At 41.7% G+C, this 72,089-nt stretch overlaps 3 protein-coding genes and 1 pseudogene across 4 annotated transcripts in view; 3 read left to right on the top strand and 1 right to left on the bottom strand.

Moving 5' to 3' along the window:
• Positions 1–15,418: 15,418 nt before the first annotated feature.
• Positions 15,419–16,089, bottom strand: LOC108102188. Of its 2 annotated transcripts, none has more exons than XM_017206891.1 (3): positions 15,976–16,089; positions 15,530–15,917; positions 15,419–15,468 (listed from the first exon to the last, which is right to left on the bottom strand). In XM_017206891.1, exons 1-3 carry the CDS (start codon positions 16,016–16,018, stop codon positions 15,429–15,431), a joined length of 471 nt encoding a protein of 156 aa, XP_017062380.1. In that variant the 5' UTR covers positions 16,019–16,089; the 3' UTR covers positions 15,419–15,428. The 2 variants fall into 2 exon arrangements, with proteins under 2 accessions (XP_017062380.1, XP_017062381.1); XM_017206892.1 differs by having other exon boundaries at positions 15,530–15,911; positions 15,976–16,039.
• Positions 16,090–21,637: 5,548 nt separating this feature from the next.
• On the top strand, positions 21,638–23,341 carry LOC108102189 (annotated as a pseudogene).
• A 5,522-nt stretch (positions 23,342–28,863) lies between these two features.
• Positions 28,864–35,265, top strand: LOC108094809 (something about silencing protein 10-like). The gene is made up of 3 exons (XM_043207877.1): positions 28,864–28,984; positions 34,072–35,198; positions 35,254–35,265. Exons 2-3 carry the CDS (start codon positions 34,074–34,076, stop codon positions 35,263–35,265), a joined length of 1,137 nt encoding a protein of 378 aa, XP_043063812.1. The 5' UTR covers positions 28,864–28,984; positions 34,072–34,073.
• Positions 35,266–64,737: 29,472 nt separating this feature from the next.
• Positions 64,738–72,089, top strand: part of LOC122319976 — a 9,693-nt gene continuing 2,341 nt past the window's right edge. Inside the window, exons 1-3 of the mRNA XM_043207876.1 lie at positions 64,738–64,882; positions 69,081–69,924; positions 69,984–72,089. The exon at positions 69,984–72,089 is cut by the window's right edge and continues 2,341 nt beyond it. Coding sequence (XP_043063811.1) covers positions 64,738–64,882; positions 69,081–69,924; positions 69,984–72,089 — 3,095 coding nt within the window. The remainder of the gene's footprint in view (positions 64,883–69,080; positions 69,925–69,983) is intronic.

Below are 72,089 nucleotides of genomic sequence, written 5' to 3'. Positions count from 1 at the left end.
TCTTGTCTCGCGGAACTGGAAAATTTTCAACCGCCCACGTCTTTTCTGCTGACGGTTGGATTGTGGCATTTTCGACTATATACCCTAAGAACTGAACTCTTTTCTGTAAAATCTGACACTTCTCCCACTTAATGCGTAGACCTGACTCTTGTGCTACACTCAAAACCTTCTTAAATTTCTCCAGTCCTTCACGCTCATCTTCTGATGGAATTATCAGATCGTCCATGTACAAAATCAGAGTACCGTCTTCAATTAATGGTCTGAGCACCGCAAATATGTACCTCATGAACACAGCTGGAGAATTGGAAATTCCAAATGGTACGAAGCAGAATTCGTACTGTCCGCTTTGAGTGACAAACGAGGTATACTTTCTGGAACTCTCGTGTACGGGGACATGGAAAAATCCATTTGATAAATCCAATGTTGCAAATACTTTTCCTTTTTGAAGCTTCTGCAGAACGTCGTCAATCAGTGCCATTGGGAAATTATCGCGAATAATCTTTTGGTTCAATTTCCGATAGTCGCAACAGAGCCTTTTAGTACCGTCCTTTTTGGCCACCAGGACAATGGGATAGGCGTATTCCGAAACACTTTGGCCAATGATTCCTTCCTTGAGCCAATCCTTGATCTGCTTAACAACTGTCTCATTATCCTCGAACGGTAAACGTCTGGGTCTCTGGTACACTGGAATTTCATCTGTCAGGAGAATCTTCATTTCTACTGGGCTTGATTCAGGCTTCCGTGGCTGATATGTTTTAATTAACTCCACCACTTCCGACTTTAAATCATGGCACAGGTGAATGAGATCTAACTCTGGCACAATCTCTTCGTAAAAATCTGCTGTCATTAACTGATGAAACGTTTCTGTCAAGTCTGGTATAGTTGAAGCTTCCTCAGCAACATTTTGATAATCACTTTGATGAGTGATGTTTATCTCATTGTTTCGGCTAGAGTTATTAATTACTCGATCCTCGACTACAGTGCGATCATGAACATTTGCAGATGATACTTTATGGAAAAACACTCCCTTTGCTCCAATAGTTGCGTTTACGTTGTCCAAAACATCACTGCCAATCACACCTTCATAAAGAGTATCTTTGTCGCGGACCACATGGAAACACATGTCAATGGCAACGTCGTCCAACTTTGTAGCAATCGTAAACGAGCCTAAAGTGTAGATCTTTTTGCCTCCAATTCCAACCAGCTCCTTAATATTTGGTTTCAAAATGTCTGGATGGATTCGCATGTAAGCTGTCTCGCAAATGGTACAAATATCGCTGCCAGAATCAAATAATGCCGTAATCTGACCGTTTCCAATACTTATGTTCTTGAATGCTCTATTGTAGGTCGACTGTGACAGTTGTTGATGGTTGGAATTTTCGCTTTTTATTTCCCTACGAGTCTCTCTGATACCGCACTGATTTGCCTTGTGCCCTATCTGGTTACATTTGAAACATTTAATGCTTGCCTCCTTACAGTCCTTTGCGATGTGGTTGCTGCCGCCACATTTAAAACAGCGTCTTGTCTCTTGGATTGCTCTGTTTAACGGAATTTCAAACCTTGGCTTCTGCTTATAGCTCTGACTCGCACTTATCTTCTCATAAATCTTAAGTTTTTCACGGAACTCCTTAAGATTAGAAGCTTGGTATAAGCAGCTTTTATTTTGTTTTGAGTCTGGTATACCCTCTATGATATAATCGATGATGCTTTCCTCATCCAACTTGGACTGATTAGCCAAAGCAGTCATGCTGTAGAAATATTCGATTAAACTCTCTTTTTGAGTCTTCTTTCTGTTTTCCAGCAACTTGTGGACCTGTTTTGCTGTGAGCTTTTCTCCAAACTCATTTCTTAGGGCTTCTTTCAATGAATTCCAATCATTTATTCCTGGTTGGCTGCCTAAGAATAACTTCGCAGCTCCCTTCACTAACTGCCTGCCGTAAATAAATTTTTGAAGATCAGTCCACCCAACTGTAATGGAATTTAGTTCAAAATCTGTCAGCCATTCATCGATATTGGGAGAACCGCTTCCAGTAAATGCAGAAAGGGAATCTTCAATGTCTCTTAGTGTAAACGCCATGGTTGAAGGAGTATTAAGTGTGTGTGATTCTTCATACACTGATGAGCCCTCTGAATGATCTAAAGTTTCCTCTGGGTCTATTTTATTTCCCGCAAAATAGGATACTAGTCTCTGCTGTAACTCTGGTTTGTTCCCTGAACTTTTCAAATTCAATTCTTTTAGTTTATCTCTAAGCTCTGCAACAGAACATCGTGTGATCTCTTCAACATTCATATTCTTCTTACTGAAATCTAACTCTTAAAACACTATTTCGACTATTAATATTTTTTGAATACTTTTCTCTTAAAACTACAGAACAATTTAAATGGGAATAATATATGGTTAAAGTTGCAATAAAGTAAGTTATATAGAAATTCAAATAAATGGCACAAGTCGTCAAAGAGTTTATACTTGCGCACTGCTTCTTTCCGGTCGTCTTTGTTGATGCACCCCTGGATGCCTTGACTGCTTGGGTTGTCGTTGCGATTTGTCTCGCAGCCGTTGCGCGCCTCCTGTTGAACTGCTTGCCACCTCTTGCCTCGATGTTGATGACGACACTGCTCTCGTAGGACACCTCTTCTTGTACTTCGTCGCTTCGTCTCTCTGGTCGACTTCCTCTTCTGGTCTTCTTCAGCTTCTCCACGATCGTGTTCACCTCCTCAAGCTGTCACTGTAGCCAATTTTTGTCGCCTTTAGCGAAGACGGATTAATGACGTCACCGCTTTCGTAGCTCGCCTCCGTTTGAACTTCTTTGCGTGTGTAGCTCCAGAATTTCGCAATATTTCGCACTACTTGATGGTTGCAAAATATGAAAATTCTTTTTTCTTCTTAGCTTTTTATCCTTTTCTCTGCTTCTGATCCTCGTTCCTCTTCTCTCTTCTTCGTTGCTAGTGCGCAGAATTTTCGCAATATTTCGCAATGCTTGATGGAATTGCGAAACACGAAAATTCTCCTTTCCTCTTTCTGCTCAGATTTTTCTCCTTCTCTCTGCTTCTGATCCTCGTTCCTCTCTTCGTTTCCAGCGCGCAGAACTTCCCAGTATTTCGCAATGCTTGATGGAATTGCGAAACACGAGAATTCTCGTTTCCTCTTAATTTTTGTCCTTCTGCTTAGTTTCTGATCCTCGTTCCTCTTCTCACGACTTTTCTCGGCTTTTTCTCTGCTTCTCTCTGCTTTGTGGTTGATAAGTGACGCGACGCCTCCAGAATTTCACAATATTTCGCAAAGCTTGATGGCGGTTGCGAAATATGAAAATTCACTTTTTCTTCTTTTACTCTGCTGCTGCATTAAAACATTTCTCTTCATAACTTCTTGCTTTTTCCTGTGGTTTTTCTCATTTTACTGCGTCAACGATGGATTTTTAGCACAAAACTTAATGGTTTTTGTTGGCCGCATATCACGTTAACTTTCCACGTAGATTCATCCTGGACGAGCCCCCCAAATTTGTAGAGAATCGCTTCTTCACTCCAATTCATTTGATAAATGTTTAATAATATAAGCACTTTATTTAATATATATATGATATACAGCTTTTACAGTTTTTCCACTTCGTGTTACAAATTTCTTTTCTTGAGAACACACGACCTTCTTCGTTTCAAGCTAATTCTCTACTCCCCTCAACTTCTTATATTTCCCTCTCTTGACGTTCCCTTCTGTTAAACCTAATGCTAAGAATCAGATGTTCTGTTAAATCAAGATTTCTGGAATCGCTCATGCAAGATGGCAGTCCTACATACATATTCTTGATCAGCATCACGATCAGAATCGAAATACGAATGTACGTCTGTCCGTCTGTCTGTTCCTATGTAAACTAGTCTCTCAGTTTTAAAGCTATCTTGCGAAAACTTTCCCAAAAGGTGTGTAGTTATTGCACGCAGTATATAAGTCGGAACGGGCAGGACCGGTCGACTATATCTGATAGCTCCCATACGAGAGAATGAAATAAAAAATTCTCATGCTGTTGTTTTTGATCAGATCGGCTTGATTTCTTCAAGATGGAGTTTTCTAACTACTGTTGAATTTCGGATTAAATTTTATCAAAATCGGATAACTCTTTCATATAGCTGCCATAGAAGAGATCGAAAAATATATATAGAATTAATGGAAATAAATTGATAACATCGTTGTTTTTTATCCCACGAGCATAATTTTTTGAATATCAGGTTTTTTAATAACCCTTAAGTTGAGAAAAGAGTTTCATGAAAATCGCACAACTATATATTATAGCTGTCATAGGAAAGATCAAAAAATTATATAAAAATAACGGATAAGCTCCAAAAATCAGAATTTAAAGTTTTCCCACGACTCTCGAATTACGAATAAAATTTGATCATATAGCTGCCATATGATCTATAGACAAAAATATGGAAAATTAATAGAAAAATCGTCCTAGCTTCGTTGTTGTTCAGCCTTTATGCGTTTTGTTCGACATATTTGATGACTGCAAGAGTATTCGGCAAGCCGAAGCTAGCTTATTTTCTTGTTTTTAAAAACAATACTCATAGGAAACGTGTCGAATAGTGTAAATATTGAAGAAATAAATTTAAAAAACTAAAAAAACCCTTTCTTTAAGTCTCGGAAATCTAAAGTTTTAGATTTGTATAAATATAGACAAGACTGATAAATTAGTTCGCCAAAGAAGTTTCACTTCTGACATGTGTACTTTGTACGCACACACTTTTTTTAATTTCCCTGGTGCCATATAAGACAGTACTAATAAATTTTTTGTCAGAAAAAACCAGAGCTCACAAATAACAGTCGACCGTTTCTCGTTGTCTGCTAATAACAGTATTCTCCTGACCTTTACGAAAAGTCTCAGAGAACGACCGATTTATGGGTTCGTGAATGGGTTCGGTTGCGCTCAGACCGAAACCGATTTTTTCTATTCGGTTTTGTTCTGGTTGCTCCAGGACCGTTTTGTCGTTTTCAGTGAAGCAAAAGGTCTTTTGCATATGTATTGGTATACATTGCACATATGGGCAAGCAAATCGTTAAACATCGGTTTTGCGGACGAAATATATTAATCGTCTTCGTGAATTGAACGTGTGTGTGTAAATGCGAAGACTGTTTGCATTGAGTTTTTCGGTCAATCGGTCTTTTGGTGACTCTCATTGTGCGAGCGTTTCTCGATCTGCTCCTTACGCACTGCTCATTGAAAGACCGAAATGCAAAGAGCTCAACGAAAAGTGCTCAACAGAAAACACAAATGATGACAGCAAGGGGCTCTTGCTCAGAGCGAGAGCGAGACAGTATGAACTTTTTCGGTTGTGCTCGCACCCAGAGCACTAGATGAAAAACGGTCAACTGTTATTTGCGAGCTCTGGAAAAAACGCGTTACCATGCAATAAGAAAGGGAGTTAGTTTTGGCGAGCCGATGTTTTTATACCCTTTCCGTCATCACAAATGTTGGGCAAAATGCATACAGGCTAGACAACATCGAAGTTTTGACGATTTTCTTATTGATTCATAATGTTTTCACCGATTGTTTTTCTCACAGCTCTATGATATAGTCATCTGAATTTTATGAAACTTAATTTAAAATTAAAGTTTCGCTACAAAACTCTAAGTCCAAGAAATCATAAAGATTTTTTAATTAAACAAGAAAGGAAGCTAGCTTCGGCAAGCCAAAGTTTATATACCCTTGTAGTCATCAAATATGTCGAAAAAAAATTAAATAGACGTCCAATTTTGATGAAATTTTATTCGTAATTCAATAGTCGTTAGAAAACTCTATATTCAAACATCATGCTTGTCTGATGAAAAACAAATATGTTATCATTTTATTTGCGTTAGATCATTATAGATTTTTTGATCTTTCCTATGGCAGCTATATAATAACGTTGTCAAATTTTGATATAAATTTTTTTCGCGATTCAGGGGTTATTAAAAACTCCATATTTTGAAAATCATATTTCGATCTTTCCTATTTTGATAAAAATTTAATCTGAAACTTAATAGTAGTTAGAAAACGCCATCTGAAACAAATGAAGTCGATATGATCAGAAACAACGGCGTGAGAATTTTTTATCTCATTCTTTTGTATGGGAGCTATCCGTTATAGTCGGCCGGTCCAGCCCGTTCCGACTTATTATAATGCGTGAGTTATCGCCTCAACAATTAGCCTCGGCGGTCCCCCACCAAAACCACCACGACTTTGATAGACGCCGCCTCAGAAAACACTTAAGCGGCCACCCGATCGTCACGCAGCCTCAGCAAACATTTAAGAGGCCACCCGATCGCCCTACTAATAACCAATGCATCGAATCCCAAACTAATCAAAACAATAGCATCCGCTCCACTTATCCACTCTACTTAACTACTCCAATTATACGACCCACTTCAGATCCATAGAGTAAGCACTTTCCGTTAGATCAGCATTTTATGTTAGAATAAGAACCAACGAGTTGACAAAAGAGAAAATACAAAATGAGTCAGAATATTGAACTCAAACAATCCGGTCGTTTTATTCAAACATTACAAGTCAAAGTGATTCCCAACCAAAAATACCAATTCCATCTACGAACCTATTATAACTGGCGCAGTCGGTAGTCTTCGCCCACGAACGGATTCAACCAAGGACCTTTGGAAAATCAAGGACAAGGAGGATCCGAGACGACGAAGACCAAGAAGGATGTACAGGATCCTAACCATTATTATGTAAGAAAGTGAGTAGAGTGAAGTGTGTGACATGGAGTGAAAAGTAAAGTAATAGTAACGAAAGTAAAGATAAAGCAATAATAATGGAAAAATGACAACCTTAGAATGAGAAAACGTGTTGGGATCAGTAGAAGGAGTGAGGTACAGCGGGATCGAACCGCACCCGCGGAAAAGAAAATAAATAAGAGTAAAACTAGTGGATATGATATCGAATTCGAGGTAGAGTAAGCTAGAAAGAAATAATAGAAAGAAAAAGGAGAGGATTATAATAGTGAACAGTGTGAGTCGTTACAAGTAGGTGATTATGATTGAACTTAATAATGTTGATGCAGCCGAAAAGGAAAAGAGGTCAAGTTGAATAACAGAAATTATTAAGCGTCGACTTAGTCATGGGTACCAACAGCTCGGCGCACAGGGCGGTCGTTTAGCATGAAGGTGGAAAGAGTAGAACAACGGAAGGAATGAATAAATTACACAATCTGGTCATTTACATGTATTAGGCGGCACACTGTAGTGCACAGAGTGATCGTTTAGCGTAGGGATGACAGAAGTCAATTATAAGGCCAGGAGTGATATAGAGAAAATAAGGAAAAGAACTTGCAATGACTGTCCGCTATTAGTTGTGAAGCTGTATCTCACAGCTGAGCAACTAGCTTCAGCATGCTAGGTTCAACAACTGTTAGAAGCAATAATGTTGATGATGAAAACGACAAGCTTAGATTTAATGGCAAGAAATAGTGATAAATATTAAATCCATTGTTGCTATGATCTTTCAAGAAAAGAAATCAAATGAGAGAAGATTTACTTACTCTAATTAATTTCAGAACTCCAAGTCTCCACACGGAAACTCACGAAGCCACTACACTATAACAACAAGAGAAGATAAGAATAACATTGAGATAACCAGCAGAACACGTAGTAAATAAGAACACACATAATACTTAGGAGTAAATTACAACACTAAAATATTAAGCTAAGTATTATAAATAAGAATTGCGAATAAGTAAGATAGACCGAGATTTCAAGAGTAATAGGTCCAGAAGTAATGCAGGTAGAAAAAGAACCCGTAGCAATGGCAACAACAAGCGTACTAGAGGCAATTAAGGTAGAGGACCTAGTGGAGATTATTCCCAAATATGAGGGGGAGTCTGGGAAATTAAATGGATTTATAGCAGCGGTAAAGCAGGTGCTAGGTCTTATAAAAGGGGAAGAAAGGTCAAATGTAGGACTTATAGCATTGAGGGCCATTAGGAGCAGGATCGTAGGAGCAGCAGACAGGGTCCTAGATCTAGATGAGTCTGAATTGAATTGGGACCGTATCAAGGAAACGTTAACCACACATTTTAAGGACAAGAGGTCGGAACAAGACCTAATTATGGAGTTAACTCACCTAAACGAAAAGAAATTGGACTTAGACACCTTATACACGAAAGTTATGGCCCTGAAGAAAGCCCTTGTCAACCAAAATAAGGCCTCCGAACGGGGGATGATAGCTTTGAATGCCTTCATATCAGCGTTAGACGGACCGGTAGGTGTGACCATTAGAAACATGAATGTGCCGACTATAGCAAAGGCATATAAAATAGCTTGCAGGGAAAGGAACTTAGAAGATATTATTAAGAAGAACTAAGAGCTGAAAAATCAAGGTCTGACCGAGCAAAAGACAGAGATTATGGAGGTCCCGAAACAAGAGCAGGAGGAGATGGCGATTCCGATAGCAGAAACGCAAACGGGCACCTGGGCTCAGTATCGGTGGGGAGACAATGCCCAACCACCATTCCCAATGCCGTTTGCAATGCCAGGAATAAATGGATGGCCAGGACTCGGTTTTCCGTACCCGATGATGGGTAATTCATTTGGGCCAAACATATTGGATATCTAGGGACGAAGAAAGGTCACTCCACTCTACCGTATTTGAGGATCAGAAATACCTTGGGAAAAATAGTTAAGATATTAATTGATACAGGATCCACTTTTTCTTTTATCCGGCCTGAACAGGTACAAAGACAATATATAAGAGAATTACGAGAGCCAATAAACATTAAAACAATTACACAATCCCACAAAATTTTGAGAGAAGCATTTTTCCAATGTTCAAAGAACTGGGAGGAGTAGGGGAGATAAGAATGCTACTATTCAAATTTCACCAGTTTTTTGAAGGACTAATTGGAATAGATGTTTTACAGCAACTAGGGGCCATTATTGATATAGAAAAGGGGTGGTTCCACACTACAAGCGAGAAGTTAAAAATTCAATTCGAGATATACAGACCGACAGAGGAATACACAATAGAAGCAGGTGCAAGAAGAGTTATTTCCGTTCCGGTACAAATACAGGATGGGGATTTCTTGTTGTATAAGACAGCAATAAAAGAGGACATGATTATCTCAGAAGGTATTTACACAGCGGTAGCCGGACAGAGCCTAGTGGAAGTGACAAATTATGCAGAAGTAGACCAGGAATTATATTTAGAAGAACCACTGAATGTTATCGAATTCAAGTCCGAACAACACTTCGAACTGAACAACATAGAGGAGGTAGGAAACGGAAATAAGGATATACCGTTTCACAAGATCAGGACGGAACATTTTAATTTCGAGGAATTGGCAGAATTGAAAAGGATTTGTAAAAAATACATCAAGGTGTTTCATAGGGAAGGGATAGGATAACTTGTCTTTCACGAATGCGGTCAAACTTCAAATAAGAACGAAGGACGACATCCCGATATACGTTAGGCCGTACAGATATGCATTTAAGGAAAGGCAAGAGATAAGGAAACAGTTGGAGAAACTACTGGATCAGAAAATTATTAGATATAGCCATTCACCATGGAGTGCTCCGGTTTGGCTAGTGCCAAAGAAGAAGGATGCATCGGGAGAGAGGAAATGGAGGATGGTAGTGGACTACAGAAAGCTTAACGAGAAAGTAATCAAGGACAGGTATCCACTACCATTAATTAACGATGTGCTAGACAGTTTGGAAAGAGCAAAATACTTCTCAACTCTGGACTTGGCAAGTGGATACCACCAAATTGAAGTAAAGGAGGCAGATATTTCGAAGACAGCCTTCTCGGCAGAAGGCGGTCATTTCGAATACGTAAGGATGCCTCTCGGACTGAACAATGCTCCGGCGACCTTCCAGAGATTAATGAACAACATTCTCGGAGAATTGCTGGGGAAGTGTTGCCTAATATACATGGACGATATTATGGTATATTCAACATCCCTACAAGAACATATCACAGACCTGGAAAGAGTCTTTAAGAAACTCACGGAAGCCAACTTCAAGCTGCAACTGGACAAAACGGAATTTTTAAGGAAAGAGGTGGAATATTTAGGACATGTAGTAACCCAGCCGGGCATCAAACAAAACCCGGGAAAAATCTAGGCAAAAAGAAATTTGAGATTCCCAAGACCAGAAAACAGATCAAGTCCTTCCTAGGATTATTGGGGTACTACAGGAAATTTATAAGAGATTTCGCAGCCATAACAACAAGGCAGTTGAAAGGGAAAAAGGCCGTACAAATAGACGTAGAATACATAGAAACATTTGAGGTGTGCAAAACTTTATTGTGTAACGACCCAATATTACAATTCCCCGACTTCGAGAAACCATTCATCCTTACTACAGATGCCAGCAATTATGCAATTGGAGCTGTTTTATCCCAAGGGAATTTGGGGATGGATAGACCAATAGCGTATGGTAGTAGAACATTGTCAGGAGCAGAAGTAAATTACGCGACAGTAGAAAAGGAAATGTTGGCCATTATTTGGGCGATTAAACATTTTAGGCACTACCTGTTTGGCACCAAGTTCAAGATAGTGACAGATCATAGGCCGTTAACCTGGCTTATGAGCATCAAGGAGCCTGATTCTAAGCTAGTAAGATGGAGACTCCAAATGTTAGAATACGACTATGAGATAGTGTATAAAAAAGGTTCCCTGAATGTAGTGGCAGACGCGTTGAGCAGAATCCAGCCGGAGATTAACGTACTTGAAAATGCCTCAGAAGTAGCTACGAACGGTGAAACGATTCACTCCGCAGGGGAAGACCTACAGCTTGGGTTTCCTATATCGGAGAAGCCATTGAATGAATTTAATATTCAGATAGTTATTGAGGAAGGTGGAAAATCAAAGATAAAGAAACAGATTCCATTTAGAAATAAGCTAAGAATAACCTGGACAGAAAATATATTTAATGAGGAAACTATTGGCCGTAGATTAAAGGAATTTTTAAAACCAAAAAGGACAGTAGCACTATTAATACCAGATAACTTAGTGATAGCAATCTAGGATGTATATTGCAAGTATTTTGCGTATAGTAAGCTATATAAAGCGATAAGATGTACAATATTATTACCAGACATTACAGAGAAAATCCAACAAGAACAAGTCATTAGGGATTATCATGAAAGGAGTAATCATAGGGGAATAGATGAAACTTTAGCACACCTAAAAAGAAGGGTGTTCTTCCCGCATATGAGACAGACTATAGCACAAACAATTAATAACTGCGACAAGATTAAATACAGCCTGACAGAAACTCCACAGAGACCCATGGAAGTAGTACATATAGATTTGTATTTTGTTAACAAGAAAAATGTATTAACCATAATAGATAAGTTTTCAAGATACGCGTGGGGAAAAACGATCCCAGCAAAAGAAAGCATAAACATAGTAAAGGCGATAAAAAACTTGATGGCTTTGTTCGGGATACCCAAAAAGATAGTATGTGATCAGGGAGTTCTCTTCAAACCTGTTTAAGGACTTTTGTAAGCAGTACGAATTAGAACTGCATACAACCTCATTCCAGCAGTCGACGAGTAATTCCACAATCGAAAGATAACACTCTACCTTGACAGAAATATACAGATTAATTAACGAGGCAAAGAAAACAAATAGAATGGAAATCAAACATGAGGAGATACTAGACGAAGCATTCATAACATACAACAACGCTATTCATTAGGCTACAAAGTTGACACCACAGGAACTATTTACGGGTAGAACGCATAATTTTCTGAATAACATATCGTTTAACAACGAACATAATTATTTACAGAAAATCAATGCATTCCAGGCGGAATTATACCCGAAAATCAAGGAAATGGTGGAACAGCAAAAAAAATTAAAGAATAGAATCAGCAAATGCAAACAGGGAAAATCCGAACCCAGTAGAACCAGGAGATATGTTACAATATTTAGGAAGGAAAACAGGAGGGACAAACTTACTCCTAGATTTTCAAAACACAAGGTGCTGGAAGACAACGGGTTAACACTAACATCTACCAAACCCCAGAAAATTCATAAAGAAAAAATTAGAAGACTAACCAAACCAAACGAACAATAATAATTACAGGTGGTCAATGACCATGGCCGCAGGAAGGAGTCTCGAGATTTGGGAGTAACAAGGAAATGAGCCGCTAGCACAAATAAATCTAGGACCTGCAAAGATAGTACAGACGCATAAGAACTTAATACATATTGTAAGGTTGCAAGAATATCAGGAAGCAATAGAGAACATAGAAAGGACACTCAGAAATGTAGCTGACGATGCAGAAACAAAAGACCTTGTGAGAGTATTACAAAGCAAATTACAGATGATTAAAACAAGATTAGAGACAATATGCCCTAAGAAAAGGAAGCCGAGGGGACTAATTAATGGGTTAGGATCAGTTGTTAAGTCCATAACAGGAAATCTCGATGCAGAAGATGCAGAAAAGTTGGAGCTAGAAATAAGGAAAATACAGAACGAAGAAGAAAGATTGCGAGAGGCCGTAACCTCGCCAGAAAAGACAGGTAACAAGTTCGGCATAATGTTTAAAAATTTGACAAAATATATTAATGAAGAACAAAGCAGGGTAGCCACGTTTATTAACAATTATAAGAATGGAATAAGCAAGACGTTTTTAGAAGAGGATAAAAGGATTTATAGGTTAGAATACATAGACAGGATTTCAGTAACAATAGATATGCTGGGACTAAACTTAAATGACGTTGCTGAAAGTTTATTGTTGGCAAAAATGGGATTGATGTCAAAATTTATATTCGACAAACACGAAGCAACCAAATGCATACAAGAGTTAGAGGAACAGGGCGTTCAAATAGCATCAGAAGAAAACATGTATGAGTTCCTAGAATTTAAAGCAATAATGAATGAAACAGATTTTATATTTGCAATAAAATTACTTGATGGCAAACGCGCCTTGGTACGTTCGAAACGACGCCCTAGCTAATGATCTCCACATTCCCTCCATTAGAGAGCAGATCAACCGACACTCGAGTCGTTACAGCGATCGCCTCATAGCGCACCCAAACCACCTAGCAGCGTCTCTACGTAATCAAGCTATCCGAAGAAGACTGAAACGGAGACGCCCCGGCGACCTCTGGACAAGAGGACGCATGGTTTCCCGAGTCCTGAAACAGTAATTGTTACTGTACATCTCCTGTTATTGTTTTCATGTTATCTGTTCTTTGTTATGCTCTACGTATTATAGCCATTAGGTTGGCTGATCGACGTAAATAAAACTTATTTTTTATTTAAAAAAAAAAAAAAAAAAAAAAAAAAAAGCAATAAAATTACCAATGTTTAAAAAATGGAACATATTCTCTACATATAATAATTGCATTACCTATGAATAGGACAGAATTTGTAATAACGCCAGAATATGTGGCAATGAATAATGAAGAAACCTACTACTATAAGAATAAATGTCATCAAGTAAGAAATGTCATATATGTAAGAACGATAAAATTGTAAACCAAGTTAATGAAAATTGTATAAGAAAACTGATCAGCGGATTGCGAGACGAGGGATGCTGGGCTCAAAACCAAGATTTTTGAACCGGAATAAGGGTATATCGCCATTTTTAACGGAGAAAATGTGAAATTGCCTACGAACTGTGGACAGGAGAGAACAATTAATGGATCAGCGCTAATCAAGTTCAACGAATGCAAGACTATGATAAACAGGCCTAACAGAGTTATGTTCTTAAAAACGTAAAAATATGTATGGATATATGGACGAAAAAATAGAGAAATATGGACGAAAAAGTTGACAAATATGGAATAAAATGGATAAATATAGGTAGTATAGACGAAAAAAGGGATAAATATAGGTATAAAAATGGATAAACGTAGACGATTATATCGATCATATTAACTTTTTATGACAATGAACAATTAGAAATCGCTACAAACAAAAGTGCGCCGTTTGTCTTAAAGATCATTGCAGAACAATATGGCATGTTGTGTCAGATTAGTAAAAACAAAACTACGGCGTTTGTCACTCAATATGTGTTTATATGATGAAAATGAACGCTCAACATCGCAAGATGTAACAGGAGCATTTGCATATGCATTCAGTTCAGCAGGTGATAAATTCAGGAATTCTGTAGAACTATCAATGAGATTTCCTGCTAACATTCGCGATATGTCCTGAAGAATAAGAACTGAAAGCATGAAATATGGAATAAAAACTGAATCTTAAAATATAAACTGCATCATAATTGTTACATTCGATGATACATATTTTGATTGATTAACGACGCAACGATGTTTTGTCTACATTATTTATTATCGAGTATAAGGCAACAATAGAAATTTCATAATATTTGAGCCAAACATATCTTTCTATAGGTTTTCAGACCCTTTTATGCTCAAAATATGGATTTATTCAAGTGATTGTGTAAAATATGGATTTATAGGAAAAAAAGGCGAAAATATGGAAATAAATATTTTTTCATTTAAAAACATAACTCTGTTAGCCCTGATGATAAATAACGTCCAGTACGAAGCAACAGAGAGGCTTGGCACAGCAAAATGGAATCTGGAGATACCACACATCGGAACTATCAACAAGAATAGAACAACACAAGAACTGGGAATTCACGAACTAAAGATGGAAGATATAGAAACGAAACTACAAATCAACAGACTACAAGTGGGAACCACTATACATACAACAGCAACATACTGTTAATCATGTTAATTGTTGGCCGTGGCCATTTTCTCAAAGAGGACGACTACCTTCACACCAACTTCACCAATTGCGACGTTAACACCAACCATTAATCCACCTGCGACCTTCACATCGACCATTACTTCACCTGCTACCTTCACACCAACCATCGCTCCGTTATGGTCGGTAGTTCAGTGTGATGGGGGAGGAGTTACCGTCTCAACAATTAGCCTCGGCGGTCCCCCACCAAAACCACCACGACTTTGATAGACGCCGCCTCAGAAAACACTTAAGCGGCCACCCGATCGTCACGCAGCCTCAGCAAACATTTAAGAGGCCACCCGATCGCCCTACTAATAACCAATGCATCGAATCCCAAACTAATCAAAACAATAGCATCCGCTCCACTTATCCACTCTACTTAACTACTCCAATTATACGACCCACTTCAGATCCATAGAGTAAGCACTTTCCGTTAGATCAGCATTTTATGTTAGAATAAGAACCAACGAGTTGACAAAAGAGAAAATACAAAATGAGTCAGAATATTGAACTCAAACAAACCGGTCGTTTTATTCAAACATTACAAGTCAAAGTGATTCCCAACCAAAAATACCAATTTCATCTACGAACATATTATAACTCGTGGAGGACAGACGGACAGATGGACAGACGGACAGACAGACAGACGTATTCCGACTCTACTCGTGATGCTGATCAAGAATATATATACTTTATGGGGTGTGAGGTGTCTCCTTCACTGCGTTGCAAACTTCTGACTGAAATTACCCTTTGCTCTGCAAGGGTATAAAAATATTGTTGATAATTCGCTATTATCTATATTTTATCAATAAGTACCTTTTTTCTGCCTCTTTTAGAGCCTCAAGCTTTTTTATGTTAGTATCGGTTAGCTTTGAAACTAAATGCTTACGAAGCTTTTTAAAATCTTTGACACAGTTTTCAGATTTCGAGCTGTTAAGTTTAGAAATGGCCAAAATTATTTGCTGCTCTAACTGAAGTCGTTGTTGATTAAAAACTTTAAATTCTCGAACATGGGCCAGTTTACTTTGAAGACTTGTATAATTTTCCATTAATGGAATTCTTAGATACTCATAATTCTCCTTAAATTCCGAGTTGTTGCTCGCAAAGCCTGTGACCTTACGAACCAACTCCTTAATTTTATTATCAGCTTTTATTGCTTGACGTATCAGTTCTGCATGGCTCTTTAGACCGCAATCGTCTAAACCTTAAACAAAGTTAAGCTTTTAAATATTTTTTTAAATTCTATATTAGATAGACCTTACCAGCTTTTAGAATAATGATAAGCCAAAAAGTCTGAAGCTTCATTTTGCTTTTACAGAATGAAGTTTAAAAACGGGGCAAAACTAATTTCACGTGGAAAAAATATTTTTTAATGCATTCGTATTACTTAAGTAGCTTTAAATGTCAGGCGAAAAATTGGAATAGATAGAGAAAGAACTTTTGATTTTATTAAGTATTATATATATAATCTTTAATATCATCACAAGCGACAGTATACTGACGGAAAAATATATGTATTAATTAAAAAAGCAATAAAATCGTAAAACGTTTAAAAAATGTTTAGTGTGCGAAGGCAAAACACTCGATTCCATAAAGTATGCGTGTTCCTGATCAGCATCACCATCTGAGATCTACAAATGTGTCTGTCCGTCTGTTGGTTTCAACCCATACCAGTCTAACTTTTAAAAGCTTTCTTAGCGAAACGTTAAACCGTAACGGACCGGATCGAACGACTATTTTATATAGCTCCAATATAATAAAACAACAATAAACAAGAAAGGAAGCTAGCTTCGGCAAGCCGAAGCTTATATACCCTTGCAGTCATCAAATATGTCGAACAAAATGCATAAAGGTTAAACAACATCGAAGCTAAGACGATTTTTCTATACATTTTCCATATTTTCGACTACAGATCATATGCGAGCTATATGATATAGTTGTCCGATTTTGATCAAATTTAATTCGTAATTCAAGAGTCGTAAGAAAACTCTATATTCCAAAAATCATACTTGTCTGATGAAAAACAACGATGTTATCATTTTATTTATAAACAAATCTATATAGTTTTTTCGATCTTTCCTTTGGCAGCTATAAGATATAGTTGTCCGATTTTTATGAAACTTTTTTCTCAATATAAGGGTTGTTAAAAAAACTTGATGTTCAAAAAATCAAGCTCGTGGGATAGAAAACAACGATGCTATCAATTTATTTCCACTAATTCTATATATATTTTTCGATCTCTCATATGGCAGCTATATGATAGAGTTATACGATTTTGTTCAAATTTAATCCGAAATTCAATAACAGTTAGAAAACGCCATCTTGAAGAATTCAAGTCGATCTGATCAAAAACAACAGAGTGAGAATTTTTTATTTCATTCTCTTGTATTGGAGCTATCCGATATAGTCGGCCGATCCGGCCCGTTCCGACTTATATACTGCGTGCAATAACTACACACCTTTTGGGAAAGTTTCATCAAGATAGCTTCAAAACTGAGAGACTAGTTTGCGCGGAAACGGACAGACGGACAGACGGACAGACGTACAGACGGATTTGGATTCTGCTCGTGATGCTGATCAAGAATATATATACTTTATGGGGTCTGAGGTGTCTCCTTCACTGCGTTGCAAACTTCTGACTGAAATTATAATACCCTTTTGCTCTGCAAGGGTATAAAAATATGGGAATGTTACAGGTTGGTTACAGGTTTTTTAAGAAATTTTAAAATTACTAATAAAATTTAATGAAACTAGGAGAATTAATTAATTTTTATTTTTAGTTTTACCAGTGCCTATTTTTCAAATTTTTTCTAAAATAATTGTTGTGTTTGCAAGGGTGTATAAGCTTCGGCTTGCCGAACCTAGCTTCCTTTCTTGTTTTTTTTTATAAATTCAAAGTGAGTTTAAACACAGTGTGCTAAGTGTGCTTCCAGTCAAATAAGTAGTAGCGATTCCCTGAGGAGGAAAGGTGTTATAATTTTAGTCAGAATTTTTGTAACAAAGTGAAAGAGCAACCTCAGCCCCCATAAAGTATCTATACTAATATTATAAAGAGGTAAAATGTGTTTGTTTGTTTGTAACGAATAGGCTCCGGAACTACTGGTCCGATTTAAAAAAATTCTTTCACCAATAGAAAGCTACATTGTCGGGGAGTAACATAGGCTATAATTTATTTTGGAAAATATTAGGAATCCGTAAGAAAATTGCAATAATGTCGGCTATAAAGTGAGTTGCTACCTCATCACACTGACAAACACTACCATAGCATTTTAACTCAATTTTTGTGGTTTTCATTTATCATTTCCAAGTGAATTAGGTTTTTTCACATATTATGCAAACTGCTCTGTTCTCTGCTCAGTTAATTTCATGTGACAAACCGATATTGTGTTCACTGTGAAATTGTGAAAAAAAATCTATACTAATATTATTGTATAAAAAGGAAAAATTTGTTTGTTTGTTTGTTTGTTTGCAACGAATAGGCTCCGGAACTACTGGTCCTATTTAAAAAATTCTTTCACCGATAGAAAGCTACATTATCGTGGAGTAAAATAGGCTATAATTTATTTTGAAAAAATTAGGGATCCGTAAGAAAATTGCAATATTGTCGCATATAAAGTGAGTTGCTACCTCATCACACTGACAAACACGCTACCACAGGATTTTAACTCAATTTTTGTGGTTTTCATTTATCATTTCCAAGTGAATTAAGTTTTTTCACATATTATGCAAACCTTAGTGTTCTCTGCTCAGTTAATTTCATGGACAAACGGGTAATGAGTTCACTGTGAAATTGTGAAAAAAAAAATTTTTATTCAATTTAAGTTGAACTGTGAAAATTATGTGGATCGTGCATTTGAGGATAAATTCACCACTCTGTCCATAGTCCAAAATGCTTAGAGGACGACGTGCAAACATTGGCCGCAGACATCCAAGCCAGCAACAAGTATATTCACAACACTTAAGCGAAGAAAGACAAATGAGCACATGGAGATCATTGGCATCATCCAATCGCTTGGCATTCCAACATGATCCCACTGCGAACTACTGCGATAATGAAAATTTAGATATTGGACCAATGGCGACTATATACCGATATTGCATGGCGTTAAAGTTTAAAAGAGAAACGGCTGGATTGTGCTGCGCAAGTGGAAAAGTCAAACTGGAAAAGTGTTAAATCACCATCTTTCTATACTTCCATATATTTGAAAAATGTTGCAACATTGACTATTGTAACGACCCGAATTGGCCGTACAATTTTTTTCTAATTCTAAGTTTCTCATAGTTCAAAACCATAAAGTTCCCTCATTTTGGTTAATAAATAAGTCTAAGCTAAGCACAACAAGTACCATCTCTAAGCAGCAAGGGGCGGAGAGAACACAACGAAGTGGAGACCCAGAGCATAGATAAAGACAGCGATGAGAGAGAGAGGCACCCGCTGAGGACCGAGACTGCGTAAGCCTCGTGAACTTGACCTACAAAAACGACAGAACAAGAGAGAGCATCCGAAATTAAGCCCACGACGCAATTTGCATAGGCCAACGCTGGCGCCGATCACCCGAGCAGAGGGCAGCAGAGCGACAGCAGAAGCCCAAAAATGCGTCTACGACACACTTACACTATGCAAGGGCAGGCCCCGCTCGAGCGAGCAGAGGGCGGCTGAGCGAGCGAGAGTCATACGCACTTGAAATGTGCAAGCGCTGCGCGCGATCGTACGGGCAGAGGACGGCGGCAGAGAAGCGACAGAAGTGCAAGAACTTTGGCTGGCAATTAGTTCGGTGTCAGAGAGGACTTCAATTATCTCCGAGGCCTAGATTCGATCAGACGTACTTTTTGGCACCCGTTCGACACGGCTCTGCGCTCCGCATCACTGGACCACGTGCCAGGCCCCGTTCCAAGTCTCGCGACGAAATGGAAAACAATCCTAACTCCGGAATCCGCGAAAGTGCACCCGCTCATCACCTACTTCTGGAATTATCTTCGAGGCCCAGTTTGGAAAGGACACACTTTTCGGCACCCGCTCGTCGCGGCTCTGCGCAACGGCACGCGATCAGAACCCACGTGGCAAGAGGCCCCGCTCCAGCAGCGAGAGGATTCAAACCACACCCCCGCCCTGGGCCTGCTATGTCTGCCTGAGTGAGTAGCGCTAAAACATAAGGAGTGCGGTATAGTCAGGGACCACTATCATGGCATAAAAATAAACACTTGTACATGAAATTGGGAAATCTCGCTTGCGGATTAAATTCCCCATGCCCAGTAGTTAGAGCCAGTAGCCATTCTCAATTTCAGGGTCCCGTCTACGTCCCCACGTGGATCCCGGTGACTGCAGCCAGGCGTACAGCCTCTGCTCCCGCGTGTGCCACTTCCTTCCCCACGTGGATCCCGGTGACGACAGCCAGGCGACCAGCCTCTGCTCTCGCTTGCGTGCCACGCCCTTCCCCACGTGGATCCCGGTGACTGCAGCCAGGCGCACTGCCTCTGCTCCCGCTTGTGTGCCACGCCCCTCTCCGCGTGCACCCCGGTGACCGCAGCCAGGCGCACTGCCTCTGCTCCCGCGTGTGCCGCTCCCGGTGATCACAGCCAGGCGCCCAGCTTCTGTGTCCAAGAGCTCATCGCCTTCAGCCGCTAGCGCGAGAAGCCTCGGCCACCACCCGCTTTCCCTGGCAGCCAGTCTACCAGTCTCAGTTGTTTTCCCATATTTTTCTCTTTGCAACCCACACTACCGTGAGCTCGACCCCTCCATCTCAGTCGGCTCACCCTCTACCAAATTTCCGACAGTCCCGCAGTCTGTAAGCGATCCTGGACAGACTGAGTCATATACCAGTCAGGAAACTACTTAACACTATTATGTTGTTAAATTGTGTTGACCAGCGAAGCGGACACAGGACCTCTAGTTTTTATATAATTTTAATAGCAGGTATTTGTCTTTAAGGTGGTAAGTTGAACTGTGTAAATTATGTGGATCGTGCATTTGAGGATAAATTCACCACTCTGTCCATAGTCCAAAATGCTTAGAGGACGACGTGCAAACATTGGCCGCCGCACAAGACATCCAAGCCAGCAACAAGTGTATTCACAAACGGCTGGATTGTGCTGCGCAAGTGAAAAAGTCAATCTGGAAAAGTGTTAAATTACCATATTTTTATACTTTCATATATTATATAATATATGAAAAATTTTGCAAAATAATAGTCAATTTTGTTAAATTCGTTGTTGATTAAAAACTTTAAATTCTCGAACATGGGCCAGTTTACTTTGCAGACTTGTATAATTTTTCATTAATGGAATCTGTTCGGAGCAGAACCCCTAACTTGTAAATTCTATTCAAAATTCAAAGTCTAACTGCTAATGTAACGTAACGTAAGCGTAAAGTTGTTTACCAACACCCGTCTAATTGCAATCGCACCTAACTTTGCTTATCTATTTTCTCTATCTTCATTATCACTTCTTTATTCGCCACTCTTAACTTATTACATTCAACTTTCGTTCGTTGTCGCTTCACCCTCGCAAGCACACGTTTCGCCAAATTGTCGGTCGCGATCGTGTTTACAAGAATACATAAACTTTGTACCTAAACATAAATCAAATAATACTCAGCAACCCAAATACAAAAATCACATCTCATTTAAATCACAAAACAAAAAACAACAAATTAGTTGCAGTCCTCTAAACAGAATCCTTAGATACTATTCTAATTCTAATTCTCCTTAAATTCCGAGGTGTTTGCTCGCAAAGCCTGTGACCTTACGAACCAACTCCTTAATTTTATTATCAGCCTTTATTGCTTGACTTATCGATTCTGCATGGATCTTTAGAGCGCATTCGTCTTTTTATCAATTAGTCAATTTTGTTAAATTGTGTTGACCAGCGAAGCGGGCACAGGACCTCTAGTATATGTATATTATTGATTAGCACTCCTCTTTCCTGTCTTTATGAATCAATTGCTTAGTCCCCCTTATTCGCCTTGAAAAACGCAGACATTCGAAGGCTCCAAAGGCATTAAGTCACCAATTTCCATTGCAATTAGTCACCGGTTGATAAGGATAAGCGATTAGCCCGAGTAACCAGAAACCCATAAACAGAATGTGGAAGGCAACCGCCGGTCACCAGATTCAGGCCACCAGTGCCGCCTCCGCGGAGGATGACGGGAGACGGATCCGGACTTTGTGAACGATGTCAGCGAGCAGGAGCAGTGCTGGGGATCAAAGACCATCGACGGTAGCGGTCGTACAGCCGGCGCTATAGACATGGACAAACTGCGTGAGGAGACGGAGCGAGCGGATCTGGACAAGAAGAAGCAGTTGCTTAAGGATCAGAATGCAGGATACGACTACAGCGGAAAGTTTGGCGTGGAGAAGGACCGCATGGATAAGTCAGCCGCAGGTCATGACTACCAGGGCAAAGTTGGCAAGCACGCCTCGCAGAAGGACTACAGCGATGGTGTGCAGGAGGATCGCAAAGACAAGTCAGCCGTGGGTTGGGACCACATTGAGGTCAAGCTCGTGATCGAAGGTGCCAAGCCATCCAATCTGCGGGCCAAGTTTGAGAACCTGGTCAAGAATTCTGAGGAGGAGTCGCGTAAGCGGGCGGAGGAGCAGAAGCATCTGCGCGAAGCCAAGAACAAGAGGGATCGCGAAGAGGCCGCCAAGAAAACTGTGGCTGAGAACACACCACTTACCTCGACGGACACTCCGCCGCCAAAGGGAAACCGGGCGGCCATCCAGACAGGTCTTACCTGAGGCATTGGCAACGCCATCAGTGCATTTAACCAAATGCAATCTCCTGTGTCGGAGACTCCACCTGCACGCAAGGAACCCATCGTCATTCCCAAGGTGCAGCCTGTTAAAGTCGAGGCAAAGGAAGAGCCAGCGGCCACTCCAGCTCCTGCAGCTGCACCTGCTCCTGCTCCTGTAGTTTCTTCTCCTCCTGAGCCACAGCCAGTACCAGTGGCCAAGGTTGCAGCTCCACCACAGGATGTGGTGCCTCAGATTGAGGTGGAAACCGTGGCTACGCCTCCCCGAAGCGATCCCCCATCTCCGAAGCACGAACCAACGCCTCAAGCCCAAGTCCAAGTCCAACCTGAGCCCCAGCCTCAGGCCGATCTCGAGCCAGTTGCCCAAGAGGAGCCTCTGTACCAAAAGCAGGCCGAGATTAAGGCTGCCTCTCCGCTGCCACCCAGCACGAACGAAGCCGCTTTCGAGGTAGTCGCTCCAAGTGGCGGAGTCACGGCGCCCGAGGAGGCCATCTACGCAAATTCTGATAACTTGGCCGACTACCTGGAGGACACCGGCGTCCATGCCGTTTCCCTCTACGACTACCAGGCGGCGGACGACGACGAGATCTCCTTTGATCCGGATGACGTGATCACCCACATCGAGAAGATCGACGACGGCTGGTGGCGGGGATTGTGCAAGAACCGATACGGACTTTATCCGGCCAACTATGTGCAAGTGGTGGGACAGAATTCCTAAATGCTTCTAATTGAAATTCACGATAGAACAAAATCAAATTGTATTTACATACTAACGAAAACGAGATAATACTGATGTTGGATTGTGCAACCCATTCGCTACTAACCCAAACCATTACGCATGGCCCCTTCCCATTCATTGTTTCCCCTCTTATCCCTCCAAATTATGTGCAACGAACAGCTAGAGTTTGAAATTATTATTGTAATTTGTTATGCTAGCTCTTGAACCAATCATGGTATTCCATACTTTATATATCATTTACTACATTTTACATTCTTTGTATTTAACACGTATATTTTTCAAAGAAAATATGCCAAGCTATTTATGTTTCATATAAGCAATTTGTGGGAAAATTACACAGCGCTCATTTAATATTTTTACGTTGGTTATGAATATAAATGTGTCAAGTACTTTTGCTCCTTTTAAATTGTTAAAGTCTACGAGTGTTTCCCGCATCAAGCGAGATCCAATGTTGAAGACAGTCACAACAAAAAGTCTGCTCTTTTGATAAAGAAATACATAATAAATATCTGAATCGATCCACACGTGAACACGTCTGTCCGTCTGTTCGATAGATAAACAAACGTCTGTTAAGCAACTCGATGAAACTTTACCAAAAATTGTATAGTTAAAGCACGCATTATAAAATTCGCGAAAGTTCGGTTCAGGCAACTTTATTGAATAGCACCTGTTTATGAGGAAGACAACGAATATGCCACCCTTGGTAAATTATTCATTATAATTTGTGAGCTGCAACTTTGATCGTTTGGTTGTGTTTTCGAATATGTATAAGTCGTGTAAGTTATTAATAAGAAATTGGTTTTGAACCGTAAGCGCGACTTCTTTATATATTGGGTTGGCAAGAAAGTCGTGTCGTTTTTTTTAGTAATTGTTTTTAATCTAATTTATTTACGACTAATCGAGCACCAGGGTCACACTTTTTAGTATCGTTTTACAGCTTATTGTCTTAGGTACTATCGACGAAAATTTGATAATTATTCGATAACATTTGTGGAAGCTATAGCAAATTAACATGGAGGACCAAAGTGAGCATTTTCAGCATATTTTGCTTTTTTACTTCCAAAAAGGAAAAAAACGCGGTCGAAGCTCGCGAAAAATTGTGCGAAGTGTATGGTAAAGATGCCATGAGTGATCGCCAATGTCAGCGCTGGTTTGCCAAATTCAGGCTTGGAGATTTTGGAGTTAAAGACGCCCCACGTTCTGGTCGACCATCGGCCGTTTTTGACGAACAAATTCAGGCTTTGCTGGATGAAAACCGGCGTTTTTCAACGCGGGAGATGTCACAGAAGCTCAGTGTGTCGCATACAACAGTTGAAAACCATTTGAAAAAACTTGGCTACGTAAGCAAGCTCGATATTTGGGTTCCGCATAACTTAAACGAAATTCACCTAACTAAGCGTATCAACATCTGCTATTCTCTGCTGCAACGGATTAAAAACGATCCTTTTTTGAAACGGATCATTACTGGCGACGAAAAGTGGGTTGTTTACAATAATGTCCAACGAAAAAGATCATGGAGCAAGAAAGATGAGCCAGCCCAAGCCACATCAAAGGCCGATATCCATCAGAGGAAAGTTATGCTGTCTGCTTGGTGGAATTGGAAGGGTGTAGTGCACTTTGAGCTGCTGGGACGGAATGAAACCATCAATTCAGATGTGTACTGTCGCCAGCTATTCAATTTGGCGGAAAAAATTAAAGAAAAGGAGCCGGCACTAGCTAATCGCAAGGGTATAGTCTTTCACCATGACAACGCTAGGCCCCACACATCTTTGGTCACTCGGCAAAAATTAACGGAGCTGAATTGGGAAGTGCTACCACATCCACCTTATAGTCCGGACTTAGCACCTTCAGATTAACATTTGTTTCGCTCTCTTCAGAACTCTTTAAATGGTAAAATCTTTGATTCAGATGAGGCTGTCGAAAACCACTTATCTCGATTCTTTGCTGGAAAAGACCAAAAGTTCTTAGAGCGCGGAATTATGCAGCTGCCCGAAAGATGGTCATTAGTGGTCGAACAAAACGGCCAATACATAATTGATTAATTATAAGTCCTGATATAAATAAATCATCTTTGAAAATATTGAAAACAAGAAAGGAAGCTAGCTTCGGCAAGCTGAAGCTTATATACCCTTGCAGTCATCAAATATGTCGAACAAAACACATAAAGGCTAGACAACATCGAAGCTAAGACGATTTTTCTATTCATTTCCCATATTTTTGACTATAGATCATATGGGAGCTATACGATATAGTTGTCCGATTTTGATCAAATTAAACTCGTAATTCAAGAGTCGTAAGTACACTCTATATTCCAAAAATCATACTTGTCTGATGAAAAACAACGATGTTATCAATTTATTTCCATTAATTCTATATATAATTTTCGATCTCTCCTATGGCAGCTATATGATAGAGTTATCCGATTTTGATCAAATTTAATCCGAAATTCAATAACAGTTAGAAAACGCCATCTTGAAGAATTCAAGTCGATCTGATGAAAAACAACAGAGTGAGAATTTTTTATTTCATTCTCTTGTATTGGAGCTATCCGATATAGTCGGCCGATCCGGCTCGTTCCGACTTATATACTGCGTGCAACAACTACACAACTTTTGGGAAAGTTTCAGCACGATAGCTTTAAAACTGAGAGACTAGTTTGCGCGGAAACGGACAGACGGACAGACGGACAGACGGACAGACGGACAGACGTACATACATATTTCGATTCTGCTCGTGATGCTGATCAAGAATATATATACTTTATGGGGTCTGAGGTGTCTCCTTCACTGCGTTGCAAACTTCTGACTGAAATTATAATACCCTTTTGCTCTGCAAGGGTATAAAAACGACATGACTTTCTTGCCAACCCAATAGAAGTTGTCTAACGTAGCTTGGCTAAATAGATAACATAGACAATAGATGAGATAACAAAGATAAGATAAGAATAGCTTGAAGAGCGGATGAGAGATCTGCAGGTGTAGCGGTACATTCATGTGCACCTGATAAGGTGCTGGCGGTTTGCTCTTAACAGCACCCATATAACATATTGAATAAGAAAAAAAACTTTTTATACCCTTGCAGAACAAAAGGGTATTATAATTCCAGTCAAAAGATTGTAAGCAGTGAAGGAGGCACCTCAGACCCCATAAAGTATATATGTACGTCTGTACATCTGTCCGTCTGCCCGTCTGTCTGTTTCTCTTTAAACTAGTCTCTCAGTTTTAAAGCTATCTTGCTGAAACTTTCCCAAAAGTTGTGTAGTTATTGCAGTATATAAGTCGGAACGGGCGGGATCGGACGACTATATCGGATAGCTCCCATACGAAAAAATTCTCACGCCATTGTTTTTGATCAGATCGACTTGATTTCTTCCAGATGGCCTTTCCTAACTACTATTGAATTTCGGATTTCGATTTTTTCAAAAATTATTTATTTATTCATGAATATCTATTTTGTCCCCTTCAAAGTAATCCCCATGAGATATTATGCACTTGTGCCAACGGAAGCACTTCAAAAAATCATTTTTTTATCTTGTTCACCTCCTCCTTCGATGCCGTCTTTATCTCGTCAAGCGTAGCGTAACGTCGTCCTTTCATGGGCCTCTTCAGTTTAGGAAACAAGAAAAAGTCATAGGGACCAGATCTGGGGAATACGGTGGCTGCGGCATCATTAGTGTGTTGTTTTTGGCCAAAAAGTCGCGCACATGCAACGATGTGTGAGCAGGGGCGTTATCATGGTGCAAAAGCCAATTTTTGTTCTTCCACAAATCCGGGTGTTTCTGTTACTTGCACGTAATATTCCTTATTGACCGTTCTTCCCTGTGGCAAAAACTCATGATGCACCACGCCCCTGCACTCGAAGAAAACTTTCACATTCGACCAAACTTGGCGCGCTTTTTTCGGTCTTGGTTCGTGTGGCAGCTTCCATTGAGATGATTGAGCTTTGGTTTCCACGTCGTAACCATAAACCCACGATTCGTCACCAGTTATGACCCTCTGGAGCAAATTTGAGTCGTCGCATTCCTTCTCAAGTGTCCGGCCAGCGAGCCGGCCCTAAAATGCTGACCATGCATTCCCACGGAGACGACTGGCCTTCACACCAACTAACACTTAAAGCCAGCCGTCTCGTGGTATATATAAACATAAGGAAAATATGCCAATGCAAGTATATACTCCTATCGCTGCTCACTTCAGTTTTCAGCCTTTAAGAATATATGTTTGAGAATAAAGTTCAGTTCAGAATACCACTCACAACGGCACAGTGTTATAATTTGTATCAATCTTACTATCTAATTGTACATGGCGACCGTGACAGGACACGGAATATTTCTTTTTTGTCAAGTACTAAATGAACGATACTAAAGAATAAATGAGAATCGGCCGAAAGTCACCGCTGCTATGGCCGTTTCCCACCTGTACCTTAAGTTTACAACTTCCGAGTACAGAGTACAATAAATAAATAAATAAATAAATAAATGAGAAAGTGAATTAAAAAAAAAAAAAAAACGAACAATAATGATATCCACTGACAACAAAAATCTGAAATAAAACAGAAAGACAATTAATCATTACAAAAGGAACGCAAAGAACCATTTACAACGCATGGTAGGCAGGACCGCCCACTATGCCAACGATTTTGGATTTAAAAGAAGAGTACTAGTACGGCAAGCAATATCCGCTGGCTGTATCACCGTTGGAAAAGTGACTAAAGGAATTAAAGGAGGCAAGCGAGCGAAACTACTCAAAGAGCGGGCGGTGATCATCGGGGACTTGAAGGAAGGAAGACCCCAAACCAACCAGGAACAAGAAAGGAAGCTAGCTTCGGCATGCCGAAGCTTATATACCCTTGCAGTCATAAAATATGTCAAACAAAATGCATAAAGGCTAAACAACATTGAAGCTAAGACGATTTTTCTATTCATTTTCCACATTTTCGACTATAGATCATATGGGAGCTATATGATATAGTCGTCCGATTTTGATCAAATTTAATTCGTAATTCAAGAGTCGTTAGAAAACATTATTATCCAAAAATCATGCTTATCTGATGAAAAACAACGATGTTATAATTTTATTTCCGTTATTTCTATATAGATTTTTCGATCTTTCCTATAACAGCTATAAGATATACATAGTTGTCCGATTTTTATGAAACTTTTTTCTCAATATAAGAGTTGTTAAAAAACTTGATATTGAAAAAATCATGCTCGTGGGATAAAAAACAACGTTGTTATAAATTTATTTCCATTAATTCTATATATATTTTTCGATCTCTCCTATGGCAGCTATATGATACAGTTGTCCGATTTTGATAAAATTTAAACCGAAATTCAATAGTAGTTAGAAAATGCCATGTGGAAGAAATCAAGTCGATCTGATAAAAAACAACGGCGTAAGATTTTTTTATTTCATTCTCTTGTATTGGAGCTATCCGATATAGTCGGCCGATCCGGCCCGATCCGACTTATATACTGCGTGCAATAGCTACACAACTTTTGGGAAAGTTTCAGCAAGATAGCTTTAAAACTGAGAGACTAGTTTACATAGAACCAGACAGACGGACAGACGGACAGACGGACAGACGTACATACATATTTTGATTCAGACGGTGATGCTGATCAAGAATATATATACTTTATGGGGTCTGAGGTGTCTCCTTCACTGCGTTGCAAACTTCTGACTGAAATTATAATACCCTTTTGCTCTGCAAGGGTATAAAAATTGAAACAGCGACTAAAGGAATTAAATTGCCTTCTCCACCGGGAGAAGAAGAAGCGGACTAAGTAATTAGTTCACCGCTTGATTTTTTTTAGCACTTGCAACGCGTTTACGCGGGGTGCGCTAATTAAGCTCATTAACAACTTATTTTTTTCACATAAACTCCTGCACTAACACACAACTTTTGGTGTAAACTTAATATAAGTAAAGCTATTGAAACTTGAATATTGCCGATATGTAAACTAAAAGTTGTGCACCTAATAACCTCATCATTTATAGGTTTACTAAACAGCTTATTCCCCCTACTCACAAAAAAAAAAATAATAATAATTAATCACATTATAAAGCAAAAATGGGTCTGTGGAGCTCAAAAGAGGAAGAAATAAAAGACAATACGGCTAATGTCGTGAACAATGTCATTGTCGACAACACTCCTCTTTTTAACTCCATGTATATTCTTTTAATAATAATAACTGTAGCTCTATTGATACAAGTAGTGCTTAAAGTGCATTACATTTATAAAAAATTTATCAAAAGGAACATTTGTATAAAGAACACATGAGCCAAGCACAAGACCTCGACACAATTTAAAAAAACAAAAAAAAGAGAACAACTCAAAAATATTCTTCACGAAAATTAATAAAACGATTATATATGCATATATAAATATTTAAAAAAAAAATATATATATATATATATATATATATATTACATATCTTTGCTTACATGAGGAAATGAAATACAAACTTTTAAAACTAAGGGAAATATTTTATCATAGCGGTATAGGGAAATGTCTACAACTAAGGAGGCTTTAGAGAGAGTAATTGTAGAACACCCAGAGTTCGTTAACAGAAGTAAGTTCATTTTAGGAAAATATAATAAGCCGATGACAATATATGATTTTGAATATAAGTACCTACATGGAAGAGTTTGGCTTACGGTTTTCACCATTGATAAGCTGCTCAAGCACACAAAAGGCAATAATACTATCAACTATTCCTCAAGTGAAAGTTGAATCTGTCCTAGACCGCAACGAAATGCTGGCAGGAAATATACAATTCAAAATCAGCCTAAATATTGCTAATCAGGCTAATGAGTACCCAATGGTTAAGACTAGAAAAATTCTTGGCTAATAAAAAGACCGAGATTTTGAGAAGTTATAAGTGTGTTAATAAAAATACACACATAAGGAAAGAAACGCTCGAAAAACATTTGGGCGAAATTATCATTAACGCCAACAAAGTAAGAAGAGCGATAGCAGTAAGTCGAGAATCAGTATCTACTTGTCATGAAAGTCAAGTAATACTTATACATAATCAGATTATATCTATTGTAAGAAAAGCTCTCGAAAAGTATGAGATTGTTTTCCATACACCAGAGAACTTTAAATAGAGGCAAATATAACAATTGCCAACACAGACGTCCACGATAATTCGTTGGCTGATATTTTTAAGGAAGATACCTGTGAAGATTTCTTAGGGCTCGAAAGGCCATTAGAAGTCTGCAAAACAGAAGTAAAGGTGGATCCAGCTAACATTAATAACATAGCTGAGGACTTGGAAGAGACAACAATGGCCCAAACCAATGTCCGATTCTTAAAAACTGCGGCTTCACTCATTCCTGAGTTTTATGGCAAAGCAGAAAATCTACGGAGTTTCATAGATGCCTTGGAGCTTGTAGATGGAATAAAGGAATCATATGAAAACACGGCAGTCCAATTAATAAAGACAAAATTAAAAGGACATGTTCGCAACCTTATTGGAGAGGAAAACACAATAGCAACAATTGTGGCAAAGCTGAGTAAATCAGTCAAAGGGGAGTCGGTTGAAGTTTTATCAGCCAAACTTATGAATTTACAGCAGAAAAACAAAACGGCAAATGCATATGCCAAAGAAGTAGAAGATTTGACCAGAGCATTACAAGGGGCTTATATAAACGATGGTTTATTATTAGAATTAGCATCTAAATATAGCACCCAAAATGCAGTAAAAGCAATGACAACAAACTGCTCAATCGATAAGGTAAAACTTATCATGCAGGCGGGAACGTTCACAAACATGAACGAAGCCGTAACTAAATTTGTCAAACAGTTGTACCGAAGCAACAGGACAGTCAAACGCCGTATTATTTTATAATAATCGGTATTACCATAACAATTCCCGAGGAAATAATACATACCGGGGCAGAGGAAACCGTGGTGGTGGACGTGGTAATTACAATAACCGTGGCTATTATCACAACAACACCACGCCGCAAGGAGTCCAAAACTCCTCAAACCGCGGAAATAACTCTAATCGGAGTGTTAGGGTCACACAAAAAAACGAGGAGGACCCCTTGACGGTAGAAGAAGAACAGTAAAAATATATAAAATCAATATCAGCCTCAGTTTTTTCATAAAAGTTAAAAATGAAAAAACCAACACAAATTTAACATTGTTAGTAGATACGGGAGCCGAGATTTCATTACTCAAACAACGTAATCAAGAGTACCCCGAATTAGACAGTTCTAAAATTTCGAATATAACGGGAATTGGACAAGGTTCTATACAATCCTTGGGTTTAGCGCTAGTGGAGCTTAAAACAAAAAATGTCATTATACCACACGATTTTCAAATAGTTCCACCTGATTTTCCGATTCCATGCGATGGCATTCTGGGGATAGATTTTATTAAAGAGTTCAATTGCATTTTAGATTTTCAAGACTCACAGGGTTCTTTAGTATTAAGACCTAATAACCTGACTTTTTCAATAAAAATTCCAATGCACAGTTTCCGAAAATACTCTCTTACTGCCATCTAGAGCAGAAGTAATTAGAACAGTGAAAATTAACTCAAAAGAATCGTCCGTTTTTATTCCGAGTCAAGAACCATTTAAAGGTGTGCTGGTTCCGAGCACATTAGTTAACACGGGTTGTGCAACAGTCCGATTTTTAAATACAAACTCCGAAACAATTAGTTTAAATGTTAACACAATAAAATTCGAGTCGTTAGAAAACTATGATATACAAAAGCCCAAGGTACTCAAACCCAAGTACAGTAATGATAGAACAAAAGAAGTATTGAAAAAACTATGTTTCCCCTCTCAATTCCAAACAAAATTATCAGAACTGTGTACAACTTATAGTGATATATTCGGTCTTGAATCGGAACCGATATCAGCTAACAATTTTTATAAACAACAACTTCGTTTAAGCGATAAAACACCAGTATATATAAAAAATTATAGAAATGCAGAAAGTGAAAAGCCAGAAATAAACAAACAGGTTGACAAATTAATAAAGGATGCTATAGTCGAACCTTCAATTTCAGAATATAACAGTCCATTATTGTTGGTTCCAAAAAAATGTCTACCAAATTCAACAGAAAAACGATGGAGACTAGTGGTTGACTATAGACAAATAAACAAAAAATTATTAGCAGACAAATTTCCTTTACCACGCATAGAAGATATATTAGATCAGTTAGGACGGGCTAAATACTTTTCTTGCTTGGACCTTATGTCCGGATTTCACCAAATAGAGTTGTCCGAAAGGTCTAGAAACCTTACATCATTCTCTACAAATAAAGGTTCATTTCGTTATACGAGATTGCCGTACGGACTAAAAGTGGCACCAAATTCATTCATGAGAATGATGACCTTAGCATTTTCCGGTCTCGAACCATCACAGGCGTTCCTATACATGGACGATCTAGTAGTCATAGGATGCTCCGAACAACATATGTTTAACAATTTAACAAAAGTATTTCAGTTATGCCGTAAATTTAACTTAAAACTTCATCCAGAAAAATGTTCATTTTTTATGCACGAAGTTACATATCTGGGTCATAGGTGCACAGACAAGGGTATATTACCAGATGAAAACAAATACGAAGCAATCAAAAATTATCCAGTGCCCAAAAACTCAGATGAGGCGCGTAGATTCGTAGCATTCTGTAATTACTATAGAAGATTCATAAAAAATTTTGCAGATTACTCTAGGCATATAACAAAACTTTGCAAGAAAAATGCCCACTTCGAATGGAATAAAGATTGTAATGATGCATTTAATTATTTAAAAGAGGCCTTAATGAGCCCAAAACTCTTACAATACCCAGATTTCAACAAAGAATTTTGTATAACAACAGATGCTAGCAAATACGCTTGCGGAGCAGTACTTACGCAGGAACATGGGGGCGCGCACCTACCAATTGCATATGCGTCTCGATCGTTCACGAAAGGAGAATCCAACAAGTCAACCACTGAGCAAGAATTAGCAGCCATCCATTGGGCCATAAAATATTTCAGACCATACGTTTATGGGAGACATTTTATAGTAAAAACAGACCATCGACCATTAATTTATTTTTTTTCAATGAAAGACCCTAGTTCAAAATTAACAAGAATGAGGCTAGATTTAGAAATATACGATTTTACTGCGTCATACGTCAAGGGGAAAAAAAATTTTGTGGCGGACGCGCTGTCCAGGATCACAATAAATGACCTAAAGTCAATAAACAGACAGGTAATGAAAATTACAACTAGGTCAGAAACTCGTAAAAACCAGGATCAGAAATCAGAAAAGGAACCCATGCAGAAGCAAGAGCTTCAAGAGCCCAGAGTCTACGACGTTGCCAATAACAATGACATCAGGAAATATTGTAGCAGGATGGCTACGTAGAGTATATGTATGTATGTGTAAATGTTTGTATTATTTGTAAGTGCGCATTATTGTGAAGTAGCTTTAAGTATAACGGGGAAGATCGTGTGTATTAATAAGAAATACAATATGCAGCTGCATGTTTTCTGTGCTCTGGCTCTCACTCTCTTGCGCTCTTGCCTCTCGCTAAAACGAGGGTTGATTGGGATCGCAAGAGTCGAGAGGAGTCAGTTGAACACCAGGAGTTGAGCCATCGAGAACTTAAAAAGTAAAATAAAGAATATTAAAAGTGAACTTGACTGTGTTGGTGTTTTACTGGGATATACATTCACATCCCTACAAAATCAGAAGTGGGCCGATCACGAGCCAATATTAAAGAGAAAAATATTAAATAAAATAAAAATGAATTTTGACAATGCATCAATTGCACAACTAAAAAAGTGGTTAAGTGTATTAAACTTACCAACAACGGGTTCAAAGCGAGAACTTATTTTGCGTTTAAATAATTCGCCAACAGAAATGCAAAAGAAATTTAAAAGTTCGAAAAATGGAGAAGACGGAAACGAAGATAATGAGGATGATGGTGAAATCGAAAATACAGAGGACAGTTACGAAGAAGCTGACGAAGATGGAGATGGTGCAAATTTCAAGGAAAAAGACGGAGAAGGTGACGAAGACGACGATAACAACGGCAGAAAAGGCGGAGAAGAAGACGAAGACGGCGATAATAACGATGGAAAAGGCGGCGAAGAAGACGAAGACGGCGATAATAACGATGGAAAAGGCGAAAAAGAAAACGAAGATGGTGATAACAACGATGGAAAACGCGGCAGAAGTTATAGAGATAGAAACGGCAACACTGGAAGAGGCGGAAAATTTTACGAAGACGGCGACAACGGAGAACTTGGAGAAGAGAAGGAGATAAAAAATTCCAGTCAGATTTTAGACATTTCGTTGCGAATGGCAACAGAAGTTTTAAATGAATTTTCGGGAGAAACCTGTGCTCGAAAATGGATTACGCAGATGTTTAATATTGGAAGTATTTATGGTGTTAGTGGACAATACATAAAAATGCTTATGATTAGCAAAATTAAAGGCAAAGCTAAGCTATGGCTGCATGCAAATCCTGAACGCATACTATTACCAATGGAGGACCTGACTGATGACCTGATTGGAATGTTTGGCGAGAAAGCATCCAAGTTAGAAACAAGGCGCAAATTCGAAGAACGGAAGTGGAGTGCTGGAGAAAGTTTTGGAAGTTATGCTGATGACAAGGTGATGCTGGCTCAGGGCATAAATATAGACGCTGAAGAACTGCTGAGCGTAGTCATCGAGGGCATTCCCAACATGGGGCTGCGTATTCAGGCACGAATTCAATGCTTTAACGATGTTAAGCAGTTGAAACGTGCATTTGCTGATGTTGGATTACCCAAACCTTACGGAGCTAAGAAGGAGGCGACTTCGTTGCAGAGCAAGGACAACAATATTATGCGCTGCTTTAACTGCAACGCTAGAGGACACTGGGCGAAGGACTGCAGGAAACCAAAGCGGGAGAAAGGATCGTGCTACGCATGCGGTGAGATGGGGCACTTTGTGGCGCAGTGCCTGAAGAACAAAACTAAAGATGTGGGCGAAAACAATTATGTAAGAAATTTTGAAATTAATTTTATGAATAGTTCTAATAGTAAATTGATTACAGAATGCCTCATAGATACAGGAAGCCCAATTTCGTTCATCAAAATTTCAAAAGTACCGAAAGATGTTTGCAAGTTACCAGTTTTAAGTTTATATCATGGATTAAACAAAAGTTATTTAGAAACGTATGGAAAAATATTATGTTATGTCTTAAAGAATTTAAATAAAATACATTTTCATTTGGTTATTGTGGCAAATAAATCTATGAGTCATGATGTAATCCTTGGTAGAGATTTTATGGAAGCATGTGATTTGAAATTGAATCTGGACACTTTGAAAATGGTTACGTTGGAGAAAGTTGAAAAGCAGATACTTAGTGATATTAGTAATGAAAAGCAAATAGTTAGTAATGTTAGAAATAAAAGTCAGATAGTTAGTGATGTTAGTAGTAAAAATCAGGTAGTTAGAAATGATTTAAGTAAAATTGGAGAAGAAAATTATTTAGTTAGTGATGTTAGAAGAATTATGAATTGGGAAAACGTTAGTAATCAAAATTATAATATGGACGAGAATATGTTAGAAAATACTAAGGAATCGGAAATAAGTATAGTGGAAAAGGAATTATTCAATATTAATATAGAAGATAAATCTGTTGAATATGAAATTGGAAATCAAGTGGACTATAATGTTAGGCGACAATTTATTAAAATGGTAGAACGTTGTTATGAAAATAAAAAAAGGCCAAAGGAACCAGAGATTAGATGTAAGGGTTTGTAAAACGCCTTACAAGTTTGAGTGCAGGAGAGCCGCATAGCAACAGCGGGATGCGCGGCGTGCAGAATAAAAAGGGAAATAACGGTGCAAAGGACTTTGGACTCAATGCTGCGGTGAGTCTGCAGACTTTGGACCCAATAACGGTGAGTCTGCGGACTTCGGACCCGCGCAAAGAGGAGAGACCGTGAACTAACGGTACCGTTCTGGACTTTGTACCCGTTATAACGGTGAAGTTCTGGACTTTGTACCCGTTATAACGGTGAAGTTGGCGGACTTTGGACCAGCACAAAGAGGAGAGACCGTGAACTAACGGGATTTGTGCTGCCCTTTGGACCCGATCACGCCACTTGTCCTGCACTTTGGACCCAATCACGCCACCGAAGGAGGGAAATAACGGGACCAGGGTGGCATATAAAAGGAGGACGCGTGCAGGAAGCTGGACAGTCAAGTGAAGTCGTGCAGCGAGATCGTACCAACGCGAGTGAAACCCCAAGGAGAATACCAAGTGCCAAATAATCCGGAGTCAAGATCGCCGAGTCAAGAAGCCCAACGACGGTCACGTCTACATAAGCTGAGACTGCCAAGCTGAGATCCCGAGGGTACAAGGTAAGTTGTAGGGTGCGTCTACGAGTCTCGAAATCGACGAAGTTGGTGGAGTCTTGGCAGTGGATGTTGTGCGAAAGGTACCCGGCGTCGGTTTCCCATGAAAGATTGAGAACCTGCTGAGGGCCAGGCCGACGAAGATCCAGTGGAGTTGTGCGAAAGGTACCCGGCGTCGGTTGCTCATGAGAGATTGAGGACCTGCTGAGGGCCAGGCCGACGAAGTCCCGACCGAACTCCGGGGTGGAGCGAAGAGTGGTGACTGCAGGCATCACTGCTTAGCCCCGCTAGGGAGGTTCTGCCTAACATCCTCCAAGGTTGTGAGAGGCTCGTAGCGTGCCTAATACGCGACCGGTGCCCGAAAGACTCGGCAAGGCAGAGGACGCACGACAGGCGTACCGCCGTAGAGTCGACGTGGGAGCCACTACCGGCGTCGACGAGGGAGATCGAGTCATCAAACAGCAGAACCACGAACCAAATATCGAGCTATAAATCTACGTACAATAAACCCAACAAGTATTCCTAAATCTAACCTAACTCTGTGTTATACTTTGGTCTCGGGGTTACGCATCAATAAATTTGGTGGGACGAACACACAAACTCATCTGAGCTAGCCGCACGTTCACGTAGCGAGCGGAGAAAAAAAAAGAGAAAAAAGAGAAAAAAAAGCAGTTCGTTACATCTGGCGCCCAAGCGTAATACTCAGACCAAAGTAACCAGAAAATAGATTTAGAATGGGGAAGTCCTGGTTGTACAACCTTAAAAAGGACGATTTCCCGGCGATCGCAAGCGCCCTAGGCATCGAGCTAGAGGGCCTTGTAGATGAAATGAGGCGGACACTGGCCGAATTCATCGACCACTCCGAACATGACCATGAAGCGCTGGCAATTCTGGCGGCCCTGGAAAGGGATTACGCCAAATACCCGTCGGTCGGCCTGAAAGTCACCGGAGCCGAGGGCCTGGTGCGCAGCCTGGACGTGAGCAGCATGCAGAACGCCGGCAGGAGCAGCAGCCGCGACCGACGGGAGAACAGCAGGGAAAGGAAGAGCGACACCCGCGAACAACGAGCGGAGAACGGCAAATCCGGACAGGATTATGCAAAAATCGCGAAACAAGTGAGGGAATGGAGTTTCCGTTATGACGGGAATGAGAAGCCACTGGAATTCCTCGAACAAGTGGAGTGGTCGGCCATGACGTACGGGCTGGACATCAACCAAATTCCGAGGGCGATGCCGGAGCTCCTTCAGGGCAGAGCGTTAAAATGGTTCATCGCGAACAACAGGTTCTGGGAGACCTGGGGCGGATTCAGCCAGAGCTTCCAGGAGTTCTTCTTGCCCAGGGGTTTCATGAACAAACTCGCAGATCAGGTCAGGCAGAGGAAGCAGAACTACGGTGAAAGCTTCAAAGACTACATGGTAGACATGCAGACACTGATGCGACCCCTGGGTATGAACAAGGACGAGATCCTGGAGCGGGTTAAAGAGAATAGCACCCCAGCATTACGGCTGTTTATACGCCCGTACAGGTGCCAGAACCTAGACACCCTGATGGCATTAGCGGACGAGTTTGAGGAGCTTGACCAGCAGAGGGAGCGGTTCGAGCAGGAGAACATCCCGAAAGCCCGATACCATGTGCCGGCCATGAGAAGGGAACCAGCAGCAACGTGCAGGCGCTGTCAGGAGCAGCCAGACGAGCGTAACGCACGGCCCGGATATGTGAACAATCCATCCCAGGCATGCCGGAGATGCGGAAGCCAGGACCACTGGGCGAAAGAATGCCGCAACCGAAGAATAGCGTTCTGTTGGAGATGCGGGAAAATAGGCGTCACGAACGGCGAATGCTGCGCGCGAGCGGGAAACGCCAAGCGACCTCAGCCACCGAGGGGCGGCCAGGGATCGCAAGGTGCTGCCTCTCGAAATTAATGGGCGACCTGAAGGCGGAAGAGATGCAGCTGTCCGCCACAGTGCTCATAAACAAACAAAAAGTGAAGGCCACGGTGGACACTGGCGCCACGGCAAGTTTTATAAGCGAAGAGTTGGCGGACAGGCTGCAGGCCGCCGGTAAGGTCGTACCAACAAGAAGGCAGGTGCGCATGGCAGACGGAAGATGCGGGAGCATCCAATCACAGCTGGAGATAGTGGTTGGTCTCGGGACGAGAAATGTGGTGATGCAGTTACTAATCCTCCCAAGAGTGATAGACGCCCTAGTATTGGGCTGGGATTTCCTCACAAAAATAGGAGCGGAGGTAAAGTGCGCAGGACTCGAGGTGGCGATACCAGCAAGGAAGCGCAGACTAGGAATGCTGGAAGAGAGACTGTCGGTGGCAGTGGTAGAAACACCAGAACAGTTTTCGGAAGAGGACATCGCCAAATTCCTGAAGGAGGAGCTGAAAGCCCTAGAAGAGTCAAGCGGAGCATCGAACATAGCCGTCCACAAGATCACGATGAAGGACGACCAGCCAGTGAAGCAGCGGTACTACCCGAAAAACCCCAAAATGCAAGGGGAAATAAACGAAAAGGTAGACGAGCTGCTGGAAAAAGGATGCATCGAGCCGTCAAGAAGCCCGTACAGCTCTCCAATCGTCATGGTAAAGAAGAAGACGGGAAAATGGAGACTGTGCGTAGATTTCCGACAGATCAACGCAAAGTCGGTAAAGGATGCGTACCCGATGCCTATGATAAATTACATCCTGGATCAGCTAAGGGAGGCACGATACATCAGCAGCCTGGACTTGAAGGATGGATACTGGCAGATACCGCTGGAAGAGAAGAGCAGGCAGTATACCGCGTTCACCGTCCCAGGAAAAGGACTGTTCCAATGGAAGGTGATGCCATTCGGGCTGCACTCAGCGTCGGCAACGTTCCAAAGGGCGCTCGATCAGGTCATAGGGCCTGAGATGATGCCGCACGCCTTTGCGTATCAAGACGATATTATCGTCATCGGACGGACGCTGGAGGAGCATAAAAGAAACCTGAGGGAAGTGTTCCGAAGACTGAGAGCAGCGAACCTAAAAGTAAACGTGGAGAAGTGCAAGTTCTTCAGAAAGGAGCTGCAGTACTTGGGACATCGCATCACCGACCAAGGAATTGGAACTGATCCGGAGAAGGTGGCGGCGATAGCGTTGCTGGAACCTCCAGCCAACGTCAAGGAGCTGAGGCAATACCTGGGAGTGGCATCATGGTACCGACGTTTTGTACCCGACTTCGCCACACTAGTCCAGCCGCTTAATGCCCTACTCCGAAAGAAGGTGAAATGGGAGTGGACCGACGACTATCAGAAAGCGTTTGAGGCGGTCAAGGCCAGGCTGGTCGCAGACCCAATCCTGGCATGCCCAGACTTCACGAAGACGTTCATCCTGCAAACAGACGCCAGCGACTACGGGCTCGGCGCCATACTCACGCAGCATTCGGACCAAGGCGAGAGAGTAATCTCGTATTCAAGTCGCTCCCTAAATGGAGCGGAAAGGAATTACTCCGCAACGGAAAAGGAATGCTTGGCGATTGTATGGGCCATAAGAAAGTTGCGACCATACCTGGAGGGGTACCACTTCAAGGTAATCACGGATCATATGGCACTGAAGTGGCTCAACAGCATAGAGAGCCCGTCGGGAAGGATTGCAAGATGGGCACTGGAACTCCAGCAATATGATTTTGAGATATCCTACCGGAAAGGCCAACTTAACGTCGTGGCGGATGCCCTGTCAAGACAGCCATTGCCAGCGGAATGCCGCCGCATGAAGACAAAGAAGGCAGACCCGAAGACAGCGGAACAGGGACGCGATTGGATAGCAGAGATGAGGAACAAGGTGGAGCAAAACCCGCAGAAATACCCAGACTACTTGCTGGAGGGTGAACAGATGTATCGCCACATACCCCACAGGGCGGGGAACGAGGACGTGGTCGCGTGGAAGCTATGCGTACCCAGAGGATCAAGACAGAGGGTGATAGCGGAAAACCACGACGCACCAACAGCCGGTCACTTAGGCAGCAGGAAGACGATCGCAAGAGTGGCTGCAAGGTACCACTGGCCGGGCATGCACCGGGACATCAGAGCCTACGTACGCAGCTGTGAGAGCTGCATGAAGTACAAGCCGAATCAGCTGCAGGCTGCAGGCAAGATGTTGACGCAGATTCCCGAGGAGCCGTGGGCGACAGTGTGTGCCGATTTCGTCGGGCCACTGCCGCGGTCAAAACACGGCAATGCTATGCTGCTCGTGCTGGTGGACCGATTCTCGAAGTGGACCGAGTTGGTGCCGATGCGGAAGGCGACCACGGAATCTCTACAGAAGGCAATAAGAGAGAGGATCGTCTCACGGTACGGCGTCCCTAAAGTGTTAATCACGGACAACGGGGTACAATTCACAAGCAGGGCGTTCAAAAGATTTCTGGAAGAATTGGGGGTGCGACACCAATTCACTGCACCATACACGCCGCAGGAAAACCCGACAGAAAGAGCAAACAGGACGGTTAAGACGATGATCGCCCAGTTCGCGGGGGCCGACCAGAGGACCTGGGACGACAAATGGCCGGAACTACAGCTGGCAGTGAATACCAGTGTGGCGGAGTCCACCGGGTACTCGCCAGCGTTCGTCACCCAGGGTCGAAAACCTAGGCTGCCGAAAGCTCTTTTCGACGAGCACACAATCGGAACCGGAAAGGCGACACAAACACCGAAGGAAAATGCACAAAAACTGTCGGAAATTTTCGAACTCGTCAGGCGCAATATGGAGAAGGCAGCACAGGATCAGGCAAGGCATTACAACCTGCGAAGGAGACCGTGGACGCCAAGGATTGGTGATACGGTCTGGGCAAAGGAGCACCACCTGTCCAAAGCGGTGGAAGGCTTCGCGGCGAAATTGGCCCCCAGATATGACGGGCCATTCACAATCACTAATTTTATTTCCCCGGTAATTTGTAATTTACGGCACAGCCAGAATGGCAAGGAAAAGAGAGCTCACATTAGCGAGCTGAAGCCGAGCACAACCGAGGGGGAAAAATAGAGGTGACCGTCATACTGGGGGCGCACTGTACGTGTGTTTCGCGAGAAAGGGAGAGGACGATACGGAGTATCGAAGAAAATGGCCACCCACACACACGTACACATTTGGAGCGCGAGCGTTTGGAGCGCGAGACGCGGGTCAGAGGAGGGTACACGATTGGAGCGCGAAAGCGGGTTAGAGGAGGGTATATACACAAGCCGAAAAAAAGGAAAAAAAAAACGGCCGGTGTTCAGCAGCAGCAGCAGGAGACTTCAGCAGGAGCAGCAGCGACATGAGGATCGGCGGCAGCAACAACAAACGGCAACAGCAGCAGCACAACTACAGCAGCGGCAACAATTCAGGCCGAGGCGGAAGGCCGCGGCCAGCGGAACAGCCAGGGGCGAAGTGGGGGCTCCGGCGCTTGTCGTCGGTTCTCCAGCTACTGGCGTCCCCGCTGGTGCCGTGGTCCCCGTCGCCGGCCTGGCATGCGGTGGAAATGGAGCTCAACTGCTCAAGGGAGAAGCCTGCCGGGACGCGCTGGGCCAGGGTTGGCGCCCCGGCGCATGAAGAGGGAGCATCGACTGGCAGCCTGGACGTGCTGGAAGAAAAGGACAAAGGGTAAGCCGAGGAGCGGCCAAATATTTCACAAACTTACCTGGAAGCAAGCCCGGGCGTCCAGTCCAAAGGGGCTGCTGGTGTAGAAGGGGCAGTGGAGGGGAAAAGGGGCCAAGAGAGGGCCTGCCGGGACGCGCTGCATCATGTTGGGCGCCCCGGCACATAGTCATCGGGGAGGCGCTCGCAGCTCAACCCGGCAAAGATGCATGCTGCAAGAAGAGGACGGAAATGGTGAGAAATGAGGAAAAAAACGAAATAACCTCAAGTACTTACCAAAACAAAACCACGAGGCCAGCGGAAATTGGGAATGGGGTCGCCACGATAACGGCGGTCGATCGATAGTGCGATCGATGGGAGCTAAAAAATACTGGAAACATCGCTGGCCGGTCACACTGAATATGACGGCACCCTGAGGAGTGGCAACGCCACGATCGATAGACGAGTTATCGATTGTGCGCGGGGAAATTCTGCGCGGGAGACTTTTCAAATTTGAAACGAGGATCGGAAGGAGTCGCGCGCTGGGAGTTTTCGACAGCCAAGATGCCCTGGTCAAGAAGCCCAACGACGGGAAGTCTACATAAGCTGAGACTTAGGTGCTGAGGTTGGAGGAGCTCTCAGCCGTGGCAGGAGGAGGTCGACGAGGGAGTGGCAGCGGCCACAAGGATCAAGGAAGGATCGGTGTGCGCGCAAGGAGCCATGGAGGTCAAGACGCCGCAGTCAAGATGCCTTACTAAGCTGAGACTGTCCGGCTGAGATCCAGAGGGCCCTTGGCCGCACTCAGGAGTGGAGGTCGACGTGGGAAGGATGCAAATTGAAAACGTTTCCCCAGGACATTCCGGAGCCCGAAACTTTTAAAAGTTTCCGAAGGAAGGGGGAGATGTAAGGGTTTGTAAAACGCCTTACAAGTTTGAGTGCAGGAGAGCCGCATAGCAACAGCGGGATGCGCGGCGTGCAGAATAAAAAGGGAAATAACGGTGCAAAGGACTTTGGACTCAATGCTGCGGTGAGTCTGCAGACTTTGGACCCAATAACGGTGAGTCTGCGGACTTCGGACCCGCGCAAAGAGGAGAGACCGTGAACTAACGGTACCGTTCTGGACTTTGTACCCGTTATAACGGTGAAGTTCTGGACTTTGTACCCGTTATAACGGTGAAGTTGGCGGACTTTGGACCAGCACAAAGAGGAGAGACCGTGAACTAACGGGATTTGTGCTGCCCTTTGGACCCGATCACGCCACTTGTCCTGCACTTTGGACCCAATCACGCCACCGAAGGAGGGAAATAACGGGACCAGGGTGGCATATAAAAGGAGGACGCGTGCAGGAAGCTGGACAGTCAAGTGAAGTCGTGCAGCGAGATCGTACCAACGCGAGTGAAACCCCAAGGAGAATACCTACGAGTCTCGAAATCGACGAAGTTGGTGGAGTCTTGGCAGTGGATGTTGTGCGAAAGGTACCCGGCGTCGGTTTCCCATGAAAGATTGAGAACCTGCTGAGGGCCAGGCCGACGAAGATCCAGTGGAGTTGTGCGAAAGGTACCCGGCGTCGGTTGCTCATGAGAGATTGAGGACCTGCTGAGGGCCAGGCCGACGAAGTCCCGACCGAACTCCGGGGTGGAGCGAAGAGTGGTGACTGCAGGCATCACTGCTTAGCCCCGCTAGGGAGGTTCTGCCTAACATCCTCCAAGGTTGTGAGAGGCTCGTAGCGTGCCTAATACGCGACCGGTGCCCGAAAGACTCGGCAAGGCAGAGGACGCACGACAGGCGTACCGCCGTAGAGTCGACGTGGGAGCCACTACCGGCGTCGACGAGGGAGATCGAGTCATCAAACAGCAGAACCACGAACCAAATATCGAGCTATAAATCTACGTACAATAAACCCAACAAGTATTCCTAAATCTAACCTAACTCTGTGTTATACTTTGGTCTCGGGGTTACGCATCAATAAATTTGGTGGGACGAACACACAAACTCATCTGAGCTAGCCGCACGTTCACGTAGCGAGCGGAGAAATAAAAGCAGTTCGTTACATAGATGTGAAATAAAACTGAGGTTAGAAGATTCGAAACCCTTTAGTTGTTCGCCCAGACGATTAGCGTACACAGAAAAAGAAAAATTGCAGATCATATTAGATGAATATTTAGAGAAAAAAATTATTAGACCTAGTGAGTCGGAGTATGCATCTCCAATAGTGTTAGTGAAAAAGAAATCAGGAGATCTAAGGTTATGTGTGGATTATAGGAAGCTTAATAAGACAATGATTAAAGATAATTATCCTCTACCGTTAATAGATGATTTATTAGATAAATTAGTAAATAAAAAAATATTTTCAAAATTAGATCTTAAGCATGGATACTTTCATGTGTTTGTTGAAAAGGAATCAATTAAATACACCTCATTTATGACGCCATTAGGACAGTTTGAGTTTATGCGGATGCCAATGGGGCTTAAAAATGCTCCGGCGGTTTTTCAAAGGTTTATCAATAAAATATTTGCAGATATGATAAGGGAAGACAAGGTAGTTATTTATATGGACGACATTATGATTGCGAGTAAAGAAATACAGGAACATTTGGATGTACTACAGGAGGTTTTTGACAGATTAGCAAGGAACAAACTAGAGTTAAGAATGGATAAGTGTGAATTTTTGCAAGAAAGTATAGAATATTTAGGCTTTGTAGTAACGGGCAAAGGAATAAAGGCTAATGACAAGGGAGTAGATGCTATTAGAGATTTTCCAGTTCCTGTTAAGGTACATGGAGTTAGAAGTTTTCTCGGATTGTGTTCGTATTTTAGAAGATTTATTAAGGACTTTTCGACGATCGCCAAACCTTTGTATGATTTATTGAAGAAAGACAAAGAATTTAGTTTTGAAGACAAGGAGTTACAATGTTTTGAGATCCTTAAGAAAAAGTTAGTCGAAGCACCAGTGTTAGGTTTGTATTATTATAAAGATGATATAGTGTTGCATACAGATGCAAGTGCACAAGGATTTGGGGCAGTATTATTACAAAGGAAAGAGGATAAAAAGCTGCATCCTATATTTTATTTTTCGAAAGCTACAACAAAGGACGAGGCGAAATATCATAGTTTTGAGTTGGAAACGTTAGCCATAATATACGCGCTAAGAAGATTTAGAATTTACGTACAAGGCAAACGTTTTAAAATTGTTACGGATTGTAATTCATTGACATTAACGTTAAATAGAATAGAATTAAACCCCCGTATTGCCAGGTGGGCATTAGAATTGCTTGAATACGATTTTGAATTAGTACATAAAGCGGGCAAGCATATGCAGCATGTAGATGCGTTAAGTAGGAACACAAATATCCTAATAGTAGAAACAAATAGTTTCGAAGACAATTTAGTTATATGTCAAGCAAAAGATGAGAAATTAAAAGAAGTTAGAAAAAGATTAGAAAAAGCTGAAGACAAGATGTTCGAGATGAGAAATGGGGTAGTTTATAGGAAAGCAAATGATGGAAGATTACTGTTTTGTGTGCCACGAGAGATGGAAGAAAAAGTTTTGTACAAATACCATAATGAATTAGGTCACTTAGGAAGAGATAAAGTAATGGATGCAATTGTTAGAACGTATTGGTTTTCGAATATGAAAGAAAAAGTTGTTAGGCATATAGATAATTGTTTAAGATGTGTAGCGTTTTCACCAAAGTCTGGGAAAGGAGAAGGATTCCTTCACAGCATTCCAAAAGGAAATGTACCATTTGAAATAATACACATTGATCATTACGGTCCTGTGGACTCTGGAAGGTTAAAGAAACATCTTTTTGTAGTTATAGACGGATTTACTAAATATGTTAGGTTATATCCAACAAAGACGACGAATACGAAAGAAGTTATTGTAGCGTTAAAGGATTATTTTAGATCATACAGCAGGCCAGTATGTATTGTGTCGGATAGGGGAAGTTGTTTTACATCAGAGGATTTTACAAAGTTTTTAGAAGAGTACAATATTAAACATGTAAAAATTGCGACTGGTTCCCCTCAAGCAAATGGACAGGTGGAAAGAGTTAATAGAATATTAGGACCAATGATAGCAAAATTAGCGGATAATGAAAAGGGACTACACTGGGATACAGTTATCGAAGACGTTGAATTTTCGTTGAATAATACAAAACAAAGAAGTATTGCACAAATTCCAAGTAGAATGTTGTTTGGTATTGAACAGAAGGGAAAGATTATCGACGAATTAAGACAGAAGTTAGAAGAGTTAGATACAGTTAGAGATGTTATTGAAGTTAGGCAACTAGACGATATTAGGAAAAAGGGATCAGAAGCGCAAAGGAAAGTACAAAATGACAACGAAAGAAGATATAATGAAAAGAAAAATATGAGTTCAGAGTACAAAGTTGGGGATTATATTATGGTCAAGAACTTTGATTGTTCAGTTGGAGTAGCAAGAAAGTTAATACCAAAGCACAAAGGTCCATATGTTATAGATAAAGTCTTAAGAAATGATAGATATGTAATTAAGGATGTCGAAGGATTTCAATTATCACGAAAGCCATATCAAGGTGTCTGGAGTAGTCAAAATATTAAACATTGGATAGGAAAGCGATAATGTAACAAATTTATTGTAATTAATTGTAAAATAACATAAGATCAGGGGATCTTAAAGGGTCAGGACGGCCGAATTGTAGCAGGATGGCTACGTAGAGTATATGTATGTATGTGTAAATGTTTGTATTATTTGTAAGTGCGCATTATTGTGAGGTAGCTTTAAGTATAACGGGGAAGATCGTGTGTATTAATAAGAAATACAATATGCAGCTGCATGTTTTCTGTGCTCTGGCTCTCACTCTCTTGCGCTCTTGCCTCTCGCTAAAACGAGGGTTGATTGGGATCGCAAGAGTCGAGAGGAGTCAGTTGAACACCAGGAGTTGAGCCATCGAGAACTTAAAAAGTAAAATAAAGAATATTAAAAGTGAACTTGACTGTGTTGGTGTTTTACTGGGATATACATTCACATCCCTACAATATGTGAAACTTAAATTCGTCAAACATAAGTGTTTGTTTAAACGAGGAAACCGAATAATTTCACAATTTGGAATTGATGATTTGTACTCTAATGGAAAAATTGATTTAAAACAATTTTTCCAAAGGCTTGAGATACAGGCCGGAGTGCAAAACATAAAACAATTCCAAATGGCACCCAGCGCACTGATTCTAAAGTCAGTATTATTACGAGAATTTAAAGAAATGGGCAACCGTACATTACAAAAAGTACAAATAGCGCTACGTTCTGAGGTGACCATAGAAGACAAAAACAATGAAAAAAGTATAAGAGAAATCTTAAAAAAATTTCATGACGATCCAATCGAGGGAGGCCATTCAGGAATAACAAGAACATTATTAAACATAAGGCGACATTACTATTGGCCTAACATGACAAAAGTAGTCACCAAATACGTAAAAACATGTCAGACCTGTCAAAAATCTAAGACAATCACTCATACAAAAACACCAATGACCATTACCGAGACACCTACATCAGCTTTTGACACAGTATTAATTGATACTATTGGCCCATTACCGCGCTCGGAGAAGGGAAACGAATACGCAGTCACAATTATTTGTGATTTAACTAAATACTTAGTAACAGTACCGATTCCGAATAAAAGCGCAACTGAAAACTTTATACTCGTTTACGGCCCAGTGAAGGTTATTCTAACAGACATGGGCACAGAGTATAAAAACAGTATAATAAGAGACTTATGCAAATATATGAAAATTGACAACATCTCATCGACTGCACACCACCATCAAACCTTAGGGACTATTGAACGCAGTCACCGAACGTTTAACGAATATGTCCGTTCATATATTTCAAGTGACAAAAGTGATTGGGACATATGGTTGAAATATTTCACCTATTGTTTCAACACTACACCATCAGTCACGCATAATTATTGCCCATACGAATTAGTGTTGGGGAGACCTGCTCGAAAATTTATAGATATTTCTAAAATAAATCAAATAGATCCTATATATAACATAGATGATTATGCTAAGGAAATTAAGTTTAGGTTAGAATCAGCATACAAACGGGCAAGAACCATGCTAGAAAGGGAAAAAGAAAAGCGAAAAACGCTATACGACAAAGACGTAAATAACTTCGACCTAAAAATCGGAGACCAGGTCTTACTCAAGAATGAAACCGGTCACAAATTAGATCGAAATTATTTAGGACCATTTAAGGTAATAGGTATAGACGATAGGAATAATGTTTAAATCATAGACAGTAAGAAAAAACAACAGATAGTAAGCAAAGATAGATTAAAACCATTTTTCGAATAATACAACATAAATAAACAAATATATATGCATATGTAAGAACATACAATGTTTTTCTATATCCTTTAATTAATTCTTAATTCCTTTTAACTTTCAATTATTTTAACATTAAAAAAAAAAAAAAAAAAAAAAACAATTCAACACCCAACATTTATGCATCATCATATCATTACATACAATTGCATTCAATTTTATTTCTTTTTAATTTTATATTCATTCTTTAAAAAAAAAAAAAAAAAACTATTTTAGAATGACTTCATAAATATACGTCATTCATTTTAACGGGGGAGGTGTAGCGAGCGGAGTATATAATTTTAATTCTATTTTAATTACATAAATATATCCGTTGTATGGGCACATGCAAATGATTTCAATTCATATTTTAATTACATAAATACATACATTGTATATGGCCATACAAACTAACACATTCCTTCTCAAGTGTCCGGCCAGCGAGCCGGCCCTAAAATGCTGACCATGCATTCCCACGGAGACGACTGGCCTTCACACCAACTAACACTTAAAGCCAGCCGTCTCGTGGTATATATAAACATAAGGAAAATATGCCAATGCAAGTATATACTCCTATCGCTGCTCACTTCAGTTTTCAGCCTTTAAGAATATATGTTTGAGAATAAAGTTCAGTTCAGAATACCACTCACAACGGCACAGTGTTATAATTTGTATCAATCTTACTATCTAATTGTACATAACATCTCATTAGCAATTTTCATGCGATGCTGTTTTTGGTCGCAATTGGGCAATTTTGGTACGAATTTCGCGGCGACCCATCTCATGCCCAAATCATTGATAAAAATCGAATGGCACGAGCCAATCGATATGTTTAAGTCAGGGGCGGACGCAGGGGGGGTGTCCGGGGGGTCGCCATACTTTTTGAACACACCTCGTATCATGCATAAAATGAACTACGATCAGGAAAAAAATTCAAATCGCAAAAGTTATTATCTTTTGAAAAAAGTACTATTTTCGCGATTTTTTTCCATTTTTTTTTTTTAAATAAACAATTTCCAACTTTTTGGCTGATCGTAGTTAACACAGCCACACAAAAAAAAATATTTTTTCGGGCCTGGAGGTCAGACCATGTTTACTATATGTTTTCGGGGTCGCTGAATCCGAATCCGAGGTCCAAAAAACCCCAGCACGTCAGGGTTCTGACATAACCTCAAAAAACCTCATACAAAATTATATTCGAGTCCGTGGGTCAGACCATGTTTATTATATGTTTTCATGGTCGCTGACCCTTGCAGAGCAAAAGGGTATTATAATTTCAGTCAGAAGTTTGCAACGCAGTGAAGGAGACACCTTAGACCCCATAAAGTATATATATTCTTGATCAGCATCACCATCTGAATCGAAATATGTATGTACGTCTGTCCGTCGGTCCGTCTGTCCGGCTGTCCGTCTGTCCGTCTGTCTGTTTCTATGTAAACTAGTCTCTCAGTTTTAAAGCTATCTTGCTGAAACTTTCCCAAAAGTTGTGTAGCTATTGCACGCAGTATATAAGTCGGATCGGGCCGGATCGGCCGACTATATCGGATAGCTCCAATACAAGAGAATGAAATAAAAAAATCTTACGCCGTTGTTTTTTATCAGATCGACTTGATTTCTTCCATATGGCATTTTCTAACTACTATTGAATTTCGGATAAAATTTTATCAAAATCGGATAACTCTATCATATAGCTGACATAGGAGAGTTCGAAAAATATATATAGAATTAATGGAAATAAATTTATAATATCGTTGTTTTTTATCCCACGAGCATGATTTTTTGAATATCAAGTTTTTTAACAATTCTTATACTGTGAAAAAAGTTTCATAAAAATCGGCCGACTATATCGGATAGCTACCATAGGAAAGATCGAAAAATCTATATCGAAATAACGGAAATATAATGATAACATCGTTGTTTTTTATTAGATAAGCATGATTTTTGAAATGTACAAAGTTTTCTAACAACTCTTGAACTACGAATTAAATTTGATCAAAATCGAACAACTATATAGCTCCCATATGATCTATAGTCGAAAATATGGAAAATGAATAGAAAAATCGTCTAAGCTTCGATGTTGTTAGGCTTTATGAATTTTGTTCGACATATTTGACGACTGCAAGGGTATATAAGCTTCGGCTTGCCGAAGCTAGCTTCCTTTCTTGTTTTTAATAATTTCACTAAAAATATTTACAATGTTTTGAACCTAACTTATTTATTTTTAAACTTAATTGATTTTATTTTATATTATATATACGTTTTGTAAATTCACATTATTTCGGTTGTTTCATGAGGCTCAAATTTAAACAAAATTATTACCGGTTTTTCGGCTAACATTTTTTTGTACAATTCACTGATTTGGCTTGCGCCTCTTTATTTAGCAACTTCAGGGTCTTTCAGTTTAATTGATATTACACGCAGGCGTTTGCTGAGCCACAACGACAATTTTGTACTGCACTGCGACAGGTATCTCGGACCACTATACTTTACTTGAACTTGCATTAACACATTTCAGGGGGTCTACAAGTGCCGACAGCAAAAAAAAAAAAGGAAAAAGAAAACACCTCCATTTAAAGCATTCGGCCACCTAATGCCACTCAGCCATTTATTGCCACGCTTCTGGCGAAGATCACCGACTAATCGTAGGATACCCGACAGGAACTAGCTGGTGAAAATAATCCTTAATCCTTCCTCCTATGCGCCACAGAAATTAACTTGAAGATACTGCTTGAAGACGGTAGCCTGAACTGCCCCCTTTTTGGGGAGGCAGTGATTGCTGACGTAATCGTAATTCCCGCCTCCGCGCAGGGAATACTTAAGATTTCCTATTCGGGTACAAGAGGGGAATTAATAGTCGAAGATCTGGTTAGAATCCCTTGTTCACTTACTCTTGCAATGGATTGCAGCTGCGTTATGCTATTTGCTACACGTCGACTGGTGAAGTCGCGCTCCAACCGGACCTTGATCGGACACAACATTAATTCTTCACTTTATATTAAAACCACTGGTTGGACTATACCCAACCGTTCACGCCGAGCTTCAGAATTTGAAAAGGAAGTATGAGATTTCTCGGATGTGCATATTGCCGATTTAGTGATGCTAAAGTTAGCCAAAAATGACGTTAGCGTAAATGCAGCCGTACCTAATACCGAATAAACCTCTCGACCACAGTTGCCAACTAAAACCGATATTCCAACCAACACTGACATTTCCAAAAATTCTGTTATACTTAACGTAGATTACATCTCACGCCCACGATTGCCAATAAACACCATTGCCACAACCGACACTGATATTACTGCAAATGCAGCTGTACCTAACATAGATTAGGGGAGAGTGGGGATAGGTGAACCATGGGGATAGATGAACCACTAGTAATATTTCACCTTCTATCAGGATTTTGTGCACCATCTTCATATGTGTTGTTTATCCAGTCGGTATCTTAACATCAGACGTACTCGTGATCGCGTCAAACAGTTGCTGTCATTTCTATCACTAATCAAAGTTTTTGTGCGCCTTTTGCAGTTATTTGCGACCTGACGTTTTCTTGGGAAAAATTTATTGTGCTCCGCCTTTGGCATTGAACTCTAGAAAAATTTTTGTTAACTTAAATAGACGCAAATTATGTTATTTTCACGTATATCTTACGCATTTCAAAATATTCCATTAGCCTGAAAGGTGGTTCAACTATGTTTGTGTTGTATCCCCACCCGTGGGGATACTTGAACCATTCGAGACAAAAATTTAAAATGCTCATAAAGTTCAAAAAACGTTACATATTATTTTCACAAAATACTTTAAATGCAAAGGAATGAATGCTCTTTTAGATTCATATGAACAGCAGACCCTAACGTCGAATTGTTCAGACATAATAATGTTCAACAAAAAAAGTGGTTCACCTAGCCCCACTCTCCCCCTACCTCTCACGCCAACTAATACTATTATTCTCCTCTAGGAGTGTTACCCCTTATTAAGGTTTTACCATAGAAATTGTTTGCTCTAATTTGATCAGTTACTTTTTTGACCAATTCAGAACAATTTGCCTGACGAACGAAAATTGGTGGTGGGCTTAGTTGCTTGGCCTTAGGTTTTTGAGCTGCTGTTTTTGGGATGCGCCGCTTGGACATAATAAGGCGGGAGAGAGCGATCGTGCTCTCGGCGTACTCACTTTTCATGTTGCAGTTGTTGTCCGTTCTAACTCTTCCGCTCTTATGGAGATGTAAGCATTGTTTCTAATGGTGAGAGCCGACGTTCGTCTTCTTGTTGTTGCTGAGCCCTGCTCATTATAGTACTTTGTTACAGCTCTTATGATCAGCTGTCTGATCAGCTGTATTATTGTTTATTTTAGTAATTTGAACACTACTTGAAATAATTCCATAGGCTACATGATAACATGTACCCACCCATGCGTAACCGTCTTTTCGCGAAATGAAATTCTGCTATTTACAATGTATTTTAATCTCATTGATCTCATTGACAAAGGTAACTGGACTTCTGCAACCTGTGTCTCAATTCGGAGACCTGAAGACTTATGTCCCGAACGTCTCGACTTAGCGATCCTACTTCTTGTAGACTTTCTTGACCTAACGTGGACGGGATCTGTGTTTCACTTGTTTACTTTATTCGCGTCTGGCTCCTTGCTTACTGATCTGATTTGCTTCTTGCTAACTGATCCCTTGAAGCTCGGGCCCCGCATATATAGGCTTCCTGGTCCCGTTTGTCCTCAGTGTTTTCTCTGTGCGGTTCCCTGGTCCGACTTTTTCGGTTCGACCTTTCTGCGCACGACACCACGGCTTTCCGACTCCGATGCTGTGCCGTTATTTCTTTTTGAATATGGTTTCATCGAGACCACAGTCCTGCCACGTCCCATTACTTCCCTAGTAAAAGGCGCCATAGTCCTTGGCCGTCCCAATTCTCCGTTGCAGAGTGTCAATTGTGGGGAGTTATCCAACTCCTCATAAACTTATTTAAAAAAAAAAAGCGTAAGATGGGTTAAGCATCAAGGATTTAGATTAAATTTTGATTTTCCAAAATATTTATTGTATCCACTAAGTATAAAAAAAACCTTGTTTTATTTCATTTCTTGTTGTTTTAAATGGTGTGGGTTAAACGATTTAAGGTTGATTTGTACAAGACATTTTCATTGTTTCTTTAAATTTGTTGGTTTTTTACTTGTTAAATAACTGTATTAAAATAAAAAAATATGTATATACATATTATAAAAGAGAAGACGCGGTAGAACAATTTGAAAGGAAAAAATAACATTTCGGGGCAGTTGGTTCCAATTCGAATTTAGAACATCTCAGATAATATTCCGAGCTTCAAAGATTTTGTATCAATCAACTTTGCTGCAGTTGAGTCTTTCCGTTTTTTAGATACCCTGTTTTATATTTTTATCTAAATAACTTCTAGTAAATCTGTTACGGATCATGGTTGCCCCATTATATGACTATGGTTCTTATTTATAGCATGGTTTAAACCAAGTTGACACTATCAACCAAGCACTGCCTGAATATATTGTTTTCCGGAAACGGGTTTGCCTAAAGCTAGAAAAGGAGTTGGATATTATAAAAAAACGATGGGTTAAAAGAAAAGGTCAAAAAACCAGCCAATAGAAAATAACTCAGCCACACCGACATGTTCTTGACCAGAATAATTAGACGACTTAATATAGTCGTTCTAGTCTGCAGTGTAGGGGGGTCGGTGGCCCAGCAGGTAGAGCACTGGCCTCCGATCCGGAAGGCCCGAATTCGAATCCCAGGCTCCCCGAGAAAAAGAAACGGTCTCTTTTTCCAAATCTCCACCACTTCTATGCTCTATCGCTCACTTAACAATAACAACAAATTTCGGATCCCCGGACCCGCACACCCCCTCGTCCACGTTACTATGGACACAAATATAGAACTTTAGTCACTCCTAGATGGCGCCAGGTGACAACCCCACCGCTAAGATAAGTCGCTACTGGCTTATCACCAGTACGATCGAAAAACCAAAGATAAATTAATCCTCTATAAAAATTGCAGAGGCTCTATGCTCCCGGGTGAAGTGAAAGAATGTAATTTAAAAAATTCCAAACTGTTCGAAAAATACCTTCTGACACGCATAATAACACATATGGGAGTTTATAATATTATCCCGGCCCATCAATTTGGCCTCAGAGAAAACATGGAAATATTGAGCAAGTTAAGAGAATAACATCATAGATTCGCAGAGAAGTCTGCAGCGCGATATTCCTCGACGTATCTCAAGCATTCGACAGCATCTGGCTCAACGGTCTCATGCAGAACGTCAAAACACATTTTCCCGGGTACACTCATAAATTACTTGTGAGTCGTATCTCTACAACAGAGATGCAACACAACAACATCCGACAACTAGAAAAAAGCTGAAGTCCCACAAGGAAGCGCACTTGGACCAACTCTATTCGTCCTTTACACAGCGGATATTCCCACGACTATTAACATCCATCTTCGTCGACAATACTGCAATCCTCAGCCGCTACAGATGCCCAGTCCGTGCAACATCCCAATTTGCCAACCACCTCACGGTAGTAGAGAAATGGCTTTCCGACTGGCGTATCAAAATAAACGAACAGAAGTGTAAACACATAATGTTTACTCTTAAGAGACAAACATGCCCTCCGCTCTACATGAACAGCTCACAGATCCCCCAAATCAAAGAATTAACGTATCTCGGCGTCCACCTCGACAGACTTCTAACATGGCGTAGACATATCGAATGCAAGAAACTACGTTTAAAACTAAAAGTCAGCAGCCTCCACTGGATTATAAACGCCCGTTCGCCCATATGTCTGGACTACAAGCTACTGCTCTAACTTTTAAGCCAATCTGGAAGTATGGCTCCAAGCTCTGGGGGAACGTGAGCAAATCCAGCATAGGCATCATACAGCGCGCTCAAGCAAAGATCCTGAGAACTATCACCGGGGCACCGTGGTATATTCGAAACCAAAACATCCACAGGGATCTTGGCATTTTAGCAGTAAAAGATGAAATAGAAAAGCAAAAAGCGTCATACAAGGAAAAAATCTCAGCCCATCCAAATCCCCTCGCATGGGATCTGACTCGGGTTTCCAGAAGAACCCGCCTACAACGTAACGACCTTCCAACCCAGCCAAAATTTGTCAGGGCCATTTTTACTGTTCCAGTCTATATGACTGATTGTTAGGTTATAGTATAAGATTTGATACACTTATTGTTAGTCTAGTAAGGAGAAGATTCAATAAACAAAGCAAAGCATTAAAAAAAAAAAAAAAAAGTGCGTGGATGCATTCCGACTGTTAACTGTGGCATACGGAGAAAAAATTAATGAAGTGGAGAAAATGGTATTGGCCAATCGTCGAATCACCGTTAGAGAAGTTGCTGAGGACCTCAACAAATTGATTGGCTCGTGCCATTCGATTTTTATCAATGATTTGGGCATGAGACGGGTCGCCGCGAAATTCGTACCAAAATTGCTCAATTGCGACCAAAAACAGCATTGCATGAACATTGCTAATGAGATGTTAAACTCTGTCCGCGACGACCCAAACTTGCTCCAGAGAGTCATAGCTGGTGACGAATCGTGGGTTTATGGTTACGACGTGGAAACTAAAGCTCAATCATCTCAATGGAAGCTGCCGCACGACCCAAAACCGAAAAAAGCGCACTAACTTCGGTCAATGTGAAAGTTTTGCTGACAGTTTTCTTCGATTGCAGAGGCGTGGTGCATCATGAGGTCTTGCCACAGGGAAGAACGGTCAATAAGGAATATTACCTACAAGTTATGCGCAATTTGCGCGAAGCAATCCGCCAAAAACGACCGGATTTGTGGGAGAACAAAAATTGGCCTTTGCACCACGATAACGCCCCTGCTCACACATCGTTGCTTGTGCGCGACTTTTTGGCCAAAAACAACACACTAATGATACCGCAGACACCGTATTCCCCAGATCTGGCTCCCTGTGACTTTTTCTTGTTTCCTAAAGTGAAGAGGCCTATGAAAGGACGACGTTACACTACGCCTGACGAGATAAAGACGGCATCAAAGGAGGAGCTGAACAAGATAAAAAAAAAATGATTTTTTGAAGTGCTTCGAAGATTGGAAAAACCGTTGGCAGAAGTGCATAATATCTCATGAGGATTACTTTGAAGGGGACAAAATAGATATTCATGAATAAATAAATAATTTTTGAAAAAAACACATAATTCGCGATACTTTTTGAACACACACGTAGATTTTTCGATCTTTCCTATGGCAACTAACGATGTCGAATTTGAATAAACTTTTTTTTCTCGATTCAACGGATGTGGGAGTGAGGATGAAGAGCATCCTACGCCCTCCCAGGAGTTGGCACAGGCGCCTCTCCTGGACGATAACGATGAGAAGGAGGCCGACGTCACTCTGGCGGATGGCAGTGGAGGGGAACACCCGCCCCCTTCACCAAAGATGGAGCATTCGCTCCAATGATGGCTTCACACAGCAGCACGAGGCTAGCCCAGGTGAACCTACACCGAGCCAAGGCGGCATCAGCCGTCCTGGCCAGGTTGTTCACCACTCAACATTTCGGGCTCGCTCTCATACAAGCGCCTTGGTACAATCAGGGCATTAAAGGCCTGTACACAATCAAAGGTAATATGCGACCAACGGGGTGCACACCCAAGAACATGCATATTAATAAGTATGTAAATCGGTTAAGAGTTGCGAAAAGAATGAGATGATAATGAAGATAGATAAAATAAAATAAGCAAAGTTAGGCGCGATTGCAATTATGCGGGTGTTGGTAAACAACTTTACGTTTACGTTACGTTACGTTACATTAGCAGTTAGAATTTGAACTTAGGATAGAATTTACAAGTTAGGGGTTCTGCTCCGAACATGCTCCCCCGCTGGAAGAGTCACGCTGACAGACGAGGTGGACTCAAAGGGCAGAACGGTCAACTTGCCAACAGCTCTTCTGATAATGCCTGCAGCTGTTCGAATGCTCTCAACTCTGCCCATGCGCCATTGGAGTAAAGGAAGATTGTCGTTCTTAATGATGACTATGCTGCCGGGCGACAAATTTGCCTTTTCTGACCGCCATTTCCCACGTTCCTGGAGTAGCGATAGGTAGGCAGTGCTCCACTTGCGCCAAATCCTTAGCCGATCGATATTGAGATGGGTGATGTCGGGTTCGTCTATGGCGTCGAAAGCAGTGCCAATAAGAAAATTTCCAGGTGTGAGAACCTCTAAGTCGCTAGGATTTTTTGATATGGGGCAGAGTGGTCGAGAATTAAGCATGGCAGAAACTTCACCTGCCTGTGCTCCTGCAACTCGTTTCTCGCACCAACAAAGTTAGTTGGGTTGTCTGACCAGATCGTGTTGGGCTTCCCCCTGATGCTGGTGAAACGCTTGAGAGCGGCGATGAACGATGCGGTTGATAAATCCTCTACTAATTCCAAGTGAGAGGCCTTAGTTGCGAAGCAAATAAAGATTGCCACGTAACACTTCGCAGGCGCTCGATTCTTGACTTCCGATTTCGAATACAATGGGCCACAAAAGTCGATTCCAGTCGTTGTAAAAGGACGACTTGGTTGCACTCGGCTGGCCAGCAGGGGGCCATGTGCTCCATCATTCGAGTGGTCCTTTACGCCGCGTTTGCTTTTGAAATTTGAGAAGCCAGAACGGGTATATATATCCAAAAACTCGCTGCAGCTTTCCAAATGAGTTTTGAATTTTGCAATCGTATGAGATATCCTGCTTCTCGTTTATAACTAAAACCATGAGACGACGTTCAGGCAAGTTGCCCACAACAGGAGTTATATTTGGCCAGCACGATGAATCCAAACGTAAAAATGGAGGTCCCTCTCGCCACAGGTTCGACTCCAAGAGCTCGAGAGGTGAACATCCACGCGATAATATATCGGCAGGGTTCCAGTGTGTGGGTACAAGACGCCATGTCATGCTCTTGGTGCGATCCTGAATCTGCGCAATTCTGTTAGATGTAAAGATATTAAAGTCAGATGGAGGTTTACGAATCCAAGAAAGCGTTATGGTTGAATCAGACCAACAATTAAAATTACAATCCGATGAAATGGTTAGGGCAATGTTTCAGATAAGCTCTGATAACAATAGCGCTGCGCATATTTCCAATTTGGGTATAGTGAGGGTTTTTAGGGGCGAAACTCTAGATTTGGAACAGAGTAAATGAGTTGAGACACAGCCATGAATTTCAGATCTGACGTAAACGCAGGCGCCATACGCTGCTAAACTTGCGTCACAAAAAGCGTGTATCTCCAACTACGAGTTAGGCTGCATAACGAAACGAGGAAATTTTAAATGATTGACCGCTGAAATCTGCTTCATGTGCTCCAGCCATGATGAGTGCAAAGATTGCGGAAGCGACTCGTCCCAATCCAGTTTGTCTTTCCAAAGAATTTGCAGAAATATTTTTAACTTGGTAACAATCGGTGCTATCAGTCCGAGAGGGTCGTAGAACTTGACAACGGCCGATAAAATAGATCTTTTCGTTCAACCGCTTTCTGTCATAGTTCCAGACAATGAGAAAAGCAAGTGATCCGATTTTGGATCCCAATATAAGCCGAGTGCTTTGAGGACATCAGTTCATGAAATCTTAGCGTTTTCTCGCGATCAATTTCTGCTTCGCCTTCTAAAGCTGCTGTCTCATTTGAACACCATTTTCGAATTGGAAAATGACCCTTGGATAGCAATTCCTTCACCTGCTCACGAATTTGAGCTGCCTCGTCGATCGAGTCACCTCCAGATATGTGATCGTCTACATAAAAGTCTCTTCGAACTATTTTGGCTGCCAACGGGAACTCAGCTTCCTCATCTTAGGATAGCTGCTGCGTAGCACGAATTGACAGAAATGCAGCCGGCTTAGTGCCGTAGGTAACCGTATCGAGCGTATAAGCCTTGACTTGTTGATTTGGGTTGTCACGCCATATGATAGACTGCAAATAGTTATCAGGGCTAGTGACACGGACACATCGATACATTTTGCAGATGTCCCCGCATAATGCAACTTTGAAAAAACGAACACTGTATTGAGGGACCTGCAAACAACAAATCATTTAAAGAGTATCCTGAGGTCGCTTTAGCTGAGCCATCGAAGACAACTCGTAACTTTGTGGTTGTACTATCTGGCTTCTGCACACAATGATGAGGCAAGTAATATTGCGAGGTTACTGATTGCTCAGAAGCAAGTGACATACGCTGTAGATCGATATATTCTTTGATGAATGCAGCGTATTGCGATTTCAATTCCAAATCCTTGATCAATTTGCCCTCTAGCGTCTTAAATCGACGTAAGGCACGACCGTATGAATCGCCGAGCATATCAAAACTGGCTTTGGCAGGCAAACGAACTGAGTATTGCCCTGAACTGAGTCGAGAAAAGGTATTCTGAAAAGGTATTTCCGATTGGATGATGTGCTCAGTGGTCACTGCAAGTGCTGAATGCCTCATATTTGAGAACGAAATCCCTCCAGATGCGATCCAGCCAAGACGCGTTTTTTGCAAAATGGGCAGACTTTCGGCTAATCGCATTTGCTCAACGCAAAGCAATTCGTAAAAGATGCCAGCTCCTATTAACAAATCGAAACGCTGACTACTGTAGAACCACGGATCAGCAAGAACAAGATTTGGTGGGCGTTTAAATCAAAATGAGGCTGATAATCCGTAATTTTGCCACTAATTACTGCAGTCAGTGCTGTACGATATTTTTTATCCCTGGAGTGTGCTTCGAGATCGACGGTTGCGTTTGATGAAAATGATGATTCACCAACTCCAGATATAGATGTGTTAGCTTGACGAGTAGTGAGTTGCAACTGCTTAACGAAACGAGAAGTTACGATGTTAATTTGAGCACAAGAATCTAACAAGACTCTGCAGGGAACAAATGCACCAGATCGATTTCTGATGTATACGATGGCAGTGGCAAGCAGCACATAATCGGTCTTACTATCTGACGAGACAACAGGTGGAGCTTCCGAGAATGTTGATGATAAAAGCGAAACGACATTTTGAGTGTTAGCAATGGTATTTGGAGGAGAGGTTGTGGCGATGGCATTAGAATCGATGTGAAGCAACGAATTATGCTTCGAATGGCAGCGTTTGCAAGAACCAGACTTGCACTGTTGCATACCATGGCCTTTGCGCAAACAATTTAGACTCAAGTGCAGCCTCTTTAAATCGCAAGGTCGGACTGAGGTTTAAAAACTGAGCGCATTTAGAAATGAAGTGATCTCTACTTTCACACATGCTACATGAAGAGGTGTTTAGTGATGATGCTACGAGTGCGTTATGAATGTTCTTGTTAGTGTTTGGTTTTCCCACCTGTTTGCTAGGTGTCGGGATTACCATAGCATTTTCAAGATTATCCAACATGCGGCACCTCTTTTCCAGGAATGTAGCCATATCCTTTCACTTCAGCAGCTTGTTTGCCGGCAGACCCTCTTCCCATTTCTCTCAAGTGTGGCGATCCAACTTCGAAGCTACCAGATCGATCAGAAGACCGTCCATGATCTCATGTGACGTTGCCATGGTATTCAGCGCACGCAGATGCAAATTCATCTGATCGCTTAAGCGTCGTAAGCTTGCTGCCGATCCTTGCTCCACACCTGAAATCCCGCAGATTGACCGTATATGTGCCTGAAAATGCAAAAGTTTGTTAACGAATCTCGAAACTAATAATTCAATAGTTTTTTCATACTTAGCTTCCGTGGGCTCCAGTGAACGAATTGTGTCCAACACTGTGCCATCCAAGCATGAACGAAGATGCTGGAACTTTTCCACGTTGCTCAGGTCATCATTATTGCCAACAATGGTGCTTTACATTGCGTAGAAATCAGGCCAATCGATATAGGCACCGCTGAACCTTGGCAACTTGAACTCTGGGAGTCTTGTGGCACGCGCAGCGGGTCTCGAATCACCACCGACATGTGGAAGGGCCGTAGAATTCACGACTGAGAATCTACGCTGCTTGCCAAGCTCACGTGAAATTTTCGATTTTACAGCGAGGTAGATGTTTGCGCACTTTGACCGAGCGTCACTGCACAATTCATGCAAGTCTAACCTCTCGACTGCGGTTTGACTTTGATCAAAGTCCACTTCCATTTGATCGACAAAATCAAGTCGCATTTGAAGATCAGTCACGTCGAAGTCGACAGCCTCATCTGACTCCAGGTAGCTTTTCAAAGCTTCTACCTGTCTTAAGGTGGCATCAGCCTTTGCTTTATAAAAGTCCAAGTCACTTGGTACCGCCGCGGATCTTGCACCAACCGAATCATTTTCAGCCATGGCTCTTTTCAAAAAGAGTATACGAAAGTCACAATCACTGTAAGTTGCCGATGCAACTGTACGAATTCTCGATGCAAGAGAGACGAAATGACGACGAAAATGCAACGGAACAAATTCGTAAGCGTTCACTGACCTCGTTTAACACGGTTTCTATATGCACTGCAATGCACTTTATGTAACCGAGTTCAAACGGTTGTTATGTATATGAACGAGATCACGAAGAAACGCGCCAACTAATACTCAAGTACATGAATATGTATGTATGTTTGTAGGCCTCTTCACCGAATTGCGAAGTGGTGTCCAAATGCACTGATAGGCCTTTTCACCGATTTGTGAAAACGAAAACGAAATAAAAAACACACCCCACGTAGATCACGTCGGGGTCACCAAATGTTTAGAGGACTGCAACTAATTTGTTGCTACCGCTTTATGCCCTTTCAAAAATAAGGCCAATGTTTTGTGATTAGATAAGATGTGTTTTTGTATTTAAGCTTCTGAGTATTATTTGGTTTATATTTACGTACAACGTTTATATATTTTGCGTACACAAGATCGCGACCGACAATTTGCTTGCGAGGGTGTAGCGAGAACGAACGAAAGTTGAATGTACATAAGTTTAGAGTTTGCGAAGAAAAAAGTGATAATGAAGATAGAGAAAACAAGATAAGCAAAGTTAGGTGCGATTGCAATTAGACGGGTGTTGGTAAACAACTTTACGCTTACGTTACGTTAAGTTACATTAGCAGTTAGGCTTTGAATTTTGAATAGAACTTAAAAGTTAGGGGTTCTGCTCCGAACACATATATTTTCCTCTTTCCACTTCGGCTATTGGGTATACACCCTGAGGCCTCCCGGCCCCACTCGGACGCGCAACTTTCGTGCCCCCCCGCTGCACCATAACGCCCCCGCGTCTTCGAGTGGCCTGGACCGCTCCGCATGCCTCCCTCTCTGGCCGCTGACCGCTGGCCACTGCGACTTCGGCACCTCCAGCCACTTGCACTCGTCAGGAGCAGATACCTGCCGCCGCCACTCCGGCATCCCAGAACTGGCCGTGGGCAGGGATGTCTGGGTGCGAATGCCGGGCCTCTCTTCGACGTCAGCCGCCTCGAGCCACATCCACGGCCCCTTCTCCCATGTCTCGGGTTTCTCTACCGGACCTTCAGGTGCTGCCGCGGGCTCTGTCGAGGACTCTGCCTCCTCCTCCATCGGTGGCGCTTCCGAAGGCCATCTCCGCACCACCCCTGTGGAGGCACCCGCTTCTTGCATCCGCGGCCGCCCACCGCTCTTTCAAGGCGCCACCTCCTTACCTCCTCTCGAGGGTCATCGACCATCTCGACCTCACTGTCCGAGGACACCGTCGGTTCAGGATCGGCCTCCATTGGCTTTGATTGTCCGCTCCCTGTCTTTCCCGTTATTTCCCTTGGAGTCGCTCTCTTACGGCACCTTATTTTAAGAGTGCCGTCCTCTCTCTTTCCTCGGGATGAAACCGTAAGCTGCCTAATAAAACTGCCCACGTGGTTGACTCTGGCACCCATCCGAAACTAAGATTGCCTGCCTGTTCCTGTGTATTTTTTTTTCCTGTGTACCTCTTCCTGTTGCTGTGGCTTGCATCTGATAGTCTTTGACTCGTGCCCGACGATAAAATTGCCCATGTGGTTGACTCTGGGACTTGTCCGACGCTAAGATTGCCTGCCTGCCGCTGTGTTTTTTTTCTTTCTATTACTTATTCCTGTTGCTGTGGCTTGCATCTTATAGACTTTGACTCGTGCCCGACGATAAAATTGCCACGTGGTTGACTCTGGCACTTGTCCGACGCTAAGATTGCATGCCATTTTAGAAGAGAATTTACTTGTGTTTATAGCTGCTTCCAGCGGCATCTTATAGACTCTAGCTTGAGCCCGACACTTAAACCGTTGATGCGGTTTACTTTGGCACTCGTCCGAAGCTGAGATCGCCTGCCCTTTCTTTTCCTGTATTTCGTGGCTTTATTTGGTACGAACTGTCTCCGTGTTTGCATCAGCGTATCCTGCCTGTTGCTTTTTAAGTCCGCTTAAAGCCTTCGACTGCCTTTGACAGTTGGTGTTCTCGGGTTCGTACTATGTCGCCGACTTTGGGTTTCAACTCTCTCCGCCTCAGTGTCTGCTTTGGTCCTAGGCAGACTTTTCTGAGCTCCGTCGCACCACTTAGAACAACTCCCAAAGCTTTCTTGCATTTTCGTCTGGCGTTTCTGTTGCCTTTCCTGTTCCTTAGGTTTCTCTGTCGTGCAGGCTGTTCGGCAGACGTGTTCCCGCTCTTGCGTAAGAAAAACTGGAGAGTAGCCCGTCGATTTCTGGCCACTTTTCGTTCCAGCATCTTTGGTCCTGCCCCGTGAACTGTGCTATCATTGTGTTTACCATTCTATTAGCCCGTTCTGTGGGGTTTTCCTGAGGTGTATAGGGTGCCGAAAATTTTTCCCGGGATGGGATGGCTTTCATTCGTACAACTTGGTGGCCGCCAGAGCGATATCTGTCTTCTAATGATTGCAAGTTGGCACACAGCCTCCTCGTGGCGCCTTCGGGGTGGCTATCTTAGCATCCGCTAGATAGTGAGATAATGTGTGCAGCGAGTCACCCGGACGTTAAACGGTTGAGCGCAGGGTTTGGAACTCGCCTCGTAAAAAAAGCCCAGTGAAGACGACTTTTCAGACGGAAAAAACGGGTGCAAGAAAGGCGAGAGTGCGAGGAACTTGAGGTGTTGCAGGACAGGAATGATGTTCGAAAATTCTTCCAACAAGTCAACCGTCTGACACAAGGTTTCAAGACCGGAGCATCTAACTGTCGGGATGAAAATAGAAATCTGGTTACGGATACGCAGTGCACGCTGAGGTTATGAAAGGAGCATTTCTCCAAGCTGCTAGCAGGCGATGACGGCACCATTCCCGCCATTGGAGGAAGCAGCCCGATACCACCAGTCGACGACAATATGGATATACCACTACATAGCCATGACGAGGTCCGAGTCAGCCTGAATACCATCTCATGCAAGGTCCTATCGAGCGTAATATGTGAACGACTGAAGCTGTATACCAGCACACTGATCGGACCCTATCAGTGCGGCTTCAGACCTGGTAAGTCCACCATAGACCAGATCTTCACATTACGCCAAATTCTGGAAAAAAAACCCACAAGAACCATGTCTGAGTTCGGTATTCCTGCAAAACTAATGCGTCTTTGCAGAATGACATTGGACAGCACCATCAGCTCTGTCAAGGTAGGAACGAACCTCTCCGAACCTTTTAATACCGTTCGAGGTATCAGACAAGGCGACCGCCTCGTGCGACCTCTTCAATTTCGTGATGGAAGGGGTTCTGCATCGATCTGGCACTATTTTTTATAAAAGTGTCCAGCTCCTTCCGTATGCCGATGATATTGACATCATTGGCCGCAGCAAGCGTGATGTCACTGCTGCATTTTCCGCTATCGAAAACGAGTCGGCAAAAGTGGGTTTGGCGGTGACCGAGGGCAAGACGAAGTATATGCTGTCGACAAGCAGGGAGGCGAGGCGCCTAGACTCCCATGTGGTAGCGAATACCTATACCTTCGAAATGGTCAAGGAGTTCACGTACTTTGGCAATGTCATTAATACAGAAAATGACGTCAGCCTGGAGATTAAGCGAAGAATCAAACTTGGCAATAGGTGCTACTTTGGTCTAAGTAAGCAAATATGCAACAGAGACCTCTTTGCCGAACAAAATTAAAAATCTACAGACACCCGTGCTTTTATATGGCGCAGAAGCATGGTGTGGCAACCTGTCACTACCAGCGTTGCTGAGAGCGGAGAGCATTCTAGCTGTCATTGAGTCAGTCTGGATATATCCTATTGTAGAGTGCGGGTCGCACCGAGTAACTAATAAATATTGTTTGTAAATATCTGAGTAATTGCGTGCAGTTGGTTTGTATTTATTGGGCTGATTACAGGTCATTACATTGGCGACGAGAGAAAAAAAAAAAAAATAGAAAAGAACGATAAAGAATTAAATTCATTTCGCCTGTATGTGTGTTATTTTGGTATATACATACATAAAAAAAAAAGGGTGGCCACTTAAATGTAGCCGAATTGTGTCAGTTTTGATACAGCCTCCAAAAATAATTTAAAAAAAAAAAGAAAGAGAAAGAGAAAGAAAGAAGTTGTGGCTAATTAAATTTAGCCTAAATGTGGCAGTTTTAATACAGCCTACAAAAAATTAAAAAAAAAAGAGAGAATATATATATGTCGGAGTTTCGTTAGTCTTTTCCATTTTTAATCAAATTATCAGCAGCAAGTTCTGCTCGTTTACCAGGCGCTTTCTGAACTGACTTCCCAAGAGTCTACTTTCCAAATTTATACTTTCTACTCAATTCTTATACATTGTTAGCCATCTCTTTCTAACATGTATGTCAGCGCTTAACGAACAGACCTCACTTGGCAGCAGTCTAAATCTGTCCGGCTCTGCCATGCTTTCACTCAATTTCTAACTTCCTTTTTATTAGTCCCTGCTTCACATTAAAGAAGGCCCCGCTTCACCTGTTCTGACCAAGAGAACAAAGTAGGCCCCGTTTCATTTGATCCGACACGGCCTTCCTGACGAATCACACGTCCTCGTGTGGTGAGTTCTCCACTCCTTTTGCCAATACCTTATGACTCAATTCTTCATAACACCTCTCTTTTTTTTAACAATCTTTCATTTTATTCAGTGGACAGCTTTAAACAAATATCGAATCTTTCATTTTCATAAAGTTTCTTCGTTTTAACATAAATAAATTTCTTTCGTTTAGTTACTATCCAGTAACATTAATCTTATCTGTTCGCGCCAGAGCGGCGCTTTCCAGTCCTTTTTGAACCGCCCCTGGAGTCTTAACAGTCGTGAGAGCAGTTCTTCCAGATCACTTGCATCTCGCTCTCTGGCTCTGTTAAGGGTCTCCAATCCGCTCTCGGAGCGGCTCAAAAAGTTTCCACCCCGTAGTTTAAGTTAGTTCTAATTTCCAAGTGTACCAGTGAAGTCGCAGAAATAAAGTGAAGTTGTTTTTATAACGTTTAAACGAAAACTTGCCCGCGTTCTTAATTCTACCCCAAACCCAAAATCGAGAAGGAAGGAAGACCCGCCGTATTTCACCCCAACATTTGGTCCTTCGAGCCGGATTTTCGACAAATACCAGCGACCACCGGCGAAGTTCTTTAAAGTTCAAGATAAGTACGAATTTTCCATATTTCCGTGGCCGACCAGTCAGATATTTCCCAAGATCCCAATTTTCTTATATCTGTCTGATCGGCTAATTCCATTTGTGCATACGATCGCCATATTCCGGCTTCTTTTTCGTATTGCTATTTCCACCTTTATACGATCGCCATATTCCGGCTTCTTTTTTCGTATTGCTATTTCCACCTTTATACGATCGCCATATTCCGGCTTCTTTTTTCGTATTGCTATTTACACCTTTATACGATCGCCATATTCCGGCTTCTTTTTTCGTATTGCCATTTTCCGGCTTTGCTCTCCTTATATTTCCCAATTTACATACATACATAAACACATAAAATCCAGATGTATGCTTTTTAATGTACGTACATATGCTTTACGGTCTCAACATATGTACATAAGGAGAAACATTTACACACTTCTATTCGCGGTATATCCAGCTAACATTTCGAGAGCGACATTTACAATACAGTCCACATTATATACAATTTCCAAAATTACAGCAAAAAGTGCAAAGAGAAATAAAAATAAATCCGAAATAAAAATTATTGTGTGGGCAAATATATTTTCCAGTGTGTGTATTCCAAGTGCATTTACATAAGCAGCAAGCAAGGAACGAAAGCTCTGCATATGTGCATTGCATGCGTCCAGCATTAAAATCAAAGAGCAATAATATAAATAAAAGAGTGTTGTGCGTGAGCTGGGGCAAGCTTATTTTCGTTGCCCACTGTGTTTCATTCCAAGTGCTTTTGACATCCAAGTATATATACATACATATGTACACGCACATATGTATGTCAAAGCCCAAATAATTATAGTGACACATATCAATCCAAACACACATATCCATACATACACACATATCCATACATACAATCATATAACCCAAATGCATGCTTATTAATGTATGTACGTACATATGCCCGTAACGTAGACGGAATACCCATTTGGAACGCAACATTTACACATATGCCCGTAACGTAAGGCGGTACACCCAACAAAGATTTCAAAAGCGACATTTACAACATAGCCAATATCATTTATAATTTATAAATAAAATATAAAATATAATAAAAAACAATTTATTATATATTATATATATTGCAAAATAACCCGATTCCACCGAACACAATTTATTATATTATACATATTGGAAAAATATCCTGAGTCCACCGAACACAATTTATTATATTATACATATTGGAAAAATATCCTGAGTCCATCGAACACAATTTATTATATTATACATATGGGAAAAATTTCCTGATTCCACATCAACACTATAAGCCGTTCCAACTTTTGCATGATATTTATTTCAGCAGCGCTATTTCGCACACGCCGTCGGCACACATCCATTAAATAAATAATAAATAAATAAATCCTTTTTGTGTAAGCCGTGGCGGTGCGAATCGTATTTATTTCCATATTCCTTGCGATCATTTCCGCAGCTCAAAATCCAACTGCAAATATTTTGCAAAACATTTTTTGGTCGAATTTTTTTGATATTTTGCTCGCACATCAAAGCAGTGGTTCCAAAAACAAAACTTTTAATTGGTACAACTGTTCCGTTTCCACATATTCCAAAAATAGACCGGAGCTGCAACGCTAAGAACGAACACAAGCGGACCGCTTGCAATTGTCTATCACGAGGAATCGAAGCAGCCACTGCGCTTTATTAATTTTTTTGTTTGTTTTCTTGAATCAAAATCAAATTAATTCCATACGTTTTTTGTCGCGTCGCATGCATTGACATTGTTGACATTCCGCTATTAGAATTTTCGATATTTGGAGCCGCACCTGTATTGATCGGAAGTTATCGATTCCATCCTTCCGTTTCCTTTCAAATACACCCCGGTGATCCGCAACAGCGGAACCACATTCCAGTAAAGACTTTTCCGGAGTGTCAAATTACCACAAAGCCAGCCAGGGTTGCCTAGTTAATCTGATTTCGGAATGCCAGAAGACAAAACAAAGTTATCGGTTCCGTCTGCAAATAAAACGCGATCGCTATCCGCTTCTCCTCGCGCGCGCACCTCAAGCGCAGTAGTTCCGACATCAATAACCAAGGCAAAGAGCGAAACTTCATTAGACACCCAAGAGGGCGAAAAGAAGTTGTCTGTTCCTACGAGCAATCCGAAACGATTGTCGCTCACGCCTAAGGTTAGGTCACAGATCCAGACCAAGTCCGTAAAGTCGCTGGCAACTCGTTCTCAGGCAAAAATGAGCAACGACATTGCAATTGCAGCCCTCGCGCGGTTCATAACGGTGTCCGACCGCATGAGCAATTTCAGAGCGACCATAGAAACTCCAGGGCCGTCAGCTCCGTCCGTCCACACCTGCAAAGTCCGTAAGGAACAAGTCCGCTCACTCTGGGAAAAGGCCGAAAAAGAATTCGAAGCGTGTTTAGACACGATTTCCAGCATTACGACTGAAGGAGCGGAGGAGATTCTGGCGACTCTGCATCGAAAGTATGAATATTGCTATTCGGTGTACGAGGAGCTATCAGTTCATCTCAGCGAGCTGATGGACCAAGCCACTCCGCAGCAGTCGACAGCGAGCACCACTAATCAGTCCGCTTACATTTCGTCTGGGTGCCGGTTACCACCATGCGATACAGAAGTATTCGAAGGAGATTACCTAAAATGGCCAACATTTAGGGATCTTTTCACAGCAGTTTATGTCAACAATCCTAGGTTGACACCGGTCGAAAAGCTTTTCCATCTCAATGCTAAAACTAGCGGCGAGGCTAAGGCAATCGTAGCCAAGTCCCCTCTCACAAATGAGGGTTTCGACTCAGCATGGGCAGCGCTTCGAGACCGTTTCGAAAATAAAAGACTGCTAGTAAACAGCCAACTCAAACTCCTGTTTAACTTGGCGTCCGTCAGTTCCGAATCAGGCCAGGCTCTGAAAGATCTTCAGAGCACAATCCAAGGGTGTTTGGTCGCTCTGGCTCATTCCAAAATTTCCACAGAGAATTGGGACTGTCTCCTAGGTGCGCCAGTAGATTACCGAAACTGACTCTATCCTTATGGGAGCAGTCCCTTTCATCGAAGTCCGACATTCCGACTTGGGATGAGATGAACACGTTTCTTGGTGACCGATACCGAACGCTAGAGGCGATTGAGGACATGAAACCAAGTCACAGCAATCACTCTACCACTAAGAGTCAACCCGTCTCCAGGAGGCTCAACTCCTTCGAAGCTAAAGTGGTTTCCAAACCAAAGAATTGCGATCTGTGCTCAAAGGAGAATCATCCAGTCCGCTTATGCCAGCGTTTTCTCCAGATGTCTGTCGAGGCGCAGACCAACTACATCAAGAAGAAACAGCTGTGCCTAAATTGTTTCGCGAGAGGCCATCAGCTACGTGAATGTACGAGCACTCACAGCTGTTTCACATGTCGAGCTCGGCACCATACGTTGCTCCATAAAGGCAACCCCAATTCCAGTGGGTCAACTACGGGAAATATTTCTTCTGCAAGCCCACAAAATCCAACTGTACAGAGGGCCGCCAACGCTTCAGAAAATCTGCCCGGTGTGCAGAATTATTTCGCAACCGGTGCCAGAGCGGTTTTACTAGGTACGGCCATCATTGACATTTGCCACTTGGGTACGAACTACAGGGCTCGCGCTCTAATAGACTCGGGTTCTGAGGCTACGTTTATTACGGAACGCCTGTTCAATTTAATTAAGCTGCCATTCCGCCTCATCCAAGCCCAAGTTTCGGGCTTAAATAAGACCATTTCCGCTCAGGCGACCAGGCTCTGCCATTTTTCGATTCGAGCTCCTAATAAGCCAGGCCTTCAGCTAGAAACCGCAGCTTACGTTCTGCCTGAATTGGCCGGAACGCTACCGTCCTATCCAATCCCACGAGATGCGCTGAGTGATTTACCTGCTATCCCCCTGGCAGATCCTACATTTCTTGAGAGCTCCCAGATAGATGTTCTGATCGGAGCCGACATGTTACCATCCGTTCTGCTGAGCGGCATGCGCACAAACATTTGTGGCTCTCTCCTAGGTCAAGAAACTATTTTTGGCTGGGTGCTTACCGGCCCAGTTTCAAGTACATTTAGTCAGAATCGAGTATCCGCTTTCACGACCCAGATAACCGAAACGAGTGACAGAGTCTTAGAAAAACTTCTCACTAAGTTTTGGGAGGTGGAGAATATACCCACTAAAAGGGTAAAGGACTCCGATTCCTATTGCGAAAACAATTTTCTCCAAACGACCACTAGAGACGCAAGCGGGAGATACGTAGTATCTTTACCATTTCGCGAGCCTGAAAATCTCGGGTCCCAATTGGGGCACTCGCGATCCAGTGCCCTAGCTCAGTTTCTTAGAAACGAAAACCGTTTGAAGAGAGACTTTCCATTAAAAGAGCAGTATGACTCAGTCATTCAAGAGTATTTGGATCTGGGTCACATGAGAGAAATTCCCCCGTCGTACGATTCTCCAAACTATTACCTGCCACACCACGCGGTGATCAAACCCGAGAGCACTACCACCAAACTTCGCGTGGTATTCAATGCTTCTAGCCCTTCATCCAATGGGACAAGCTTGAACGACATTCTTCATGCTGGTCCAGTCCTACAATCTGATTTAACCATTCAGATATTGAAGTGGCGTTATTTCCAGTACGTGTTCAGCGCAGATATCACCAAGATGTACCGTCAAATCTGGGTCGACCCCAAACATACGCCGTTCCAGAGAATCTTATTCCGGAATAAAGAAGGAGAAGTAAGCGATTTCGAGTTAAAAACAGTCACCTTTGGTGTGAACTGTGCACCATTTCTGGCACTCCGCGTACTCCAACAATTGGCAGACGACGTAGAAAAGGACTTCCCTACAGCAAGCAACATTATTCGTCACTTTATGTACGTAGACGACGTTCTGGCAGGGACCACTTCCATACAAGAGGCTCGACTGGCAATCAGCGAACTTCGCCACGCTTTCAGCAGCGCAAGGTTCCCATTGAGAAAGTGGACGGCCAACCAGAAGAGCATACTCGAAGACATCCCAAACGAGCATCTACTCCACGAGGACTTTCGCGATCTTCATTCCGAAAGCTTTGCCAAAACACTGGGCGTTCGGTGGAATGCGAC

The sequence above is a fragment of the Drosophila ficusphila genome, unplaced genomic scaffold (genome assembly GCF_018152265.1).
Source record: "Drosophila ficusphila isolate 14025-0441.05 unplaced genomic scaffold, ASM1815226v1 contig_348, whole genome shotgun sequence".
Lineage (NCBI taxonomy): Eukaryota > Metazoa > Arthropoda > Insecta > Diptera > Drosophilidae > Drosophila > Drosophila ficusphila.
The sequence above is the reverse complement of the archived record's forward strand: the minus strand, read 5'-3'. Positions and strand labels throughout refer to the sequence as shown.

Coding starts and splice junctions, on each gene's coding strand:
- LOC108102188 (XM_017206891.1), bottom strand. CDS start 16,018: ATGAAGCTTCAGACTTTTTGGCTTATCATTATTCTAAAAGCTG. Junction 15,918..15,975: donor TATCATTATTCTAAAAGCTG/GTAAGGTCTATC, acceptor ACTTTGTTTAAG/GTTTAGACGATTGCGGTCTA. Junction 15,469..15,529: donor CTAAAAGAGGCAGAAAAAAG/GTACTTATTGAT, acceptor ATACCCTTGCAG/AGCAAAGGGTAATTTCAGTC.
- LOC108094809 (XM_043207877.1), top strand. CDS start 34,074: ATGCAAAAGAAATTTAAAAGTTCGAAAAATGGAGAAGACGGAAACGAA.